Source organism: Budorcas taxicolor, chromosome 13, assembly GCF_023091745.1.
Source record: "Budorcas taxicolor isolate Tak-1 chromosome 13, Takin1.1, whole genome shotgun sequence".
NCBI lineage: Eukaryota > Metazoa > Chordata > Mammalia > Artiodactyla > Bovidae > Budorcas > Budorcas taxicolor.
In genome coordinates, this window is record NC_068922.1 from 54,602,835 (window position 1) to 54,671,830 (window position 68,996).

Below are 68,996 nucleotides of genomic sequence, written 5' to 3' on the forward strand. Positions count from 1 at the left end.
TGCTCATGTGGAAGGATCCATATAGACTGTTCAGGAAAAAATAAAGCTAATGGCAGGAGATGCAGATTTGTTCAAAATAAATGAGCACCGTTCCATAGTCTGACGTCTGTGTGTTTATATAAGGGGGCAAGTGAGTCAGGACAGAGAGCAGATCCTGAGGTCTCTGGGGAGCCCATGGGTAGGGGGAGGACAAAATAGCATTGGTTTTCTTTCAGAAACTGTTAGTGTGGACATAAATTACTTTTGTGATTCATAAAGGCCAACAGGAAATCCTATTGAGGGCTGTGCTTTGATGTCAAAAATTAAAAAAAAAAAAGATTCCTTTGCCTGATACACCAGGTGTATTTATGCTCCCCAGGTGTCTTCCACCATCAGCTACCCAGTTCCAACCACTTGCTCAGAGCAGTCACTACCCATGTGCCTTAAAACCCTCTCCCCTGAAAGCTCTTTCCTCTCACCTTGTTTGGAAAACTCCTATTCACACTTCAATGCCCTAGCCAAATGCCCTCTCCTCTGCAAGGCCAACAGACACACTTCTGGGTTGGATAAGCCCCTGGCTGGGGATCAGACTGACCTGGGGGCCTCTCAGCCCTTCCTTGCTGAGCCCTGCATTGGCCTCTAGCTGTTAACAGGGCAGTAGAGCCTCCTGGCAGGAGTGTTTCCAGGAGTCACAGAGGGACCTATCCCCAACAGGCTCTCAGCATTTGATGATATGATGATGGTGAGTGTGAGAACCATGAGCCAGGCCAGGCTGAGCTCCCTGGGAGGTTGAGCTCATCACCCCACTTCTCAGATGTGGAGACCAAGACTCACAGGTTGCCCTCACCTGCCCTAGACAAACAAAGTGAAGGCCATACCGGACCTTGCTCCAGGTGACCTCTATTGAAATTGGAAACAGCACACATGTTCATAAACTGGTGGGCTGGGCTTCCCTGATGGGTCAGTGGTAAAGAATCTGCCTGCCAAAACAAGAGACACAGGTTCGATCCATGATCCAGGAAGGTCCCACATGCCACAGAGCAACAGAGCCCATACACCACAACTACTGATCCTGTGCTCTAGAGGAGCTACTGAAGCCCATGTACATAGTGTCCATGCTCCACAACGAGAGAAGCCACTGCAATGAGGAGCCTGCACACTGCAGCTAGAGAGCAGCTCCTGCTCGCCACAGCTAGAGAAAAGCCAATGAAGACACACACGGCCAAAACCCATAAAGAAAATTACTTCTAAACAAACAAACAAACACTGGTTGGTTAGGGCCCCAAACTCACTTCCTAATGGTCCCCGGAGTCTCCTGGTTAACTGGTCAGTGGATACAGGGCCAGGCAGCTCAGCCACAGCTGGGAAATGGATGGTGGAAGGAGCCTCCCCTGCCCCACCCAGGGTCAAGAGGAAAGTGCCTGGTGGAGCAGTGCCAGCTGGACAAAGGTCACATTTCACCTCTTCCAGGGCTGTGGCCTCAACTTAGAGTGTTCAGTCCTCAGGAGGGAGGCCAGGCCCACGCTGACCCTGGGATGCACCTGGCAGGCCTCAGTGGGAGACGGGGCAGAGTGCAGTCCTAGGGGTCAGGAAGCTGGAAAGGGCTACTCCTCCTTGTGCAGATTTGGGCCAGTTCACATCTCTGGACTGTTTCCCTGTCTGTAACACTAGGCTGCACCAGCTCATCTTTCTGTGGATCCAGGCAGGCTGACCCTTCTTAGAAGCAAAATCAATCCAGGTCCAAGTCTAGAGCTTGGGGACCACTAGAATGACACTCTGCAGTTACAGGGGGTCTGTGCAGTGAGGCTGTAGTGAGTGGGGATCTGGGAGCTGGGGGCCAGTGTGGAAAGGACTCTTGTTCCCAGGCAGGATGTCTCTCCCCAGAGGGGCATCCTCACCCCCCAGTGGCCCCAAGTTGAGTTGAGAAAGTTGACAGGGGAATTTATTTCCCTTCCATCTCCTCCACCTCCATCTGAAACTGCCCACAGGGGCCAGGATGGGGGCAGAGGGGAGGTGCTGGTGTTCTCCAGCCAAGGCCAGAGGATTACTCAGCCAGATAAGCCCCCAGAAGGCTCTGGCCAGAGCAGGCTCATTTATCAGACTTGGGCAAAACCAACAGAGGAAAATGCCACAGCAGGGCTGGGCAGACACCCCACCCCACCCCTCCACTCTGCACAGACCTCTGCAGGGCCTTTGCTGCTCCTTGTCCCAGCACTGGAACTGGCCCTGACTTCGCAGGCTTATCTCCATGAAAAACATCCACCTCCTTGAATCAATGGAGCAAATGCCACCAGCTGTCGGCCACACAACTTATCAGCCTCATAAGTGGGGAAAGTGTGAACAGCCTTTGAGGAGAAACCAGGAGATCAAAGAAAATTGCTCTGTGGACAAACTTGGGAGGCCCAGCATATCCTTCTACCTGCATCCCAGAAACGGTACCAGCAGTGGGGGACCTCACTCCTCCCACCTTCCTGCTGAGACCTGACCTCCTTGCCCAGGAAAGGCCTCTGTGAGGCTGCTTCTTACTCTGTAAGCTGTAAGTGAGCACCCTTTACCTGACAAACCACAGAGAAAACCGACAAAAGCAAGATACACCCCTTCCTCACAGCGGGGAGCAGAGCAGAGGGTGTGACAGGCATCCAAGTAATAAACGCATAACAAACGTGTTGTACATGTCATATTGCTTAGTCCAGCATTGCTGAAGGGCATCTGGGGAACATCAGTCCTGTGAAATGTGCTTCAAAATAGGGTTCGCTGGCCAGTGCCTTTGGACACTGCTGGATGTCAGTCTCCCAGCCCCAGCCCCTTGCTCATCACTATATGAAAGGTTAGCCAGTCCTCCCAAATGCAGTCTTTGTGGGCCAGTTTCACTTTGCTTCATCCCGATTCTTAATTCTAGACAAGGACTGCCTACAAAGCCCCATGATCTTGCTTTTAGAAACCTGCTCCACATCTTCCACTCATTCAAAGAATTTAAGACCCAGAGAAAGTGACCCTGTCCCCATGAAGATGGAGCTACATGTAGCTCCATCAAGTCACCTGGGTGATCTCCAAGTCACCCCCAAACCTTCCAACTTCAGGTCTGCCTCTTGATGGCAAAGCTATAGAGACCCTTCCTCACCAGGAGAAGGGCTATGTGTTTAGCATAAGCTGACTGAGAAAAATACATAAAAACCAAAACTTACAACTAGTCAAGCCATTCAAAGACGTGTGAATTTTCTGTGTGGCTTCAGTGGCAAAGACATAGGAGTGCACAGACTTGCCCATCTGCCATGGGAGTCGTGGGTGCTGGGGTCTGGCTCTGAACCCACCCCCAAGCCACAAGCTCCTATGATTTCGCTGTCTTTTGAGCACACAGGCATGAGGGGCTTCTGGGGATAAAGACACTGAGGCTCAGGGAGGGACAGGGTCTTACTCAAACAAATCAATAAGTTAGTGATGGATGTCTAGTCTCCTGAGACCAAGCCAAATGACCCTCCTGCCAACCATCTTTCAGGGCGATGGTGTCCAAGTCAGGAGTCGGCTACAAAGGGGCCGTGCAGGGAACCAGTGACCAGTAGGAAGAGGTGCTGTCTGTGGTTGCCGGGCATGCCCTCACCTTTTCTAAAGGTGGAGCTCTGGCCTGGTGGAAACACTGTGATTTTTTTCAAGAGAAAAAAAATCTGTATTTTTATTTAAATTCTTCTGTTTTTAAAACACAGAGGGGCAGCCACATGTGGTGGCCTGTTTGCAGCCTCTGGACTCAGTGTTCTCAGACAGGATGGAGTCATGGGCAGCTGGAGGTACCAGGGACAGGGTGGCTGCTCTTGAGCCCCTATCAGAACTCCCTGGACCCCTCGGCATCGTCCCATCCTGACATGGCCTCTTGCATGACCTGTGTGTTTGCTGTGTCTGCTCCACATTGCACGGCTCACCAAGGTGGGGCCCAGGCCTTGCCTGTCCAAACTTGGCTAAGGTGTCAGGAGAGGAACACACTTGCTCCTCATTGGCCAAGCCCAGCTCCAGCAGGCTCTGACTGGAGATGGCAGCCCCTCAGCAACAAGGATGACCCCCCAGGAATGAGTGCAGCCATGTGCCAGGCACCCCTCCCAGCCCTTTGCCCCAGAGCGGTAGGGTGGGCCACCAGGCTCTGACACTGCCAGGCCTAGGCCAGAGGTGGGCCTTGGGCCCCAGGGCTCCTTTCTATAGCCCAGAGGAGAAAGGGGTACGAGAAGCTGCCAGGGGTCTGGCTGTCTCTGGCACACCCCCACCACCAGCAAGCTATGGGTCTCTAGCCCACGAGATGCTGACAGCTCCTTATCTTCTCTCCAAGGGAAGCCAAGCTAGGGCAGGGGTTCCAGGACCAGGGACGCCAGCCCATGTCTGCGTCGGGAGACAGACACACTGATTTTCCTCGGGACGTCCAGCTGCAGAAATGTCCCAGCTGCCGCTGCGGCTGCACGGGAAATTCTTTACACGTGAGGCACGAGGCTGGTGATCTCTGGGTGGGGGCTCGGAGGCAGGCGCAGCCTGGGACGGGGTGGAGTCGGGCTGGAGCCAGGCAACCGCCCTGGGGTCAGCCTGGAGGGGCGTCCACCAACCTGCGGCCCCGCCTCCTGACTGTAGCACCTCCTGGCTGAGCTCTGCATGGCATCCAGCCCAGAACTGGGTCTCACTCAGACGCCAGTGGGGCACCACTGACCGGGGAGGCCTCCCTCCAGCTCTGGTGGCCACCTGGCCATCCAGGGCTGGGGACTTCCCAACAGTGGTGTAACTTCCTGGCTCCCCTTGTGCCAGCCAGTGTGCCTGGCAGGCCTATCCCCTCTCCTGACAACACCTCCTCCGCACAGATCAGGAGAGCAGGGCTCCAAAACCACACGAACTGATCCCACATCACAGGATGGAGCAGCCTGCCTCCTAGGCCACAGACCCAGGCTGCGCCCTGACCAGTCTTCAGGGGGGCAGGCCCAGGACCCTCACCATGAGACACAACCACTCCCCATCCAGGGAGGGAACCCAAAGGACAGGGCTGAGCCTAACTGCCTCCAAGGTGACACCCGCTCCCAGCTCAAAACTCTGCCCAGCAGTGGCCCCAACCACAGCCTCACATCCTCACAGCCTCACAACCTGGGATGCTCATGGGTAGCAGTTCTAGGCTGGGGCCCCAGCTGGCCTCCCCAAAGGACCTGGGCCCTGGAGGAGGAACACCCAGGGAACGTGTTTAATCCCCCCACACTCCTGCCCACCAAGCCCCTAGACCAGTAAGATATGTTCAAGGGCACTGGACAAGGCTCCTCGACACTGAGGTGCCAGTGGGCTTGGCCCTTGCTCCTGGCTACTGGAGAACACAAGGCCTCCTCTGCCAGGAAGGAGGTTTCTGCTGAAGTGGGGCCTGCCTACCGTCCATGAAGTCCTTTTCCGGCCTGGAAACTCCTTCCCTGCCGTCAGCTCCCTCTCTGCTCCAGCAGAGCAGACATGTCCAGCTTTCTGCAAACCCCAAAGGGGCTGGGACGGCGCCTGATCCAAGGCATCCTTGCGCCCTCACTCCCCAAACATGTTTTCCTGTCGTCATTGGAGCTCCTTCAGCCAAACTCTATAAAATGTGACTTATTTCCCATTGCATTTCTGTTTATCTATGTGTTCAATGTGGAAAATACAGGAAATGCAAGAAAAGCAAGAGATGAAGATGAAAGGCACAGTGGTCCCAGCCGGCAAGCGTCCTCTGCGATCCAGACTGTCTGACTCTTTCGGAGCCCTTTCAAGGTCCCTGATTCTCCTCCCAGTCCTCAGCCGCCAGCAGGAATGGGGCTGACGGCTCTGACACTCCCTGAAGTCTGTACATTGAGCAGATGTGGCTGGGACGCGATAAAGTCCTGGTCTTGGCTGGGAGACCCCGCCATCCTGCCAATGGAGGCTGGCTCCCGCGCGTCCTCCCCCTACCCCTGGCGGGATGAACCCAGAGGTGGCTTGGGGCTCCCACTCCTCCTCGCAGCACCCAGGAGACCCCCCCAGCCGAGGATGGACACCTTGTGAGGATGTCCTCAGAAAGACAGTGGGGAAAGGGCAGAGGGCCAGGGCCGGAGGCAGGTCAGGAGCAGACAGAAGTAGGGTGAGGAAGGCAGGGGAGGAGGACAGAGAGAGGAAAAGGGGAAAGAGAAAGGAAATTTCTTTGAAGAAGAGAGCAAAAGAATACAAATAAAGGTGATAGAATGGAAACAAGTAGGCACCAATACTGCCGAGCACCTGACAAGGCTCCACCCCCCTGCCTGGGCTGTGCCTGGAGCATCCCCCACCCACTGGCCCCAGGTACCTCCAAAAGTGAACCTGCCCCCAGTCCTGAGATGGCACCCTAGGTGCCTCCCACCTGGAGCAGCCAAGCCGGGTCACACAGACAGTGACGTAGTCTAGCTCTGCCCAGACCCACTGGCCAGCCTGCTGAACCCTTCCAGGCCTCAGTGCCTGGGTATGAAAGAGAGAGAGAAATATGTCCCATTTTCATGATAAATCTCCCGCAGCCGGGGTCATCACCTACAAGCCTAGGTGAGTCTGCCATATGGGAAACTCTGGTGGGGGTTGAGGGCAGACTGCCAGCGGGTGGGGATTAGGCAACTTGCTGAGAGAGGCCCTGGCAGCCCCAAACCTGTTCCTATTGGGCCGAGAAGGGGTATTCTGGAAAATGCCTTCAGAGGAAGAGTTGCCAGCTGCAAACAAGCAAAATAGATCAGTGTACTCCACAAGACAGACCAGTGTACTCCACCGAGGGGTTCTCACAGACCCAACCCCTCATGATCCAAATTCAGGGCTGGAACTGGCCTCCCAAGAGTGTCTAGGGCTGGAAAATCCCCTCAGTGGCACAGACCAGTCACGCAGAGCTGGTCCTGCCCTGGGATGGGTAATTTATGGGAGGGGCTGTAGGCCTGACCCTGACTTGGCACAACCATGGCCGCCCCCACCCACCCATCTCCTAGCCCTGGTCAAAACGGACAGCAGGGCCCCTGGCGACCCCCAGCCCTGCCTCGCACCCACCCAGGCCAGCAAGGAAGCAAGTAATTTACACCCTGCTGACCAAGCGGGGTGGCCCAAGGGCCACCCACTTCCTAGGGTTGCCAGACAAGCCCCAGGCCCCCCAGTTAGAGGTGAGCCTCAGGTAAACTGCCAGCACACCCTAAGTATACGTGTGTCCAGGACACTGCACAAGACCCTGACTCAAAACGTTGCTGATCTGATATCCACGTTTAACTAGGGGGCCAGTGTTTCTATTTGCTAACCCTGGCCACCTTCACTGTGTCTCCTGTCTGGGGCCCCCCAGCCTCCATGATACCTCCTCACTGGGACCCCAAGGGCTTCTGTGCCCTTGGTTCAACATCCAACCTATGATTTTCTCTCCACCCACCCCAGTCTTCCCGTCAAGGGGATGTTCCTGCATCTTTGCTGATGTCACGGGGCAGGGTGAAGGCAGGGCCAGGAGGGGAGAGGGCTGAGCCCCTGCCCATGGGAACCAGGGAGGGAGGGAGCTGGGACAGAGCCCTGGAGGTGGTGCCTCCCCAGCCCCCAAGTGTGGCAGTCAGTTGCTCCCCAGGGAGGGGCAGGAGGAGCAGTAATATTGAACCCCCTCTCTGTGAAGCCTGGGCCTTGGGTGAGAGGTGGTGGCTGACCCTGGAAAGGCTCTGTGCTCTCCCTCACACACACCCCCATGCCACTGTGATACGCACACCTCCTTCTCCCCAGAGGAAAGTTCTGGCATCAGCACCTCACTGTCTTGCAGAGTTTCAGCTAGGATGGAATGGGGAGATTGGGGAGAGCTCAGAGATAGGTGGCATCAGGGATGCAGGTGAGGGTGGGAGGCAGGGGCTCCGGGAAATCACACCCCCACCCTCTTCCCAGGGAGCCCCCTAGATGGGCCGTCCCCCTCTAGGCTGGCAGCAGGACAGGGAGGTGCCCAGGCCCTCAGTCACCATCACTCACAAGCTTCTTCAGTGCTGAGGTCTTCTCCACAAAGCAGCCGAACAGCAGCTCCTTACTGGGGAAATGATGGCTCAGTGGGAAATGAAGACAATCGGCTTCATCACCTGCAAGAGTGGATCCCACTTGTGAATTTTCCCAGCCCCACCAGCAGACATCAATTTGGAAATGAAAAGGGAGAGTTGGGAGCTGGGGGGAGGCAGGTGAGGTGCTTTCTGAGTCACCCTTGGTCTTCTGGGTGTTGGATCTTCTGGGGTTTCCCTGAAAGGTTTTGTGTCTATGAAGAAGGAAATATGCCAGCATGGGTGGGCACATACGTGTGCCTGTGTGTGCAGGTGTCTATGCGTGCATGTGCAAGCACACGCATGTCACTAGTGCACACTCATGTGTGTGTGTGTTCGGGTGGGCACTCCAGCATGTGTGTGTATATGTGTGCACCCGTGTGTGCAGGTGCTGCACACATGTTTTCTTGTATGAGCTCCGTGCACTTCTAGGAAGGCATAACAGGAATGGGTGTCTCTGGGGAGGGCATGGGGGACAGACGACCCCAGTGGGGGACCCGTCCCTTCACCCAGGGTGACCCCTGAGACAGAGTCGCAGGTTAGTTTCCTGAGACCCCCAACCACCTGGGCTGCTTCTAACTTCTGATGTGCGGTTGCAGCTCCCTATGCATCTGCAACGTCCGTGAAGCTGTCCAGCAGGATATGGAGGGGCCTGTTGGCTGTCCTGCTCAGCAGAGGGTGTAAACCCTTTGAGGAGGTGGGAGATAAATAACCATCCTGAATCCTGAGCCCCTGGGGGCAAAATGAGATCCCAGGAAGGACAAGGGAGAAGCCTGCTGCTGGTAGGGCTGTCAAAGGCCAGGGAGTCACGTGCACCAGGTGACAGCCAGGCATCAATCCCATAGCAGCCTCTGCTTTTCATTCTTCAAGTCAGGGACCCGCCGCCATGGAGGGCCTGAGGGTCACAACCTCGTTCAAGTCAGGGACCCGCTGCCATGGAAGGCCAGAGACCTGCATGACCTTGTTCAAGGTCGGGCCAGCAGATCTGATGTGCAGCCATCCATCACCATGTCAGGCTGTTTTATGACCAGGCACAGCCTGGTTACCAGCCCCCAGCATGATGTCACTCAGGTGAAGTAATTTACAGGTAACAGACGGGAGGGGGCTGCCTGCACCAGCCTCCTGTCCACACATCCATCCTCACTGGAGCCCAGGCAGGGTAGGGGGCAGAGACCCCTGCATCACCCCCCTCCCAGGGGTCCACCGGCCGGCTGTCTCTCTGACCATGGGCCTGCACTGTGGCTCCGTGCCCTCCCTCTGCAGGGACTCCGGGGCCTGGAAGCTGAACAGCCCACCGTGTGACACATTTGCCGTCTCTGCAGCCACAGGCTTGCTCCCAACAACAGATGGGGAGATGACCCCCCAGAACAAGCTCCCTGAGTCCCTCTCCGGAGGACCCCTCACTCTCACGAGGGTCGTCTGGTGACCTAGCCAGGAGAACCTGCAAGACCAGACTGGGTTACAAAAATGACACAGTGCCCATGAGCTCTGTTTCCATTTTCTGCTCCCCTTTTCTCGGCAGCCACCTCAAGGCCCAGCTGGGTCATCCACAGGGCAAGTTGTGTGTAAGGCCGGGGTCTCCCTTCGCTAAGCCTGAGGACAGGGTGAGTGATGACACCCCCACCCAACCACATGGACCCTCTAAGGGCTGAGGACCTAGAAATGCAGGATCTGGCAGAGCCAGTCATGGACTAGGGTTGGGGGCAGTGGCCAAAGGAGCAGGCAGACAGCAAGGGCAGAGGAGAGGCAGCAGACAGAGCAGGGCAGGCCCAAGAGTGCCCTGGAGTGGGGTTCCAACCTTTGGCCCCCGCCAGGCCTGGCCCTGGTTCTCATCTATGACATGGCGTGACAGCTCACAGGAATCACCCCCACTCACCAGGCAGCCATGAGCCTTAAAGGAGTCAAAACACAGACGCTCCCGGCCCAGTCAGGTGTGTGGGAGACCCTCAGAAAACCTTAGTGACAGCGGTGCCAAAGCAACCGGAGCTTGGGGGCCCTTCCCCCTGCAGTCGCTGCCCCTGGCTCCAGCTCTGAGCTCCCGCAGGAGGGCAGGCAGCCCAAGGTGGCCCTGGGCTCCGGAGCTCGGCCCTCCCTGCAGGAGAGGTGCACGAACCTATGGGTCCACAGTGACTTGTACACCCACGTGGCCCCCCAGCCCCTCCCCATTGTACCTCTGGAGAGGCCCCGCCCCAACCTCCCTCACCATGCTGAGTTTTGAAGTTCCTGTTGGGGTTCGAGAGGCCCTGGAACCCTCCACCTGGACCCCACCTCATTCTCCCCAAGGGGCAGGAGGAGTCAGCAGACACCCGAGGTCAGGGAAGAGGGGCCTCAGAGTGCAGAAGGCAGGGGTGGGGCTGACTTTGAACTGGCTTTTCCCACCCAGGAGGGAGGGGGCATGGGGCTTATCTGAATACCTGGGGGAGGACACAGAACGCCTCTGACCTCCCAGCCTGTCCCCACCCCAGGCCCCACCCAGCCAGCCCGGGCCTCCTTCCCTGAGCCCCCACCTGTAGGAAGGGCAGACCCTGGGAGGCTGGGTTTGGGGATAGAGCTCTGGCAGGTGACCAGACAGCTAGCTGTGCCCTAAGGAGCTGGCTCCTGGGCACTAGCCAAGGGGTGGCCCTGAGGTACCCAAGGAGAGGCCTAGGTCCCTCTTGGGGGCTGGCCTAGAGGCCCCACTCCCTCCTTTTTTCCCCAGGAGGTCTGTTTTCCTTTCTGATGCATGTGTCTAAGTGAGGGATTCCCAAGCTCTGGGCTGGGAAGAAGCAGCTGCTGTGCAAATGACCCCCAGAACCCAACTGGCTGAGAGGGCCTGTCCCACCCCAGGACCCAACACCCCAGCCACTCAGGCCCTCGTCCTCACTTTGCCTAAGGCCCCTCACGCAGCCCCTGTCAGACCTGGAATTGTGGATTTCGGCTCTGCCTGGTCACCAGGTTGGGTTAACAAGCCAACTCTCTTATCTCCAGGGTTGAGAGATAGCCCCCACTCCCCCAGACCCCAGGCTGACTCTGGCTAGGTTCCCAGGGTGGGAAGCCTAGAGGGGGCTCAGGGAGGGGTAATCAAGACTGACTTCGGGGTAGAAATTCTTCCTGTGTCTCCCTCACCCACCCCGGTAGCTCTGATCTCTGGACCCAGCACCCAGCTCCACAGCCTCCTCTGCTGCCGCTGAGACCATGGGGCTCCAGCCCTCTGCTCCCCTCACCTGACACCCCCTCGGCCTCCATGTGGTGCCAGCTGAGTGCGAGTCCCACGGAGACACCAAAGGACCCAGTCACACTAGCTCCTCCCCAAGCCAGTGTGAGGGGCAGGCACTGAGGGCCACAGAGACAGCGCAGGCTCTACTGGCTTCGCAGTGCTGCGGGCTCAGCGCCCGGCCGCTGGTGAACCTTCCCAGGGAGATGCGCATTCGAGAGCCCTGGGGCCTTGGCACGGTGAGCTTCCAGGATCCCCGCCCCTTCTCCTGCCCCGCCCACTGCGGAAGAGAGAAAGATGAGATCCACTGGCGGGGTCTGCAGGGGGTAGGGTGAGGAGGGTTCTGTTTGGACAGGCGGAAGCACGAGGGTAGTGGGTACTAAGGAAGCCCGCTGGGGTGGTGTGGACCCAGGGGCCCTGAGGGTGGGAGAGGAGGCGGAGACTGCTGTGGGTGAGTGTGGGGGAAGCACTGGGAGCGGAGAGTAAAGGGGATAATGAAGACCCCTAAGCCCCCTCCCAATGGCACATACCTAGGCTTTTGAAGAATCCAGAGGTTCCTGTGGGGAACCTTCCATGGGGTCCCCCGCCCAGGTGAGAGTGGAGCCCTTGCTTGCCATCTTCCAGGGGCGTAGGTGACCCGATGTGCACCCCAATTTCTAGTCTTGTGCAGGAGTAGAGGGCTAGGAGTGCCCACCCCTCCACAGGTGGAGAGCACCCTGACCAATGGTGGAGGTGATTCTGCAAACGAAAAACATTCATTGCCCCAAGTGCAGCAGCTAAGGGCCCTCCAGTGAGCCCTGCTCGCAGGGCTGGTGGTCCAGCGCCTGCTGTAAGGTGGCTGGAAAGTACGGCCTGGTGGGGAGGCTGGGTCATCAGTCAGAGAAGCTGCTCGGAGGCCACTTTCACCAGGGTGCTGGCACCTTCAGCCTCACCCAGGGAGTGCCAGGGGCCACCTCCAGACCCGAGTGGCCTCCCACCCTTCCCACATTTCCAGTGCCTTGAGGAGACTCTAAGAATTCCCCACAAAGTGAAAGTCCTCCCACCCCCACCCCAGGGTGGAGGCAAGGAGTTATGCAGGGACCTTGGGGAATGGAAGTGTCTCCATATGGAGGCTGCCCGCCCGACCTGCGTCCCCAGCAGGGAATGAGAGGGGACAGTGGCCCTGCTTGGTCACTGAGGAAGCTGCTGGACTCCCGCTGGACTTCGTGGGTGCAGTGGCCAGGGAACAGGATCTGAGTTCAGGGGAACGGAGCTGGGCTGGGCTGTCGCTTTGGGAGCCGGATCCCTGCTAAGGGCCCCAGACCAAGGGAGCAATGAGGAGTCCGCACCACCATATCCATGATCGCTGCACAGCCAGGGTCACAGACTCATCCACCGCAGCCCCGTACACTAACCCAGCCTTAGCGGCAGCCCGCCGTTAACACCCATCAAGAGGGAGGGCTTCAAAAGCCCTAACATTTAGAGAAGTCTCGGCGTCGGAGCTCCTCCGGGTCGGCGGCGCAGAGCACCTGGCTGGTTCGTGTGGCCCGCGTTGGCAAGGACTCAGCGCTGGCTGCCCCGTGCCGTGTGCGTCCGGTCGCCTTTCGAGCGGAGCCCCGAGCGCCCTGCCTGCTTCGGTCACGTGGCACCGAGGCCGCAGCCCTGGCTCTGACCCCGCGGGGAGGGAGGGGAGGGCCCCCGGGAGGGAAGGGGCGGCGCGGCGGGGGCGGGCCAGGTCCGGGCGGAGCTGTGCCAAGGGGGCGGCGGAGGAGCCGGGATTCGCGAAACCGCAAGGACCCCGGCTTCCAGTCTGCAACTAACTAGCCGCCCGCCGCGCCCTCGCGCCTTCGGATCCTCACGACCAGAGGCCAAGTACCGCAGCCGGACCCTGCCGCTCGCCCCTACCCAGCCGGGCTCCTTCTCCCAGAGCCCAAAGCCTGCGCCCTGCGGACCCCCCCGCCCCGCCCCGCCCCGCCCCGCCCCGCCCCGCCCGGCCCGGCCCGGCCCGGTTTCTCCTTCTCTGCTCCCACTGAGCCCACCTGTGAACCTCGGAAGTCCCGGCTGTGAAAGAGGTGAGCTCCGCGTTGTGGCTGCGCCTGGATCCCCTACGGGCCGCTAGAGCCGCCCCTGCCCCCTGCCATCCTGTCCCCGCGGGTTCCCTCCCCAGGAACCTCCAAGCTGGGGATCCAGAAGCGCGGCCCGAGCGACAGCACCTGTGGGGCACAGTAGTCGTGACCTGGACGCCTGTCCCTCTCGTCTACAGGTCAAGGCCGCGCCAAGGAAGATGTACCAGAGCCTGGCGCTGGCCCCGAGCCCCGGTCAGACCGCCTACGCGGACTCGGGCGCCTTTTTGCACACGCCGGGCGCCGGCCCCCCGGTGTTTGTGCCGCCCGCGCGGGTCCCCTCCATGTTGCCCTACCTGCCGGCGTGCGAACCCGGCCCGCAGGCTCCCGCAATCACCGCGCACCCCGGCTGGGTGCAGGCGGCCGCGGCAGACTCGTCAGCGTTTGGCTCCGGCAGCCCCCACCCACCCGCCGCTCCGCCGCCGGGGACCACTGCCTTCCCCTTTGCGCACAGTTCCCCGGGGCCCGGAGGTGGCACAGGGACCCGGGACAACGGCGCCTTTCAGGGCGCGATGCTGGCTCGGGAGCAGTACCCACCAACGCTCGGGAGGCCCGTGAGCTCCTCGTACCCCACAGCCTACCCCGCCTACATGAGCACCGAAGTGGCCCCGTCCTGGACTTCTGGACCCCTGGACGGCAGCGTCCTGCACAGCTTACAGGGTCTCCCGGCTGGCCTCCCTGGCCGCAGAGCCACCTTCGGTGAGTGCGGGACTGGGAACTGGCTCCACTGACCAGGGTCCTGGGTGCTGGCCGTACATGTGCAAACCCGCACCCTGCGAAATGTCCCCGTCTCCAGAGTCAGGGCTTTCTCAGCCAGGTGGGACACCAGCTTGGGGGACCCCCGGGGGACGTGTAAGCCTGGGTGGAACCCCGCGGCTGCACCTCACCCACACCAAGATGAAAACCCGGTCTTGAGATCCTTTATACACATATCATCTGTGTTTTCGCTTTTCGTTCATCTAAACCCAGTATTCTGGGATTATACCATTTAGAGCCTATGTCTTAAACGGTTTTTATGAAAAGTTTGGGAAATGACTTTTTTTTTTAAAGCTCAAAATTCTCGTTTAAGTAAACCACCATATTCATCTCTGTTTTAAAATGTTTACATATTCTAATTTGAGACCCAGTCCCAGTCCCTCTCTGGGATCTAAATTTGAGTGATCGGATTCCAGACCTGTAAAGCTGAGAATTGCTCCCCACCCCCCTTCTGAGTAGTGGGTGCCACGGACACTTTCTCACCCCCACTCCCCCCAAACCAAGGGCCATTCCTTTTTTTTTGCTACTCGGGTCTTTTAGCCTACACTCCTCCTCAGCTCCTCGGCAGCAGCGGCGCAGGAAGCGGGATCCACTTGACCCGGCCGCCTAGGCGCCGCACGCCAGGCGCCCACCCCAGGCCAGGCGATGATTGATCCCCGCCCCGCCCCCACCCGATCCAGCCGACCAAGTGTCGCCAGCGCCCGGCCAGGTCTGGAGGGGCCTGGAGGCCTCACCGCTCTGGCCGTGTGTGCTGCTCAAGTGGGAGGACTGTGCCGAGACCACGAAAGCTGACAGTGAAGGCACCACGGTCCCTGTAGGATCCCGCGATCCCTGACTGCCCCTCCGATCGACCCGCGAGGGTCTTCTGCCAGTGTAGACGCTCCTGCCTCCCCAATGGTCAAAATTAGCGATGCTGGACCCTGTTCCGAGTAGGGCAGTTAGTTCCCTGTTGCCCTACCCAGGGTTGCGTTTATTAACTCTCCCCCGACCTTATAAAGCAGCCCTGACGAGAGACTTAAATCTGGCACAAACATCACTGTGTGTGAATTTAAACTTAAAAAAAAAAGTTAGACGAAGTAAATTAGCAAAATAAAGGCACAAAGGGGAAGGAAAAGAAAAGGTGGTGCGAATGCGGCGGCTCGGCGGCTCCCAGGAAGGGCCCGAGCCTCGTCCAGCGGCCGCCCGCCTTGCTCCCGCAGCGGCTGAGCTCCTGGAGGAGTTCCCGGGCGAGGGGCGCGAGTGCGTCAACTGCGGGGCCCTGTCCACGCCGCTTTGGCGCCGCGACGGCACCGGCCACTACCTGTGCAACGCCTGCGGCCTCTACCACAAGATGAACGGTGTCAACCGGCCCCTCGTGCGGCCACAGAAGCGCCTGGTGAGTGCAGGTGGCCGGGCTGGTCTTCCTCGATCACAGCCTGGGAGCCAGTGGAGCTCCGGGAAGAGGAGGGGAGGGTCGGGCAGGATAACAGCACCTGGTCCACTGCCACGGGCCCCCTGCGCTGGGGGCCACTCCCCTAGAGGGTCTGCGGGGTCTCCCCCAAGGGGCTGGGCTGCCCTGAGCTCGACACTGAACCTGCTGGGCCGGGATCACTGTGTGCCAGCTGGGGACTCAGCCGTGTGACTCTGGGGACTTTGGGCTGCCAGGTGGTGGGGTGGTAGAGAGGCAAGATGACCTGGCCCCCAGATGGGACTGGAGGGAAAAGTGGCTGCTGGATGCTGGCTTTGTGGGCTGACAGTGATTCTTACAGGGGACGGACACTGACCACTGCCCCTGATACTGCAGGGATGGGTCCAGACCAGGTGTGTGGTTGTTCGCTGGGCAAAACTCATTTTCACTTTTGCTTCTCTCTGCTGTACGGCTGGTTAGCGAGTATGGGACTGGGCACCCGAGTTTTGCCTGCAGCAGGGCAGAGTCTCCAGAAGCCATGTAAAGGTTTCAAGTTGCTTTGTTCTCTGCCGTTTCACAGGCAAACTTTGATGGTCAAGTGATTCTGTCAGTAATTCCATCTGTCCAAAGTCGGGGGGCTGCAAGGGCTTCTTCCTGGGTCCGGGCTAAGGCTTGTGGGAGCCCTATAGGTGGCTTGTTCTGGTGTCAAGCCCTGGAGTATGGAAGGGCTTTCCATGGCAGATGCTGTGGGATGGTCCTGCCACAGCTGCGGGCGGTCAGTCACAGGCCTTTACTGGAAACGTGAACCCCCAGCTATGGCAGCACGGGGGCTGGACGCTCTGAGGCCCCAAAATGGGCGGGCAGAGAGCAGGACTGAGGCGTTCAGCAGCTTGAGGGTAGCTGCTGTTTCTCTTCCTCTGGTCTGGCCTGGATTTGGAGGCTCCATGGGTCCTCCACCTCTCTGCACCCGTGTGGTGCCGCTTGCAGAGAGGGTCACCCTCAGAGTTCACAGCACCCCCACTGTTGTTTCTGCCCGTATTCATGCCCACAGCCCAAAAATGTCTCTTGTGGCCTCTGGGAAGGGGAAACTAAGGCCAAGGGAGAGGGTCCTAAGGGGCGGTGACCCAGGCTGCCTCCCTCCTCTGATTCCCTATTCTCTTCTGGGGCCAGCCCTGAACTGGGTGCCAAGTACACAGGAGAAGTGGGCCATCCTCTCCACCTCTTCCCTTGCAGGGCTCACCTCCCTGCAGAAAATTCCTAACTTGGGGGCGGGCAGGCAGAGGCCACCATCTGCATGCTGAGGCATCTACCTTCACAACAGCCAGGTGACCACCAGGGGCTTCCCTGGACTTGCAGCCGGCTAGTGGCAACCCCAGGCTCAGACCAGGACTATGGCCTCGAGCTCCCACGATGCCCCACTCACGCTGAGCCTCCTGACCCTGCCCTGAGTCTTCTTGTCTAGCCCCCTGCGAGCCAAATTCAGGAACTGCCCACTACCTGCTAGAAAGGGAAATCGGACAGCCGTGGCCAGCGCCATGGATAGGCTGAGGACAGACAGGCACTTGGCCTGGTGAAGCCTCAGTTTCCAAGTCTGGGGACATGAAATAATTAGCTTTGGGGTGCCATCTAGAGTGGGGGAATCCCTGCATGTCTGCTCATCTCCCTGAGGCCACAGGGCCTGGAAGGTGGGCAGCCTGCTTGCCCTGACTCCAGGCCCGCATGGACCTGAATGTAAAACACGCCCGGAAGTGTTTGCCGAGCGGTGCTGAGGTTCGGGGCATCCTCATGGCCCCACTACTCCCCGTGTCTCCCTGAGCAGGCTCCTTGGGGGGCTCCTCTCACTGGCTGCAGGGTGCCTGCCTGTCCCTCGGGGTGGCTCCACCGCTCACCGGGTGGCTGGTCCTTGCAGGGCCAAGCTCCATGTGAAAACCCCAAGATTCTCAGAGTCCTGAGGCCAGAGCCCAGCCCATGTGCTCCTGGCCATGGAGGTGCTGGGCTGGTCACCCCAGGCTTGCCCCAACTCTGGGGTCTCACTCTCGCTGGAGTGTGAGCAGAAGTGATGGCCCAGGAGGGCCCTCTCCAGGAAGAGCTGGTCTCACCCTCCTTTAAATAATTCCAAACGTCCTAGAAGCTTGTCACCAAGAATACAGGAATGTGACGATGACAAGTGTGCATCGCCCCCTCCCAGCAGGAGCCCCTGGCTGTTCTACCATTTGCCTCCTGTGTGTATCCTGGGTCGCAGGGTGGGGCTTACACCTTTGACCCGAGGCTTCGGTCAGTGAAGGCGAGTAGAGCGGGTTGTCACAGTGGCTCTGCTGATGTGTGCCTGTGGCCAGGGTCTCTGCGAGTGCCGCTTGGCCTGGCCTGACCTCTGAACATTGGAGCCCAGAAGCCAAACTCTGAGGATGGCAGGCCTGTGAGCCTAAGGCTGGTTCTGGCCCAGCTCCAGGACGTGGCTGTGCCACGGACAGCCCAGCTTCCTTGGGACACTCATCAGCTCTGGGTGAGCCTTCCTGCACAGCCTCGTATCCCCGGCACATGCAGCCCCAAGTGTGGGGGGGGGGGTGTCCCACGTCCATCAGGCTAAGTGTCCCCAGGTCTCCCTGCCAAGAGCATGCAGAGGACCTGTTTGAAATGGCCACGTCTTTGCTGCACCACCACCTGCAGCCTTTACTTTCCCAACACCCTCTCCAGAGCCCCCCATCTCTGCCAGCCCCCCACCCGGCTCTAGCTGCCTCCTACCCTCATTCCTCTGGATGCCTAGATCCTTGTGGAACCTGGCACTTAGGCCAGCTCGGCCACTGGCTTTGAAGTTCCACTTCTTTTGAAAAGAACCGACTGAAAGAGAAAAAGAAAACGCAGCCTGGAGAGGCCCAGTGATTAGGGGGCCCTGAGAGTGGCCAGGCCTAGCCGCCTGGCCTGGCCGTGAGTGCAGAAGGACAGAGGGAGGCTCTGGGTGTCCGCAGATGGCCCCAGGGCTGCGGCCACGGGGTGTGTTCAGCTGCGGGAGGAGGTTCTGTCCACCCCGGGACCACCCCCACGCCCTGGCCACTCGTCTGAGCTTCAGTTCCCCACCCCCTGTAAGACGCAGGCACCAAGGGGATGGAAAAAGATAAATCAGCAAGCGCTTCCGAGAATTTTGTTAAGGTCATTCTTTTTACCCATTGTCTTGATTTTAATCTGATTTCCAGTTTATGGATTTTAATCTAAGCTCACTGGAGAAATGTTCAAACATGACTTCTGGGTTTCACTGCACCCTCAGGGTCCGGGTTCACCCCACCTGAGGGTGTGTCCTGCGTACACTCGGTCCACCTGAGGAAGGTTCTACCCCACCGCCACCTGAGCTGGTGCGCGCAGTTCTGCTGCTTCCTAGATGCATGGGCAACTCTGGGGGACACGGGGGGCACGTGTGTCTGCAGCGGCGCCCATATGTGTGCAGCTGTGTGGTGTGATGTTGAAAACAGTGCCTGCATGAAGGCCTCGCGTGGGTCTCTTTACACCCTTGCGATAGTGTTCCTATAGGAAAGATTTTAGCAGGAAGTGGCCAGACAGCCCAGGAGACAGCACTCCTGTGACTCCTGAGTTTCAGTGATGCTAACTTTTTTTTTTTTTTGGAATGTGGGATGGCAGTGTGAACTCTAAGGCGGCAAAAGTTGGTAAGAGCCCCTGAGGGTCCCAGCTGGTTTGGAGGGGAGGGGCCTCAAGCCATGGTCCTCCTGGTCTGAAGGCACAGCAAGAGTAAGGGACCATGATGTAGCCCGGGAATGTAGGTCAGGGTGGCCAGACTAATTACTAAATACATGGTTAGGTGTGAATTTCACACGAGCAACAAAGAGCATTTTAAATGTGTCCCAAATATTGCGTAGAGTGTGCTTACAGAAAATATTTACTGTTTATCTGAAATTCAGTTCTAACTAGGCATCCTGTTTGCATGTTTGTTTGTTCAATCTAGGAACCTTGGGGAAGTCCTAAGACCTCCTCCCACCTTAAGAAGATGAATGGACTGGGGGCTCAGGAGATCCTGGACCAGGGCGGGCAGCAGGGATGGGAAGAGATGCTGCCTCTTGTGGGACAGTGGGCTCTGGAGGGTGCCATGCCTCCATGTGGGCATAGCTCCCTGCAACTGAGAGGCAGATGGAAGGGAGGAAAGGGGGCAGGGAGGAGGGAGACTCGAGTAGTGTCCAGTAAAAGCAGCTGCTCTCTGGACAAGGTCAGGACGTGGTTGCCAGCTCTCCAGGGTGGTGTCAGGCTGGGGCCCACTTGACTGGGGGGCTGGAGCTCCTGTATCAGGGCCGTGTCCCACCATCTGCCCCAGGGCTGTGGCCACCACTGCCCTTCCAGTTCTGCTGGGCCCGGGCCAGCCACCAGCTCTCTGCACTCCAACCAGGGCGCAGGTCTACCCCTAAGCCCCTGGGGAGACCACTGGTGATGCCTGCCAGGCTGGACGTCAGGACCCACACAGCTGTGGCCTGGAGGCCACCGGCCAGAGGGTGGGGTCTCCCCAGCCAGGCCAGGAGCTCCCGCCCTGCTCTCCCTCCGGAGCCTCCTAGGCCTCATCCCTTCCCTGTCTTGTGGCCCTTGTGCCCCAGATCCCAAGGCAGAGTCCTGCCCCGGAGATCGGAGGACGGGCCTCAGACTAAACAGAGTGGATTCCCTGGGGCCTCTGACAGCTGCCCAACCCGGGGAGGGAGGAGAGGAGGCTTTTCCAGGTCTGTGTTTTCTTAGAAATGATTGGTGGGGGGTCTCCAGACAGGCCCCACTCTCCCTTCCAGGCCAGTGAGCAGCAAGGGCAGGTGTGGACGCCCGCTGCCCACTGTCTGGTGCAAGCAGTTGAGCCGAGCATGTGCTCAGAGCCCCAGGTCTTCGGAGGCAGGCCCCCTGAATGTTCGGTCTGGGGCCTGACCCAAGGGGGCCCTGTGGCCCCTAGGGGTGCTGTTCCACCACAGAAATACAGAGTGAAGGCCCAGCGTTGGTTAAAAAGAGGCCACAATGGAAACCCAGCAGCCTGTGTGTCCTGCACTCCTCATAAGATCCTGACCCCACAGTGGACCTAGGCAGGTCCCAATTTTATTGATAGGGAAGCTGAGGCCCTGAAGGGTGAAGTGATCTGTCCCAGGGCTCCTGGGAGCTAGGTCAAAGCTCCTGCCCACAAGGAATCCTGGGCAGCCTCAGGACCTTAGCACCCAAAGGCCTCTCACCCAGCCCCTTGCATACCCAGCCCCATAACTGGTCAGCCCTGAGCCCAGTGTCCATCCTCCCACTCGGCTGCACCTGCCGCACTCACCTAGCCTCCCATCCACAGTCCTCATCCCGCCGGGCTGGCCTCTGCTGCACCAACTGCCACACCACCACCACCACCCTCTGGCGGCGCAACGCAGACGGCGAGCCAGTGTGCAACGCCTGCGGGCTCTACATGAAGCTGCACGGGGTGAGCAGGGCCATGGGGCTGCCGGCACAAGTGGACCCCCTGGCCTGAGATGGGGCTGAGGAACTGGGCAGGGTGTTGATCAGGCGGGGCCTGGGCTGAGTGGATACACGCCTATACGCATGTGGCCCCACTGCCCATACCATGCACACACGTTACTGTTAGACTGGTGGTACAGACAGCCTCTCAGAAACCATAGCTTCACTGCAGCTTCCCTGTAGCCATTCAGCTGGGACAGAGGCTAGACACCTCCAGGGCTCTTCTGGACCCCACAGCCCCCAGCCCTGAGAAGCTGGGGTGGGACAGGCTTCGCCCCGCCCTGCCTGGAGGAAAGCACTGAGCCTGGGGGGCAGGTAGCAACTCCCCAAACAGGGCTGCAGCCGTGACCAGCTCTGCAGGGCTGAGATCCGGGCAGATGGCCATGCAAGAGACCACGGGGGTGACCTCAGACAGTGACTAGCCATCCACCCCTGCCGCCCTGCCAGGTACCGCGGCCCCTGGCGATGAAGAAAGAGAGCATCCAGACACGGAAACGGAAGCCGAAGAACATTGCCAAGACCAAGGGCTCCTCAGGTGCGGGGGCCAGGGCTGGGGGAGGCCTCCCATGGGGCCCACGTTCTGTGGAATCACTCTGGGTGCCTCACATTCCACCATTAGAGATTCACATGTTTGGTGCAAGCATCATCTTCCTGAAGTATGAATCTCTGCCATTGCCCTGGGATGGTTCTGGCTGGGAAAGGGGGCGGGGTGGCCTGAGTTCATGGCGTGGGGCAGGGGCTCCGGTGGGAGAGGCCACCCCCACCCCCACCCCATGTTACCAGATCTACAGTGTCCGTAAATGCCCCATCTTCCCCCACTCCCACCAGGGTCTGCAGAGCACGCCACAGCCTCCCCACCAGCCTCTGTCCCTGACCCAGAGGTTTCAGCAGCCACTTTGAAGTCCGAGCCCAGCCTGGCGTCCCCTTCATGCCCTGGGCCCAGTGTCACCTCCCAGGTAAGGAGGACAGGGTGAGTGGGGAGTGCAGAGCTGCTTCCCAGGCACTTCCAGGAGGAACCCTGGCATCTCGGCCAGGTCAGAGCCCCCACAGGCCCCTCCTGGAAACTTGGGGCTGGACACACAGCTGGCCGATGGAGCCGGGGGGTCCCCTGTGGCCGATGCTGACTGAGAGCCCTTCCGAGGCTATCACATTGTTCCTCACAAGGAGTGCCCACACCATTCCAGGCGCTGAGGAAGCCCTCCTGTCAAAGGGCTCCCACCCCTCAGGTGGGCCAGCCAGCTGTTCCCAAGGCTCACATGGTCTGTCCTCCCTGCAGGGCTCTGCACAGGTGGATGACCCCCTGGCCCCCAGCCACTTGGAGTTCAAGTTCGAGCCTGAGGACTTTGCTTTGCCTTCTGCAGCCCTGGGCCAGCAGGCTGGCCTTGGCGGGGCCCTGCGCCAGGAGGCCTGGTGTGCACTGGCCTTAGCCTAGGTACCTGGGCACCCCATGGACCCACCTCACTGCCTCTTTACTCCAACACAAAAGCAGACTGCCAGGCCTGCTGCCAGAAGAGTCTGGAGCCAGCTGGACCTGGAGGTGCTGGGGGTCCCTCAGCGCGGCGGCCACAGCCTTCTGTGTGGATGGGAGGAGGGCTAAGCCCCCTCCCTGGGCAGCAAGGAACCTTCAAGGGATGTGCGAGGCTCTGGCTGACCCAGGGCTCCCAGCCCCAACTTGAATTCTGTCGTCAACACTTGCCATCATCATGTTTACAGGTGGTAGCAGCAGGACAAAACCCACCTTCCTGCGGTAAAACCAAGATCACAGGTGACATGACTGAGGCCAGCAGCAGCGGGGGATGGGGGGTCTGCCAGACACAGGGCTTCCCCGGACTCCCTCAGGCTGCCCACTCCCCATGTTCGATGGATAGAGACACAGCATGGAAACCTTGCCCTCCTTGGAGCATGGGACAGCCAGGGACAGATAGGCAGGTTGGGCACTGTACCAGGACGCCACCCCGAGGGGCCGATCACGTTGTAGTCATCGTGGACCGGTATTTATTTGTATGGTTTTCCCCAGGTGGGGCAGTAAAGAGCCTTCCTTGTTCTGACTGAATCTGTGGCTATATTATGACCATTTTGTAAGTCAAGGTGCCTGAGACCCCCATTCTGACCCACAGGGTCACTCCCAGGGCCGATAGTGGGGTGACCACAGGTCCTGGCTTGTCAGGGTCTGTCCCAGCAGCATCACCAATAACACCCCCTTTCACTTACAAAGCCATCCCCCACCCCAGGGCTGGATGACAAATTAGCTGCTGTGCTGGGTAGAGGCACCTCTGCCCAAGGAGCTGACAATTGCTCACAGCCTGACGCCAGAGGCAGCAGAGAGTGGGGCCCCCTGCAGAGGGGCCACTCCATTCCTCTCGTCCTGCAGCTGCCCTTCACCAAGACCTTCTGATTTTTCCATTGAAGCCAGAAACCGGGCTTTCTTTTTTTAATGTAAAAATTGAAAGCTTTCGCCTCCAACTCCCAATTTGATTCCGAAATCTTAAGTTTTGTAAACCATCTAGAACAGCCACTGTTGCACCATCCTATGTAAAAACATCTTCATATTTAAGAACACTCATCCTTCCTGAACGTGTCCCTTCATCCTGAGTCTGTACCCCGAGATTCAACCAGCTGTGTCTCCATGTGACCTTGTCTTTTTTTTTTTTTATTTAAACACAAGTGACACCATCAGAAAACATGTAAAATAAAAACTTGATTTTGCTCTCCTCTCCCCATCACCAGTGGCTTCCGGGCCTCACCCCTGCCTGCCGGGATCCATTCAGGTCGTTTCTGCTTCCAGAAACACGTCAGCAGGGACCGGGCTGCTGGACCTCACTGGCCATCCTGGGTCGCGCCAGTGGCTCCTAAGGACTTGATGAGGCTCCTGAACACCGGGCGCCTTTGAGGTTGCCACCAGCACAAGGGCGGGACACTGGGTGGAGCAGCCCAGGGACCGCACTTTGAGAAGTCACCACTTGGAGGTCAGGCAGACTCCAGTCAGTCCCTGTCCCTATCCTGGGGCCTGGGGCTCTTGAGGAGGGGGAGGGGCAGCAACCGTCCCCCTGCGGAGGGAAGGAGTGGTGCAGACAGAGGCGGCATGGGGAGTGCCTCCCCTTCGGTGGTGGTGTGGTGGGAGCGCCCCTCCTCCAGTGGGCACCACACCCGTGTAGACCAGCGAGTCTCCAACTCCTCCCTCCAAAAGGCAGGCGCCGGTGTCCTTCCTCCCCCATAAGAGACAAGCACCTGAGAAGTGGCAGGCGACACAAGGCGAGGGGCCCCTGCAGGGCCCTGAGCAAGCTGAGCAGCCTTCCTGGAGGTGCCTGCAGCTCAGCGAGCAGAGTGCGAGAGGGAGGAGGGGGCTGGACGCCCTACCCAGGAAGAGAGGTCCTGAGAAGGAGTGTTTGGCAAAGAGGAAGGAAGAGGCCATCTCTTCCTCTTTTTCATAATTTTTAAGGACGAGCCTGGGATGGGGGAGGCTTAACCCCCACCTCTGGACGTGAGGAGCTTCAGGGAAGAGCGTCTCAGTTTAAGCCTTTCTCCCCAGCCTCTCTTCAGGACCCGGAAGCTGTCAGAACCAGAGCCTGAATATAGCTGCCTGGCACCCCACTTCCTGCAGCTCTTCCTCCCGCCTGCCAGCCCCGCAGCTCTGCCTGGCCAGCCATAAACAACCGGATGAGCCGGGGAGGCTGGCAGGCGTGGGCAGCCCCAGGCCGCTTATCAGACCACAGGACGGAAAGAAAGGCCACTTCATCTGTGCTGCCTGCTGCCCGCACCTCATTCCCATGTCTTTCAAACTAGAGCAGCGTCCAGGGAGCCTGGGTGGAGGGGGCCACAGCTCCTCCAGCCGGGGAAGCTCCCTCCATCCATGGGAAGTGCCCACTGAGCCCCGCTGCGCTGTCCTGGGTGCCTGGGGAAGGGAGATCAGACTGGCCAGGAAAGCTGGAAAACTGGGGGCATGGGGTAGAAACAGGGAGACCCAGGGGCACTGGGGTTTTTGATCCAGAAAAAGCATTTTCAGAGCACCCTTCTCCCCACTTAAAGCTCTTAACCCGTTGCCTCACTCCAGACCCAGAACACGGAGGCTGACAGCATCCCAGGGCAGTCTGGAAGGAGAGCAGCTCCTCCCCCGAGCCTGGATGGACATATCCCCGAGGAGGATGTCAGGGTGGTGATCCCCAGTAGCTCCCCCTCACCCTGCTGTCCCCAGTCTTGATGCCATCGGTCAGCAGTATATCCCCTGCCCACGGAAGTATATCCCCTGCACACAGCAGGCACATGTTCATCCTGTGGGCCCTTTAGTTGGGGCATCGCTGCCACACAAGCCGCCTGCACCAGCTCAGCCCTCCAGGGCAGCCAGGCCGCCGTGTCCAGCTGCGCCCAGAGCCCCCAAGCTTCCTGGTGGGGCTGGGGCCAAAGTTAGTTTCCCCTTCGTTACTGAAAAACGTGGCTCTTTAAAAATGGGTGCCCATTCTGTAAGTCTCTCATCTGAAAATGTCATGTGCTTCTTAAGAAGTGAAAATCGTCCTTTGGAGGAAGCAATGCAGGTTACCCACTCTTTATTTGACCAGAAAAGGGCCTTTCTTGGACAAGACCTGCTGCCATCGCCATCATCCTAGATGAGCCATTCTGCCACCATGCACGCAGGCCGCAGCCTCGGGGGACAGGGTGTTAGATGTGCAGCCCTCCCCGCCCTCCCTCTGCCACAAGCCTGGGGGCAGTTCACAGGGCTCAGGCAGTTGTCCTCCAGGGTGCCCAGCCCCCATGTAGACCCCTACTCAGCAGAAGGGAAAGGAGGTCAAAGAGATCTAGCACCCCTCGGCTGTGAGGCTGCAAGCCCCAGGGTGCCCCGTTCTGCTCACGTGCACCTCAGTGGGGGCTGAACTGGCCCCAAAGAGGAGGGAGCTGGTGAGTCCCACAGTCCCACTGGAGCCAGGGTGGAGGGGGTCGGCTCTCGAAGACCACGTGGAAGCCATGGGAGGCAGCCCCCCCGCAATGCCCCGCGAGGCCCGCCAAGATGTTGACACGGACGGCTCCAGCCGCCTTATTTATTATCTGATAAAGGGTTCTCGGCACCACGGGTGGACGGCGTCTGGCCGCGCTGGGGCCTGGGAGAGGGAGGAGGCTGGGTGGGGGCCGGGGGCCGGAGCAGGCCTCCACACTGGACTCTGGGGCAGGACACACGGAGGAATCTAGACTTTTCCTTCTCCAGCCAACAGCCTTCCTTCACTGCCAACAAGCCTACAGGCCAAGGAGAAGCCCTGCTCCTGCACAGACAGCCCCAGGGACCTTCTGAATGGGTGTCACACCTCCCGAGAACTGCACCCCACCCCGTGCTCCCTCTGGTTCCCAGAAAACCCCCAGTGGGGGGCCTCCTCTCTGTCCACCCCCTCCCACCCAATTACTGCTGCAGCCCATCCCCCACCCCACTGCTTGGCCCGAAGCTCAGACTTTCCATGATGCAAATCTGGGCCTGTTTCTCCTTTGGTTGCAAACACTCTGGCCCAGGTACTGCCCAACTACTGCATGGATGGCCCAGCTACCACCACCTCGTGGCCTCAGGGACCCCCTCCCAGCACCTGTATCACTTGAGTACGGGGACCCTTGCCGACCTCCAAACATGTCACTCCTCTGGGCCTTTGTATGGGCTGTTTCCTCTGACTGTACACCTAACCGGGGTGTGGTCCTCAAGGGTCAAGACCCCTGATGCCACCTCCTCCACAGAGCCTTCCTTGGGCAAGTCAGAATCCGAAGGCCTCCACCAGGCAGGGTTGTCATGGAAACAACCTAGCCGAACAACAAGAGGAGGTGGGTTAAATGGCCGAGGGAATGTATGTGGTAAGCCTCCTAAGAGCATTTGACAATCACAGCTTAGTCTAGAGTTTTTTCCCCTGAATCTTCTTTTTTTTATGACCAAGAAGGAGACAACTAGGGGCCATCCATGGGGTCTCCATGTTCAGCCCTGCCCACCAACATCACCACCTCCTTGTGCATCTGAGAGAGACCTGCGTGAGGCTGCAGGGGAAGGGAGTTGGGGGGCTCCAGGACAGGCAGGGGTCATTTGGGGCCCCTTGGGGGCCTGGTCATCCTAGGGACCATCTCAGAACCCTCAGCCATCTCTCCCAGGTGATGGGCTATCCGTGGCCCCCGTTGCTGCCCGCTTCAGCAAGGATGCCTCCTCCCAGCTGGTCACTTCCTGTCTGAGCATCCTAAAGTCTAATCCCCACCAATCCAGACAGGGCCCAGCCCGGTGCCTCCCCTACGGTGCTACAGCCAGCCTGATACCTGCCCATTCCGTAACCACAGATTTGAATATTCCTGTGCTCGCTTGGTCTCGCCCACTAGAACACAGCTTCCCTGTGAGCCTTGTCCAATCCATTCCTCCGTGTCTGGCGATGAGCCCAGTGCCTGGTCAACATTCAGTGATGGAGTAATGAATGCATAGAGAGACCATGGGCCCGGCCCCTGCTGACTTGTGGGGTTGGGCTGACCAGTCACCTCCACAAAGTGCATCCATCCGCCTGGGGGTGATGGGCTTCTGACTGCCTTTTTTCACCTGATGCGGCTCTCAGTCCTGCTGGGGATGTCAGCAACAGGGACAAAAGGCATAGGGGACCTGGGTATGGGGTGTCCCCAGAAATACAGATGTGAAATGAGACCCTGTGCCTATCCTGGGTTGGGGGCTGGGTGGGCTGGGAGGCTCTGACATGTCCCTGGATGTTATCAGGCCTGGACAGCCATGAGCAGGGGCCAGGAAAGGGAGGAGCCACTCAAAGTGCCGCCCGATGGGCAGGCCTCACCCCAGAAGACCCATGGATGTTGGCCAGGCTGTGTCGGCCAGATTCTGCTTCCCAGAATCTTGGAAATGACTCTGTGAGGGGAAGGGCAGGAGGCTCTACCATGCTCTGAGGGCTTCACTTCTGGCCTCTGACCTCATCGCTTCCGAATCATATCTCCCCTGTGTAAAACGGGCCAAATGGTTGGAGGTCACAATTTCCAAGTTCAGTTCTGGCATTTCTTTGCTTTTTGATATGCAGAGGCGCTCAGAACACAGTCACAGGCTGGGCCTTTTGTCTTGACTTCGCAGAGACCCTGGTGGCCAGGAATACCCACCGCAGGCCACATGGAGGGAATCAGGCTGCCCACCTGTGCGAGGAGAGCAGTGAGGCCGTGTGGGGGCAGGATGGAGACAGAGGACAAGGCGCGATGTTGACCCCTGACCTCCCCACCCCCAGGGTCTGGCAGTCACAGCCCCCTCTCCCCATGGCCTGTGCCAGGCCATGTGTCCTGGGGTGACACTGGGGGCTGAGAGACCCAAGGAGTTCCCCAGCCCCTCTTGTCTGCGCTGTGCTGCCTCTCGGAAGACAAGGCAGATACGGGGGGAGGGGGGGTGGCAGAGCCCCTGCCACAGGCGAAGCAGGTGAGATCTACCAAAGATTTTGGAGGACACACTCCCCAAAATTTTCGTGTGTGTCAGGCAGGACTGCTGACCATGGGCCAAGACGAGCCATGTCCCTCTCACAGAAGTCCTTCCAGCAAGTCCAAAATGGGCTGGGGGGCTGGTGGTGAGAGGAGTCAGGAGGGGCCCCACACTGCTGGGCCTGTTGGTCAAGAGGAGCCCTTCAACCTCCTCACTGGGGAGCTTCCCTGATGGGGGCTCCTGACTCCCCCAGGCAGAACTCAGAGGTCACCCAAGGGCACTGGCGAGCTTGAGGCCAGCCTTCAGACCCCTGAGGCTGATCACTACCTTAACCCACCCAGGAAACCAGAGGCCTTGGGCTTGAGGCTTGAGGGTGGCATCCCCCTGGAGGACAGGAACGGTCCTCAACTTGAAGGCAGCTCCCACTAGCCTATCTCTCAACCCCTGGGAGCAAGGAGCAAGGGCTGGGGGAAAAGGGACAGAAGAAGGGCTGGGGGCAGGATTGACCCTTGTCTACAGTCACAACGGGTGGTCTGATTTCCTCAACCAAGTCCGGAAGTCCGTCCCAGACACATGGGAACAAAATCAGCTGAGATGAATGGCTTTGGGGGTCCTCCCCCCAGAGAGCCCCTCCTGGGTTCCAGAAGGGTGGACTGGGGACAGTCACCCCCCCATGAGCTCCTCCAAGTCCTCAGTACAGAGCCCGGAGCCCTGAAATCACAGCCCAGTGGTTAGGGAGCGCATAATGGGTTTCTCTGAAGCTTTTAAACTAAACACAGAAAACCCTTAAAGCAGTGGCCTCCTTAAATCAACAGCTCTGAGCCAGCACGTGCCGCCCACTGACGATCGGGGTTCTCCTCAAGCCGCGCCAGGATTTTCTGGAGAAAGATTTAAGGCCCGCCAGCCCGGCCCTGTGAACCTTCCTAACTAAAACACGGGGCCATCCGCTTCCGGCCTGCTGGCCACTGACAAGTGGCCACTCCCCCGCTCTCGTCCCTAGCGGTTTCCTGCACTGTGGCCCCCAGACTCTGCGGGGCACCCCGGCCACGCGCAGATAAATCTCCCTTGTTTATTTTATGAATGAGAGGGGACATTAAATACTCAAAGGAAGTATGTCTCTGCACTCTGGGGCCAAGAGACACTTAGAGCGCCAGCCCTCCCTGGGGCCCTTAGTCATGTCCGACTGTTTGAGACTCCATGGACTGCAGCACGCCAGGCTTCCCTGTCCTTCACTATCTCCAGGAGTTTGCTCAAAGTCATGTCCATTGAATCGGTGACACCATCTAACCGTCTCATCCTGTCACCCCCTTCTCCTCCTACCCTCAATCTTTCCCATCATCAGGGTCTTTTCCAATGAGTCAGCTCTTCGCATCAGGTAGCCAAAGTATTGAAGCTTCAGCTTCAGTCCGCCCAGTGAATATTCAGGATTGATTTCCTTTAGGATTGATGGCTTTGATCTACTTTCAGTCCAAGGGATTCTCAACAGTCTTTTCCAGAGGCTGCTCTGAAACACCCCTGGCCCTCTCCATTGCCCCTTCACCGTCCCTCTATGCACTCCCACCCCTGCCCCAACTGCGGGATCCCATCCTCTGGGCCTCAGTCCAGCTCCAGCTTCCTTGAGACTCAGGTACTCCACCGGTGCTCCCCAAGCCCCCCAACACATGGCTGCTCCCCCAACAAGGTGGGGGCTCCCAGCCTCTCGCCCTCTCCTGCCTCCCCCAGATCCCAGCTCCAAGACGGGTGTGCAGCAGGCATTCCATAAAGGCCAGTCTTGGGTGGGTAAGGATGGAGGGGGCCCAGGGCCCATGCCAGGCCTGCAGAGAGTGGGCTGGGAGCCCCTCCTCTCTCCGTACCCAGAAGTATCTCACGCTCCTGTTCCCTCTACCCCAACACATGGACAAGAACCCTGTCAGAATGACAATAGGCTCTAAAAATACCCAGAGGGCAGGCAGGATTTCCCAGGAACATCGTAAGTTCTGTCCAGCGGAAGTTATAAATACCAAATAATGCTAATTCGGAGTCGTCAGTCATCCGGGGACAGCCTTGTCCTTTGTGACGGCAAGGGATGTTTTTCCAGATTAGTGATTTATTGCTCTTTACAGTTAAATCCAGCTACAGTCAAAAAGAGGAAAAATGGGAAAAACAGAATTTCCCTGGAGCCACTGAGAGCCAGGGCAGTGCCTGGACCACCTCTGTCCTGGCCCCCAGGCCTGTGAGCAGCCCCGCCACTGCCCCCACCTGCCCCTCGTCAGCAGCCCTGACTCGGGTTCCCTCGGGGCCCCAGCGTTGTCCTCCGTTGCTGTGCAGTCGCTCAGCTGTGTCCGACTCTGCGACCCCATGGACTACAGCACACCAGGCTCGCTCAAACTCGTTTCATTGAATGAGTGATGCCAGCCATTTCACCCCCTGTCGCCCCCTTCTCCTGCCCTCAATCTTTCCCAAAGGCATCCTTGGTCTTCCTCAAAGCGTGTCCTGGCCCACCCCCTAAGTAAGGCTCTACTTCTGGCGGATTGCTCTGCCCCTCAGGCCACAGGTGACCTGAAACCTCCCTCACCTAACCCCTGCCCTCCTGATCCTCCCCGGTGTCTGCCTCCCAAGCTCAGCCCTCCAGGTAAGAGCCCTGTGCCTCCCCAGGGCCCAGCAAGCACCACACTTACCCGCCCTCCGGCCTCTGCCCGCCTCCTCCTCGCAGACCCCTGCCGGAGCCCTCATCTCCCACCTCCCCACTCTCACACTTCCGGCCTGGGCTCTGGTCTGCCCCCTCCCTAAACTGTCCCCACTGGGGTCTTGTAGGCTCCTGATGTGGCCATCCACCTGGGGCCCAGCACAAAATTGGGCACTGTCAGTCCCCCAGGGACACACCAGTAAGTGCCGCAGCCTCTTCAGGGAAATTCAGAGGCTGCTGGGCTCCTGGGGCACAGATCTGCCCCGGACAGAAAGGTGGGGAACACAGGGGCTGCAGGGCCCAGATCACACAGGCCCAGGCCTCCTCTGACACCAGGACAGGCATGGGTCAGTTAAGAAAAGCCAGGTGGTCAAGGAAGGGTGGCCCATGTTCTAGCATCCAGGGTGGGGCAGCGGGGGTTAATGGCCCTAGAGACATCTGCCACAAGTGGGGTGCATGGGGATCCCAGTGCAAAGGTCTCAGAGAAGAGAAAAACAGCCATAAACCAAAGGGCAGCATTCCAATGAACAGAGCGTTCAGGCAGCAGCTGGTGCCCAGTGCAGGAGACTGTGGGTGCTGGGACCTTCCCAGGCCACTGGGCTTAGGTAGGGGAGCGTCAGGTGGGGACACTGGACTAGGGGATGCGCACCCCTGTGGTGGCCAGGAGGGACATCAGGGCAGGATGACGACTGTGAGGGGATGAGCCCGGGGGCAGGCAGGGCTGTGCACACATCACTCATGCAGTGTGCATCCCAGACAAGCCCACTCGGGTTCAAGGGAAGCAGTAGAGACCCTTCTCATGGGAAGAGTCCCTGGGCCTGCCCCAAGGAAATGAATCCTGAGTTGCTGGTTCCACTCTGGGCCCCTCCAGGCAGCAGCCCAGGCACCAGCGATGGATGTGGGTTGAAGGGCTGACCCACCACTTCCCACGCGGGACTGGAGCGTGCGTGCAGAAGGTGGAAGGGCAGGCATGATGGTGGGCCGCCCATCTCCCAACGGCTCAGAGCGGTGACCACGTCAGCTCACAGCTGCCCCCACTCCAGAGAATGGCCCTGGGCAGTGGGGGACCAGGAGATCCCTGGGGACAGATGCCCACCATGCAGGGGCAGCCATGACTCGAGATAGACAGGCAGAGGCAGGGGACTGATTCTGTGTATTTCCTGCTCCGGAGGGCCCTCAGTCACCACCATCACCACCACCAGCCTCCCCCCACCACTGGGAGCAGGCTGAAGCTGGTCTCCAGCTGAGACCACCTCCTGGCTGATACCACCTCCTTGCTCGGTGTCCCCAGCCCCACCCTGCATCCCACCACCTCTCCCTGAGAACCCTCCCAGGGAGTCACTGCACAGGGGTCTTGTCTCAGACTCTGCTTCCAAGGAACCTGTTCTGTCGGGTCCCGGGGTTGGGACAAAGTCTGGGAACCAAGGCTGCACTCAAGACAGCTGTCCCAGCACTGTCTCCTCCTGACTAGGCCTCCTAGCTCAGTTCTCTACCAGGTTCAGGCCAGGTGCACAGGGGAGAGCTGGCCCCGCCCCCTCCTGGAGGAGGGGGAGAGCTGGCCTTGCCCCACTCCTGGAGGTGTGGGAGAGCTGGCCCTGCCCTGGAGAAGTGGGGGAGGGGAGGGAAGGGAACCAGGGCCCTTGAGGCAGAATCTTGAGGTGGCCTCGCTTCATCCCAAACCCCAGCCAGTCGCACTCTGCGGTTAGTTTCCTCCCTGAAGTGGAAGATTGAGACAGCGTTTGCCGAGGACAGAACCCCAGGCACAGAACACCCCACCATGTCCCCCCGCCAATGACAGATGGGGTGGGTTTTCCATTCAGCCTCCTGACGGACACCCCAGAAGGGTCCAGCCACCTGGGTGGGGTGGAGGTGGTGCCAGCTCTGCTGCCAAGCAGAAGTGTCTGCTGATGCCCTCGGGAAGGAAGGGACCTAACGGAGAGCCAGCGGCCAGGGGAGGGGAGACTCAGATTTTCCGATGACAGCAGGGTGGCCAGAGGCCCGGTTGATGAGAGGACAGCCCCTTCATCCCCACTGGGTCTGCCTTTGCAAACAGTGGCCAGTCACAGCCACAGGATGTGGCCCGGGGCTTGCCCAGGGAGGTCCAGACTAGGAGCCAGCGTCAGATGTGCCCTCCCCCGAGGGGGTGGCGGCCTCCCCAGGGCCTTAGCCAGCTCCAGGCTCCAGAAATGGGCCATAGGTCCCTCATGCAGTTCTTACACCCACATAGGACGGAACAAACTGGGTTGCAAATAGGATGAGAATGAAGACTGCTCGGTGGGAGGGATGAACAGAGGAAGGTCCTCTGGGCCCCCAGGGAAGCACCTGCTCTCTCCCACGCAGTCACCAGGTCCTGCAGCCCGGGCCCAGCACATGCCTTACCAACGGGCCAGCAAATGGACAGTGGTCAGCACAGGTCATCAGCACTGGCCCCACATATCCTCCAAACATCCAGGGGCAAGACCTGGCTGCACAACCCCACCCCTGCACATGCCACGGCATCAGGGAGGGGCAGGTGCAGGCTGGTCAGGAGTGAGGACCCTGGCCACACCCCATGGGTCCATCCCAGGCCTGCACACACTGACTGCGCAGCCTTGGGCAAGTCACTTAACCTCTCTTGTGCCTCTAAGCAGCCCTGCCGGTTCCTGCAGACAGCAGAAGCCTCCTCCCCTCAGGCTATGTGGGGATGGACAGAGCACAGCAGGGGGCTGGCCCCCTGGGGAGGTCTCCTGGTTGCTCCACTTGGTACAAAACACCAAGCTGCCAAGTGAGGCATTCGTCTGACCCCACATCTTTGTCTGCGTTCCCGGGGCTGACGCATGGGCCACGTCCTGGAAGGATGAGGTGGCAGGGGGAGGGGACATCAGGGCCTGTGAGTCCACGTGGCAGCCACATTCACCCACACTGCACGTTTTCCCTCCTGGCAGCCCCATTCCATATGCAAGGGCACAGAAGCCCAGGGCTCCTGGTGACATGGCCAAGGGTCCCAGTGAGAACATGCCTCTGCCTGTCCCCTGGGCTCCCCCACCTTACCATCCACCAGGCACCAGACAAAGTGCATTCACACAGTGGGCACCTTTGGGAGGCCTCGGCAGGATCAGCCTGCGGCAGACTCTGGGGCACTGTGGATGGGAATGGGGGACCCTGGGAGGCCTAGCCCCTCCCAACAGCCCAGTGCCTCCCCTCCAGTCAGACTCTCAGATCTGTAGGGCCAAAAGTCAGCCAGCAGAACTGTGATGATCGGTGCTGCCAGTAATGACCCACAGGGCCCCTCCCCACATCCAGGAGCAGCGGCTACCAGGAGACCAGAAAAAGGGCTGCTGATAACAGAACCGTCTCTCTGAAACCCCTGAGCCTGGCTGAGTTTTGCCACCATCCTGAGTAATCACGAATCCCAGGTGTGAGGGTCCACTCGTCAGCCTCTGGACCCTGTGCTGGCCCCTCCTCTCCCCCTCCCCCGCCCCTTAGTTCACGAGGATTAGCGGGAACCTGGGGCAGAGGAGGTCCCAGGTATTCAGCCACGTGCTAAGGAAGGCCTGGCTGCACTGTGTTGGGGTGGCCTGAGGATTCTGGGGTCAGAGGGAGGCAGTAGGGGTGAGACCTGGCCAGGCTGGAGAGGACACATGGTCTGTGCCTGAGGGGACAGGACCTGAGAAGCCCCCAGGCAAAGAGGTCAGCCTGGATCATCACCGGTGGAGGAGATGTTTCCTCAGTTACTCATCCAGCCAGACGTGTTTACAAGTGGCTGTCATGTGGGTGTTAGTGTCCCGGGCGCCTGAAGCAAAGGACTATAAACTGGGGGGTCTGACGGCAACAGGAACCCACTTTCTCATAGCCTGCAGGCGACAAGTCTGAAATAGGGGGGTCAGTAGGCTGCGCCCCCTCCGGAGGCTCCAGGGGAGGATCCTTCCAGCCCGTCCCTGCTCCCTGCGCTGCAGGCAGCCCCTGTGTCCCTGGGCTTGTGGCCGCATCACTCCATTCTCCCCCTCTGTCAGCACGAAGCTTCTCCCCGTGTCTTCCGTGGACGTCCCTTTTTAAGGACACCGGTCATTGGATCAGGGCCACCTTGTGACCTCCACTGGATCACTCCTGCAAAGACCCTATTTGCAAAGGAGGCCACACACATAGGTTCCAAGATCAGGACCTCCTGAGGGGTCAGAGTTCACCCTCAAGAGCTGCCAGGCTCTGGGGAGGCAGCCTTGGGGAGGCTGGGCCCCTCATCTCCTGGAGCGGATACTCCAGTGGGAGCAAGATCGACAGCGTGGGGGTGAAGCAGGCACAAAGGCCCTGAGGCAGGCACCCAGCTGGGGGAGAAAGAGGGAAGGAGGGCAGAGGCTGGCCAATCACGGGCTCCAGCTTCTCCTGTGAATGAGGTGGGGGCTGCAGGAGCAGGGAGAGACAAGGGCCTCAAACTTCCATTGTGGGGGCCTTTGCAGCCATGCTGGGCAGAAGTGTGAGCTGTGCTCAGAGCAGGAGATCAGGCGGCCTTCAAACTGCACTCCAGGACCACCGAAACCAGGACAAAGAAGGATCTAAATGCCAAGCATGGGAGGGCTGAGCAGCGTACCCGCTAAACAACCCGGGGGAGCAAATGAGATGCCCCACCTGTGACCCCAGATCCACAAGTCGCTAGGCCTTGAGAAGAGGGGTCCCCAAAGCTGAGAAGCAATCAGGGCAGTGTCCTCCTTCCCTCACTCGTGTGCTCAGCCAGCCTGGGCTCTGAGGGCCTGGTGGGGGTGAGAGGCGTCCGTCACATCTCCCCAGGGCTCACATGAAAGCAGGTGGAACACCTGGCTCTGTCATGCTGCCCTGTAAGGATGGGGCCTCAGTGATTCCAGGGGACCCCAGGCACCTGCTCCCACATACCCCACATGGTCCTCTCAGACTCCTGGGTGCTGAGCCCCAGGATGGGGCTGCCTCTGAGGGGACCTCGCTCTGGCCAAGCACCCTCTCCAGCCCCTAGCCGCATCGCGGTACCAGTGATGAAGGAGGTCCAGGTGCCCCCTAGGAAGACCTGGAGCAGGGTGTCCTGATGCCTGGGGCCCCTCACGAACTCAGCACATCTCCGGAGCAGCGCTGGGCCTCTGCCGGCCAGCTCCCTGGCGCCAGCTGTGGGCCCCGAGGCTGGGCAGCTGGCAAGGCGCCCGGCAGCTTGCTGTTGCTCACTGACCAGCACACTCCACCCTGATGGCCCTCCCTGGACAGGCGCAGATGGCAGCAGTGAGTCCTAATGAGCATCTGGAAGCCAGGAACCCGAGGGGCCTGCCTGGTGGGAAGGGGCCCCGGAGCCACGGCTGCCCAGATCCAAGCTCGCTCAGAAGGCCCCGCCTTCGGAAGGACCAGGACGGGTTACTCTGTCCTCTTCTCCTCTGAAGAGGAGGTCGTCCCTCCCGCCTTTGATCTTCCATAAAGCTCTGCGGCTTCTGCTTCGTGTCGGCCGTGACATTGACAATTGTTTATTAGTTCTAAAATAGCTGAAATTCATGTCAAACATTCCACATGTTAGAAAAATGTTTATGAAGTGTTATCACGGTTTATGTAACTGTGCGTGTTTGGGAAAGCAACATAGGATGTGGGGACCACACAGGCCTCAGTCCCAGGCCAGGACTGCCTGTGTGAGGGAGGGTCCCAGGAGCACCCCACCCTGCTCTGGGGGCTCCCACTGCCTCTCAAGGTCAGGGAACTTTCTGTCTGTCCCCCTGGCCACCCACCAGCCTCGGGTTCAAGGGAGGGAGGAGTCTCACCATCCCCACCTCTAGGGGTTTATTAAAGGAAGCCTAATATGACTATATTATTATTACTGAAGCTTCAAGGGGTCTCTCCCACTGGGCTGGTCCCCGGTCTGTCTAGGGGTGAGAACACTCTCCTGCTTGTCTCCCCAGATTTTGAAGTGTCCACTTATCAGTCACTGGATGGACCCTTTCTCTGGAGGCCTTTGCAGTCTGTTCCAGGACAGGGGTGGCGGCACAGGCCACATGGTTTGGGACTAGGAGTCTGGGCTTAGTCGCAGGTGAATTCCGAGTTTCTGACTACTCCGCACGGGACCCTAGTCTCCGACTGCTCCGCACGGGACCCTGGACAGCTCACTTCACCTCTCTGAGCTTCAATTGTCCTAGCTTCAAAGCAGAATCAATACCCCCTGAGAATGGCTAAAATTTAAAGTACTGACAGCTCTGTGTTGGAAAAGACTGGAGAAGTTGGACTCTCATACCTGCTGGCCAGAATGCAGATGGAGCAGCTGCTGCAGAAAGCTTCCTACAGTGTGTGGCTGCTTCCTACCGTCAAGTAGATGCCATGTTAACCACCATCCATCTACTCCTGCGTATTTGCCCGCAGAAAGGAAAACCAACGTTCACACAAAAGGGGCACACAAACAGCAGCTCCACTCAAAAACGTACATCAACAGGAGAGCAGATAAACTAGTGTAGTCCACCGACTCGAGGGAACTCTCTCAGCAAGCAGAGTGACCACCGCAAAGGGACCCGGTGGGTGCCTCTCACACGTGTGACTTTGACTAGCAGAGATTACCCGCTGTGTGACTGTGCTCACCTCTGGTGCCGAATGTGGGCTAGAGACTGGGAAAGACAGACGACAGGAACGTGGATACATACGTATCAGCAGTCACGGCAGCGCTGCTCACCGTAGCCGCAGGAGGGAGCAGCCTGTGTCCCTCACAGGATGAAGGATCAATAAGATGTGTCCCACACAGGATTAAGGATCAATAAGATATGTCCATCCACACGATGGACCTCAGTCGGTCATGAAAGAGAACAAAGAACCGCACCGGCTCCCTCATGGATGAGTCTCAGTAATACGATGCTGAGTGAATACAGCCAGATACGGGCTACCATGTATCGTAGGACCCCGTTTGCACAGAACGTCCATTGAGACAGACAGCGGGTCGGTGGTCACCAGGAGCTGGGGGAAGAGAACAGGGGGTGAAGGCTTGATGGATACAGGGTCTCCTTTCGGGGAAATAGAAGTGTTTTAGAACTAGACAGAGGTGATGGTCACACAGTGTTGTGAAGGTACTGAATGCTCCCAAATTGTTTGCTTTAAAGTGGCTAATTTGAGATCGTGGTAATTTCACTTTAATTAAAAAAATTAGAATAAAGCCTGATCAAAGCTTTAGAAGAATCCAACCCTGGGTGTGCAGTGTTTTGGGTACACACAGGCAGCACAGCTCAAAAACCCCAATGAACGGCAAACCCCGGGGGAGTGCAGCAGGGACAGAAGCACCACCGGACGAAAGAATCTATTCACCTGGCAGCCCATCACCTGTCCTTGAGAGCTCTCAGCGCCCAGGGGGAATGACCGCCCACTCGATGGTATGGGACAGCCACCCCGATTTCCACCATCACGGTCCCTTCAGGCCCCCTAATCTGCTCATTTGTAGAGGGTCATTCAAGCTCTTCAATCCATAAAATAAAGACTTAAATTCTGACCCCCAGAGCATTTGCCCTCTGATGGGGAGCCAGAAAAATCCCCTTTCTGTGAAGAACTGGGGTGAAAAGAAGTCCTCGGTACATTCCAGCTGCTCCCAGAGTCAGGGGACCAGGCTGATGGGAGGCCCAGTTGCTGCTCCCAGGCTTCCCTGGACATGCAGTGGCCCCCCTCCCAGGCCTGGTCTGTGAATGTTTGGACGACCCCAGCATCCCTCATCCTATCACGTACCCCCCAAACCTCCCAAAGAGGAGGTCCCGAGAGAGTCCACAGCCCACAGGGGGCTACTGGAGACTGGCGACATCCATCACAGGCCCCTCACTCCCAGGATGCTGAGACCAGCAGGGACAGAGTTTGTGAGCTCCGTTCCCACGTCTTCATCATTTAACTTTTTTTTTTAAGGCCCTAACGTTCTAACTTTTAATATTTTCAGCTCTCATTTCTCGTAAAACAACAATATCAGTATTTCTGTAAAGACACATGGCCCATTAATGTATCTTTATGATGTGTGTGGGATCTGTGGCACATGCACCATGGCTTTCTGACATCACACTCTGGGCCGCAAGGCACCATTACAACATCCTGGTCCACAGGGCCCCGCCCCCCACACCCCCCTCCTCCCGAGCACTGCAGGAAAATGCAGTTTTATTATCTGTGAGGTGCCAGTGGACAGCCCAGCCCAGGGCCTGGGTCACTCTCATCACAGACACCTCCTCACCCCTGCCTCGTCTCCTAAAACCCCAGATCAAGCCACCCTGACTGGGTGTGACTTCCAGTCTCCACTACGTGTGCCCATAAATTCCCGCAGCTCCAGGAAGCCAGGGCCACTCTGCTCAGACATGCAGTGCCCGAGAGCACAGCCACTGTGGTCGCTGTTTATATCTGGGGACAAGGAAGCAGAAAAACAAGTTTTAAGCTTCCTGGAGTCAGGCGAAGAGGCCAAGAACTGCTGGCTGGGCTCCAGGCGGCCATCACAGCCCTAGTGACCAGGATGCCATGTTCAGGGGCGAAACCACCTTTGCCGACAGCCCTGCTCCCTAAGCCTATGCGTCATCTGGCTGCAAGGCTGAGGTGTCAGTGCCCTTCTCAGCCACTGACCTCCAAAATGGCAACTAACAAAGAACTCTCAAGACTGCACGTTTGAGAGGACTTGCCTGGTGGTCCAGTGGTTAAAAATCTGGCTTGCAACGAAGGGGACACAAGTTTGATCTCTGGTCTGGGGACTAAGATCTCAGATGCCCCCGGGCAACTAAGCCTGAGTGTCGCAGCTACTGAGCCCACGCACCACAACTAGAGGGAAGACCGAGCACTGCAAGAGAAAGATCCCACATGCCGCAACTGAGGCCCGAAACAGCGATACACACACATATAAATTCTGTCTAAAAACAGGGTGCACATTTGCAAGGACTCAGCAGGCCTGGCACCACCGGGGCCTCCCACATGGGCGTTCTCTCATCAAATCCACCAGGAGACAGACACCTCGGACACCCCTGTTGTCCCCAAAATGAAGCTGAGGTAGGTGACAATCCAAGGCACACCACGTTTAGCCCCAAGCCCCTCTGTACTCCTCAAAGCCCCTACCCCAAAGCCAGCAAAGGCTGTTTCAGAAGGGTGTGGAAGATTCAGTGAAATCCCAACCAAGATCCTAGCAAGTGGCACCGTGGATACCAACAAACGGATCCTGAAGTTCATGTGGAGAGGAGGCAAAAGACCCAGAATGATCCACACAATGTTGAAGGAGAAGGGACTTCCCTGGTGGTCCAGTTGTTAACACTCCCAGTGCAGGGGCTGGGGTCGGATGCCTGGTCAGGGACCTAAGACCCCACATGCTACCACTAAGATTTGTACACCGCATTGACAAGGGACGGCCCTGCAAGCTGCAGCTGAGACCTGATACAACCAAATAAATAAATAAATATTTAAAACGTATGAAAGAGAAAAACAAAGCTGGAGGAGTGAATCCCCAGCTTCAGGACTTACTAAAATGCTAAAGTAATGAAGACGGAGTGGTTCGGGGAAAGAACAGACAAACAGATCAATGGAGCAAAACAGAGAGCCCAGAAACAGACCTCCATAAACACAGTCAACTGATCTTGGACAAAGGAGCAAAGCAACACAACAGAATAAAGACAGTCTCTTCAACAAATGGTGCTGGAACCACTGGACACCCCTCCACCAGCAAAAGATAAATCTAGACAGAGACCTTACACCCATCACAGGAATGAACTCAAGCGCATCACAGACCTAAATGTAAAGTGCAAACTAAGAAACTCCTAGAAAATAACACAGGAAAAAAACCTAGATGACTTGGGCAAGGTGATGCTTTTTCAGATATAGCACCAAAGGCACAGTCCATAAAAGAGAAAACTGATAGGCTGAACTGCATCAAAACTAAAAACATTTGTTCTACAAAAGACAATATTGGGGCTTCCCTGGTGGCTCAGTGGTAAAGGGTCTGTCTGACAATGCAAGAGATACAGGTTCAGTCCCTGATATGCAAGATCCCGCGTGCCGTGGGACAGCTAAGCCCGTATACCACAACTACTGAGCCTGTGCTCTAGAACCCGGGAGCTGCAACTGCTGAAGCCCAAGAGCCTGGAGCCCATGCTCCGCAACAAGAGAAGCCACTGCGATGAGGAGTAGCCTCATCTCTCTGCAACTAGAGAGTAGCCCCCGCTCGCCACAACTAGAGCAAAGTCCTCACAGCAACAAAGACCTAGCCCAGCCAAAAATAAATAAAATTGCAAATTTAAAATACATATATATTTTAAAAGACAATATGAAGAGAGGACTTCCTGGGTGGTCTCACGGTTAAGATTCTGCCTTCTAATGCTGGGGGTATGGGTTCAATCCCTGGTCGGTGAATCAGGATCCCACGTGCCTTGAGGCCAAACCACCCCCCCAAAAAAACACCCGATATACAATATTGTAACAATTTCAGTAAAGACTTTAAAAAAAAGATCCACATCAAATCAAAATCTTTAAAAAAACATGCCTGTAGCTATACCCCAATACAAAATAAAAAGTTCAAAAAAAAAAGATGGATACAAACAGCAGTCCCCAAAGGGCACACACAGTATGAGCCCATAGGGTATTTTTGGAATGACAGATTATTCTAGAAATGGAGAACAGGTCAGTGGCTGCCGGGGTTTAGGGACAGGGGCCCCAGGGGCGGTGTTCATAGGACAAGGGGAAGAAAGGTCACAGTAGGTACTGGGAATGCCGTCTCAGCATTGGCGGTAGATCTGGGAAACTACAGAGGAGATGAGACTGTGTAGAACTTCACACACACACCAGGGCAGTTAATGATCTGCAATTCAATGAAGACTTTAAAAATGGTCCACATAAAAAAAATCTTTAAAAAAATTTTTAAAATTAAAGAAAATTTAAAAAAAAATCAAAACCCAGAAATGTACATTATGTCTCTTGATTGCTAAGCTTTTAGTGCCACCTTACATTTTCTTACTCTCTCCTCACCCAGATTCAGCCCTGGTAGGGACTCTGGCCACACGGACAGCCCTCTTCTCCTGGCCCTTGTTCTCCACCAGCCCCCTGTCCAGACTCTACAGGCCAACCTGGGTCCTTCACCTGGTCTCCTGCACGGCTCAGCTCAGGACTGGCACAGCCCTCTGGCCTGGAACAAGCCAGGGTGGATCCTACCCTGAGACTCCACTTCTCATCTTTCTGCAAGAATCAGTTGCCTCCAGCACTCTGTCGCAGGCAAAAAACAAAACGAACCCCAGAAAAGGAAGTGACATGGTGGGACTTCCTTGGGGGTCCAGAGGTTAAGACTCTGCCTTCCAATGCAGGGGGCGCAGGTTAGATCCCTGGTCAGAGAATGAAGGTCTCACTTGCCATGGGGAGGAGGAAAAAAAAATTTTTTTAAGAAATGGAAGCGATAGGAAAGTCTACGGGTAGAAATGGCTAAATTCAGTGAGGTCGCTCATGTGGAGGAATGCCCTGAAACTGTCGGGACGGAATGAAGACTAGCCTGATCCTACAGACCATCTAAGAGCTTGCTAAAACAAGAGTCTCTGGTCTCACCTCCAATCTGCTGACTCCCAATCTCCATACCAGCCTGAACATCATCCATCCATCCATCTATTAATATCATCCATCCATTGATCTATCCATCCATTCATCTATCTATCCACTTATCCATCCATCTATTGATCCATCAATCCATCTGTTAATATCATCCATCCATTCATCCCTCTCTATCCACCAATCCACCTATGTACCTGTCAGTCAGTCTCTCTCTCTCCAGCTATTTGATTACCATCTGTCACTCTTGACCTGCATTTCATGACTACAATAGACACATACACAATTGTTTTCAGTAAGAACTTCAGAAGACTCCAACATCAGGATGTGCAAAACATGCTGTGCTAAAGACTGTGTGTGGTTCTCACCAACTGCTCAATTAAATCACCTCATTGTTAAAATTCTGAATCCTTTGGCAGCTCCACAAAAGTTAAACAGAAAGTCATCATACGACCCAGTACTTCCACTCCTAGGTATTTACCCAGGAGATCTGAAAACAGGTGATCGGTAAAACATGTGTCCATGAATGTTCATAGCAGCATTATTCCCTGTAGCTAACAGGTGGGGGGGGGGGGTGGACAAAAGTCCACCAACAGGTAAATGGATAAACAAAACATCTGTTCATACAATGGAATATCATTCAGCCCTGAAAAGGAGTACTGCCACATACTACAACATGGGTGAACCTGGGAAATACTCTGCTCAGTGAAAAAGCGAGACAGAAAAGACCACATGGTGTGATTCAATTAAATGAACTGTCCAGAACAGGCAGATCCATAGAGGCAGAAAGCAGCTTAGTTGTTGTCGGGGGCTGTGGGGAGTCATGGCTAACAGGTACGGGGCTTGCTCTGGGGATGATGAAATGTTCTGGAGTCAGTGGTATTGATTGCACAAACCTGGGACTGTCCTAAATGTTCACTTTTAAGATGATTAAATGCACAGGTAGGCGGCTATACACAGAAAGATCTGGGGGAAATGCAGTCAGCCTTAGCAGAGGTTACCCTGGGGAGGGGACGAGAGGTGACAATAGAAAGAGACTTTGGCCTTTTTTGTGGTGTTTTACTGCTTTGCAAGGTGGGTTGTCCTTACAGTTCTTGCGTTATCAAAAGGAATCTTCCAAATAGGGTGCCTGGTCTTGAGGCCACTCAGAGGGAGGGTTGGGGGTGCCACACCCTCTCTCTCCCCTAAGAAATCCCAGGCCCCCTCTCCCCTTCCAACTGCCCAGGCCAAGCCCACTGCCAGTTGCCCCCTCCCCCAGCCAGGTCATCAGGAGTCTGTCTTCAGTGAGGGTGGGAACAGCAGTTCCAGACATCATAGGAGCCCCTCCCCACCCCTATCCCCCGCTTTGCAGGGCCATATTAATAAGTGACCCATTTATCTGGGGGCCAGTGCCCCCCACCCCCTCCCACCCCATCCATCAATCCAGTAACACAAACAGCAGGCAGAACAGGCCCAGCTTTTAAAGGTACATTTGCAAAAGTCTTTGATGCCTTATCTCCAACCCCTCCCAGTGCAGGGATAAAAGCCCAGGAGAGCACCTCACCAGGCCAGGGTTGTGCCTCCAGCTGTCCAGGGAGGCAGGTCTGGGGGCCTGGAGCCCTGCTTCTGCAGCCCCAGTCCCCAGGTCTCAGAGGAAGGCAGCCTGGTACAGAGGACCCCCAGGTTGGGCTCTGGGACCTGCCCCAACTCCCTGCTCTCCTGCCCTGCCAGCTCCAGCCTTGAACTGAAGTGGAAGACTGAGGGCCCTGGAGCAGCCCCTGAGCTCTGACACAAGGCCACAGTCTCCTGGACAACATGCCCTCTGAGAGATGGGTGCCCACCTGGTTAGGTCACCCCATCCCCAGCTCCTGGCTCCCTGGGGCATCAACTCTGAATGAATGCATGCGTGATGCCAAGACACAATCTCACCACCTGCCAAGTGGCCATCCCCGTCTGTGGGGTACAGTCGAGTACAGTGATGCTCAAAGAGTGCTCCCAAGCACCTGATTCTGACAGCCAGAAGTCTCCTAAGCAGGAGAGACCTGTTTGCGTCAGGGTCACAACCATGTGTGCACCCAGATCTTAGGACTGAGCCCTGTAGAGGCTCGAATGAACACATGAGTGAGTGAGTCTGTGGCTGACTGGAAGCAGAGGGTATCTGCCACCCCCTAGACCCTCCTTTGGATGCCCCTTCCTTAGGCCAGGAGGCACCTTCCCCTGCCCTCACCCTCCACCCATGACCCCAGAGGCAGAGAAGCTTTGCATGGTGCTCCTGGAAGTTGCTGGCCTGCCCAGTGGTGCCTGCACCTGAACCCTGGGCAGCTGCGGCTCTCCTGATGGTCCCTCAGTCCCAACACACTGAGAGGGGTGTCCCAGACCTCACAGGGCATTTTCCTGTACTTTCATATCCACTGAGCTGGTCCAGCTTTCCCAGGCAGGTCCTTGGTGACGGCCAGTCAGATGAACAGGGAAACTGAGGCTTGAACCAGTTCCCCCAGGGGATCAGGGGCAGTTGAGCTCAAGATCCAGGGCTTGATCTGCCCAGCAGAGTAAGGGAGACTCCAGGCTGGGGACGGGGACCTGTCCCTGAGCTCCCAGGCCCTGCTTTGACCTCATGGGCTCTGCTCATTCCAGGTGTACTCTCTAGCCACGTGGCTTCTCCCTCTTGCTCTCACCCAACGTCACCCTCTGACCTCTCAGTGGATGCCACCTGCTCTGCACTCCCTCTAAAGGCCCCCTCAGTCAGTTAAGTCGCAAACACGTCTGACTCTTTGCAACCCCATGGACTGCAGCACGCCAGTCTTCCCTGTTTATCACAAACTCCCAGAGCTTGCTCAAACTCATGTCCATACAATTGGTGATGCCATCCAACCATCTCATCCTCTGTCATCCCCTTCTCCTCCTGCCTTCAATCTTTCCCAGCATCAGGGTTTTTTCCAATGAGTCAGTTCTTCGTATCAGGTGGCCAAAGTATTGGAGCTTCAGCTTTAGCATCAGTCCTTCCAATGAATATTCAGGACTGATTTCCTTTAGGATTGACTGGTTGGATCTCCTTGCAGTCCAAGGGACTCTCAAGAGTCTTCTCCAACACCACAGTTCAAAAACATCAGTTCTTCAGCACTCAGCTTTCTTTACAACTCTCACATCCATACATTACTACTGGAAAAACCATAGCTTTGACTAGATGGACCTTTGTCAGCAAAGTAGTGTCTCTGATTTTAATATGCTGTCTAGGTTGGTCATAGCCTTTCTTCCAAGGAGCAAGTGTCTTTTCATTTCATGGCTGCAGTCACCATTTGCAGTGATTTTGGAGCCCCCAAAATAGTTTGTCACTGTTTCCATTGTTCCCCCATCTATTTGCCAGGAAGTGATGGGACCATGATCTTAGTTTTTTGAACATTGAGTTTTAAGGCAGTTTTTCACTCTCCACTTTCACTTTCATCAAGAGGCTCTTTAGTTCCTCTTCGCTTTCTGCCATAAGGGTGGTGTCATCTGCATATCTGAGGTTATTGATATTTCTCCCGGCAATCTTGATTCCAGCTTGTGCTTCATCCAGCCCGGCATTTCGCATGATGTAATCTGCATATAAATTAAATAAGCAGGGTAACAATATATAGCCTTGATGTACTCCTTTCCCAATTGGGAACCAGTCTGTTGTTCCACATCCAGTTCTAACTTGCTTCCTGACCTGCATACAGGTTTCTCAGGAGGCAGGTAAGGTGGTCTGGTATTCCCATCTCTTTAAGAATGTTCCACAGTTTATTGTGATCCACACAATCAAAGGCTTTGGTGTAGTCTATAAAGCAGAAGTAGATGTTTTTCTGGAATTCTCTTGCTTTTTCTATAATCCAATGGATGTTGGGAATTTGACCTCTTGTTCCTCTGCCTTTCCTAAAACCAGCTTGAACATCTGGAAGTTCTTGGTTCACATACTGTTGAAGTCTAGCTTGAAGAATTTTGAGCATTACTCTGCTAGCATATGAGATGGGTACAATTGTGCAGTAATTTGAGCATTCTTTGGCATTGCCCTTGTTTGGGATTGGAATGAAAACTGACTTTTTCCAGTCCTGTGGCCACTGCTGAGTTTTCCAAATTTGCTAGCATATTGAATGCAGCACTTTCATGGCATCATCTTTTAGGATTTGAAATAGCTCAACTGGAATTCCATCACCTCCACTAGCTTTGTTAGTAGTGATGCCCATAAGGCCCACTTGACTTTACATTCCAGGATGTCTGGCTCTAGGTGAGTGATCACACCAGATTGTAGTTATCTGGGTCATTAAGACCTTTTTTGTATAGTTCTTTGGTGTATTCTTGTCACCTCTTCTTAATATCTTCTGCTTCATTAAGTCCATACTGTTTCTGACCTTTATTGTGCCCATCTTTGCATGAAATGTTCCCTTGGTTGCTCTCATTTTCTTGAAGAGATCTTGAAGATATCTCTAGTCTTTCCCTTTCTGTTGTTTTCCTCTATTTCTTTGTGTTGATCACTTAGAAAAGCTTTCTTATCTTTCCTTGCTATTCTTTGGAACTCTGCATTCGGATGGATATATCTTTCCTTTTCTCCTTTGCCCCCTCAGTTCAGTTCAGTTCAGTTCAGTCGCTCAGTCATGTCCAACTCTTTGTGACCCCATGAACCACAGCACGCCAGGCCTCCATGTCCATCTCCAACTCCCGGACTCCATCCAAACCCATGTCCATTGAGTCGGTGATGCCATCCAACCATTTCATCCTCTGTCATCCCCTTCTCCTCCTACCCTCAATCTTTCCCAGCATCAGGGTCTTTTCCAGTGAGTCAGCTCTTCGCATGAGGTGGCCAAATATTGGAGTTTCAGCTTCAACATCAGTCCTACCAATGAACACCCAGGACTGATCTCCTTTAGGATGGACTGGTTGGACCTCCTTGCTGTCCAAGGGACTCTCAAGAATCTTCTCCAACACCACAGTTCAAAAGCATCAGTTCTTCGGTGCTCAGCTTCTTTATAGTCCAATTCTCACGTCCATACAGGACCACTGGAAAAACCATAGCCTTGACTAGATGGACCTTTGCCCTCTCACCCTTCCTTCACTTCCTGTTCCCCACAGCTCCAGCACCTGCTTATGTGACCAGGGTGATGGGATGTCACCAGGGCCTGCACACAGCAGACTCTGCAAGCAGCGGCCTCCCTCGGTACTACCCGTCCTCCAGTGGTGCTCTGTGACCCTCCAGGTGGGGTCCTAGGCTGCGTGTCTCCTGCTCCTCTGCACCTGGCTGGTCCCACTGCTCCCACCGATGTGGCACAATTAACACAGGAACAAATGTCTTATGATCAGTGTCCACATGTGTCTGGGACAAAGAGAGGGAGCCTAAATAAAGCTGTGGCCCCCCCGTCACCCCTGGCCCCAGGATTACTGGTCTCTGCACAGTGTGGCAGCAAGCTCAGCCGTTGTCACCTGGGAGCAGCCGGCTGATGTGGCCCCTAGCCTGGCTGGATAGTGGAGTCTTATTCTCTTCGGGAACAGGGCTGGGAGAACAGTATGCCTGCGTATCCTAGAGAGCATTTCAGCTTTCTCAAAATCAACTTCATTCTTATTAAACTAAACATGCTCTGACTATCCATACCATCTAGCAATCATGCTCCTTCTGTTTACCCAAAGAAGTGTGTCCACACCAAAACCTGCACTTGGATGTTTACAGCAGCCATATTCATAACTGCCTCAGGCTGGATGCAATCAAGATGCCCTTCAGCAGGTGATGGACAGACAAACTGTGATGCACGCAGACGGTGGGGTATTGAATAATATTCAGTTGAATGGCACGAGAAAGAAATGAGCTATCAAGCCATGAAAAGACGTAGAGGAAAGTATAAGTGAGTGTTATGAAGTGAAAGAAGGCAATCTGAGAAGGCTGCAGACTGTGTGATTCCAGCTCTGTGACACTCTGGGAAAGGCAGAACTATGGAGGCAGTGAAAAGATCAGGGGTGGCCGGGGGGTGGAGGGAGGGAGGGATGAATAGGTGGAGCACAGAGGATTTTTAGGGCAGTGAAAATACTCTGTATGATGCAATTTGGTAGATACATGTCATGATACATTTGTCCAAACCCAAAGAATGTGCAACACAATAGTTAGCCCTGATGTGAACTGTGGACCCTGAGTGGTGATGACGTGTCAATGCAGTTTCATCAGTTGTAACAAATGCACCATCTGGTGGGAGGTTTGGATAACGGGGGTGGAGGGGTGGGGGCAGCACAGGGAGCACATGGGGAATCTCTGTGCTTCCTTCTCATTTTGTTGTGAGCCTAAAACTACTCTAGTGTATTAATTTAAAAAAAAACTTTATTGGGGTATAATTTGCATAAAACAAAATTCACACTTTTAAAGTGTTAAGTTGATGGGTTTTGCCAAACAGGTACTCCCCTGTAATACCAATCATCACAATGCTGTATAGAATATGCCGTCACCCTAGGAAGTTTCTGCCACCCTTTGTTCATCCGATCCTGGACCCTGGCAGCCTCCCACTGCCTCTGGCTGTTCCCTCTCCGCACGCTCTCATCTTGGAGTCTGCTGGCGTCCCCTCCTGAGTTGCCCTCCCCCAGCGGAATGCCTGACATTCACTGCATCGCTGGGGTGTCAGAGGTCTTCTCCTCCCAAAGAGGTGTGGATGGCTTGTGGATGGTTCATCCACGCACCCGTTGATGCACGGTGCGTTGCTAGAGACATGGAGACAGTGCTGCAGGGACCTCAGATCCCTGGGTTGTGGGATGGCTCTGAATTTCCCTTTATGGGGAACTAGAGCTTTGTTCAACTACTAACATGGTCCAGTTGGAGCCCATGCCCAATCCACTGACAAGCACAGTGAGCACCTCCTGGGGCAGACCCTGGTCCAGCTGCCATCATGAAGCCAGTTTTCACAAGACCATGGCTCAGAGAGTTGGGGTGATTGGCCCAAGGTGAGCCAGCTCTCAAGGGGCAGAGTTGGGGTTCAAACCTGGCTGAGGTGGAGGGAGGGGCGCAGGGCTCAATTAGGCTGACCCTGGCTGCTTTGAGGGTCAACCCTGCCCCTGCCTCTGCCCTCCCCATGGGGACACCCAGACACAGGCACACAAAGCCAAAGCCACACAGCCCACCCTCACATCTACAACCCCAACCTTGAACATAGCACACCACGTACTCAACAAGAGCACACCAAACACGTGAATAGACAAGCTGAGGGGTGAGTGCACACACACGCACACGGTCCCCACAGGCCAGGCTGCCCCACGCTCACCATGTCCACCCCCTTGTGCAGAGCACATGCCAAGGACCCCTCAGCATGCAGACACCTCCCCCAGGGGCCCAGCCAGGAGGCATCTGCAAAGCTCCCGGCAGGCTAGAGCCTGGGGGTGCCCACCACTGCTCCCCTGAGAGCCTGGGGTGGGGGTGGGGGGCAGCTGGAAGGGGCCTCACCAGGGAGCAGGAAGTGCCTCCTGGGACCTCACCAGGGCAGCTGGCCTGGAGCCCGGGTCCTCCCCCATGGAGCCCTGAGCACTCCCTGGGGTTCCCTCAGGTACCCCAAGGGAGGGCTCCTGTGCAGAGTTGGGAGTAGGAATTTGAGTGTAGCTTATGGGGGATCAGGGTGAGGGAGCACAGGGTGGGGACTTGTGGAGGAAGCAGGGGGGAGCCGAGGGGGAAGAGTAGTGGGTGGCAGCTGCGGCCCTCGGGCCAGCTCTTTTCTGCATGAGTGCAGCCACAGGGTTGCGAGCGGAGGACAAACACGGAAAACCGCAATGCCCGGCTCCTCCTGTGCCCACGGTGGTGGCCCCTGGCCCAGCCCCACAGGGCACCCCAGGCCGCCCTGAGACCCTAGATGCCCACCCGCCTAGGCCACCTGCCTGTTCTCTTCTGGGGGGTGGAGGAGCCAGTGAAAGGCAGGGGCCCCAACCCAGCAGGGCCACTGCCAACCCCACATCTAGACTCCATCTCCAGAGCTCCAGCAGAGGCAGGCCTGCGGTCATCATCCCCAATTTACAGACAAGGAAACTGAGGCAGGACAGCTCAGCTCACGGGAGCCAGGGGAGAGGCTCGCTGCTCTCCTCCACCCCGAGGTGACAATGCTCCTTCCTCCCCCAGCTCCCCCACAATCTGCCCCTGCCCTGCCCCTCACATCCACTTCCAGGCCCTGGATTCTCCTTGCAAACTGCCCGGCTCCAGCCAGAGGCCCAGGCCATGCAGAGATCATGGAGAAACAATCCTCTCTCTGTGAGGGTCAGACCCGACCCGTTCTGCCACTTTCTGTGCGATGGCAGAACCCGTTGGGCGGCTTTGGGCCGGCTCTGCCTCCTCTCTGCTCCTGGCCGGGGGAATCGAAAACCTGTCAAGCGGGTTTGGCCAAAATTATGTCTTGTTCCCAAGCAAGTTCACAGTGCTGGTTTCCATCTCTCAGGCGGGAGCGTCCCAGAGCAGAGCGGAGGTCCCTGGAGGTCGATGCGGACACGGGGCCATGTGAGTACCTGGGGGCCTCCAGAGCCCCAGTGGCTTCAGTAGTTGGGGGCAGGGGAAGGGGCACAAGATCTGGGGTCACTGTGGGGTGCTAGCTACCAGGCGGAGACCCAGCCCCTGCTCGTGGGGGCTGGAGGAAGGGCCAGGGTGGGGTGGTGGCCACAGCCCCTGCTCTGGGGTACACGGTCCAGGGGACTGAGTGGGAGCGCAGGCCGCAGTGAGCTTGCTGGGCAGACAGGCTGGGGGAGTCAAGGCTTGGAAGGCTGGGGTTGGCACTGCTGTGCTGGGAAGTCCCTGGGTCTTCTGGGGACACTGGGAACAGGCTGGGGGCCTGGCACTTCATCCTGGTCCGGCCTCACCGCCCGGATCCTCAGACAGGCTGCAGCTGGGGAATGAGGGGTGGAGCGTGGTGCAGCCAGCCACGGCTCTCTGCCAGGCACTGTAGGACATCAGCTGCCCTCAGTTCGGTGTCCCCTGGGAAACAGTGACAAAAGGCTCCCAGGCCTCGGCCCTGCTCAGCCTCCCCCACCAGGCCTCAGGAAGGCGGCTGAGAAGTATCAGTGGCCCCGGGCCGGCCCATCCTTGAGGAATCAGGTTGCAGGGCCCACTGTTACTTTAGCCACCAGGGACACCTCGGCCTTGCTGAGCGAGTGCACACCTGCCTTGTGCCTCTGTGCATGCGTACACACGCACATGTGGTACTCGAGTATGTGCGCACACGTGCAAGCAGCTTTCCTCTGTCCTGCGCAGTGCCACGTGCACAGTGGGGGGAGTGCACGCATGTGCACACGTTTCTCTGTTGTGCAGTAGTTGTCGGGATGTTGTTAGGATACTGTTGTGTCTGCACGTGTGGGCATCACATATGTATGCTCATGTGTCATGGGTCTACGTGTCTGACGATACTAGAAACCATCCAGGTAGTGGCACCTCTCAGGACCTGCCCTCTGAGCTGGCCCAGGAGGTCGCAGGAGGCTGCCCTGGCCATATCCTTGCGAGCTGGTGACCGTGGAGTAGTGCCATCTCTCAGGGCCATAGATCCTTCATCTGCACAGTGAGGGCTGTCATGGCCACTCCACAGGCAACATGAGCCCAGGGACTGACTACCTGAGACGTTCCTGCCGGACGCCTGGATGTGGGGGCTGGCAGACTGGCCCCTGACCACCTGCAGTCAATGGGCACTGGATGCCTGCCACATGGAGGAGACCCGGCAGCCCAAGGTGGTGCAGACTCCTGTCTCCAGGAGCTGGGCCAGGACACTGCCGTCATTTTGTGGCCCAGGACACTGAGACACACTGGGAGAGAGACTCAGCTAAGGTGACCGGGGAAGGGGCTTCTCCCTCACCACGTGGGGCATAGGGAGCCACCGCCAGTCTGACCTGCTTCACACCTGTCCCTGAATCTGTAGAATGGGACACTGAGTGCCAGAAGGCAGGGCGAGCTCCAATCATACCCGTGGGCTGAGCCAGGGCACACAGCAGGTGCTCCACGAAGACCTGTGTGGGGACAGGGAAAGGCTTGGACGGTGTGAACAGCCTCGTGAGGCCCCTGGTGACGGGCAGGCGGAGCGTGCCTGGGTCACTCTGGGACCTGGTAGGGGACCTGCAGTAGACGCCGCACAGCCATAGAGCCCTGGCCCGGGACTCGGCTGAGCGGATGCCTGGGGAACAAGGGCCACTGCTATGGCTATTGCTGCACCATTGTCATCGCGTTACTCACAAGTGGGTGGAGGGATCAACGGCAGAGAAGTCGCAGAACTGGGGGCCTGGGGCTCCTGGACCCGAGGGCATGCTGGAGAAGAGGCCTCAACAAGAGAAAGTGGCCAGGGCCCTGCCGGCCGGCCCAGGAGCTGGGCAAGAACCTCACCACCAAGGCTTTGCGGCTCAGTGGACAACACCCGGACCAGGGCCACAGCTGAGGCTCTGGTGGCCTTCTCTGTACATGGCGGCAGGGGCATTTCCCTGAGACACGGCCATGAAGACCCAGTGATCCCTGAGTGTCCACGCAGGGCACGAGTGTGTATCATCAATGCTGGCATCTGAGACTCTGCTCTGAACTCAGGGGCGTTCTTGTCCTCCTGTAGAGGGCCTTGGTGGCACTTGAACTCCTGGGCCCCTGGGGCTGCCTGCAGGAGGCGCTGCGTGTGGTGGATGCAGGTCTCCATCTGCAGCTAGCTGAGTGCCTGCCGGGCCCTGCGCTGAGTACACACATCACCCGGAAGGCATCGTCTGGACACACGTACTTGGTGGGACACACCCACAACCACCTGAGGAGGTGGCGCGGTTACCTCAGATGAGGGACTCAGGCTCTGGGGACACACTAGTCCCGTCCACAGAGGCTCCAGGCAGGCCAGGGCACACTGCGCAGGCTGACCTTGCCCAGGTGAGTGGCAGGTGCACAGGGTCACCGGTGTGCCTGATCCCTGCCCTGCCCTGCAACCTGCAGCTTCTGGGGCTCCACCCAGCAGAGACCTTCCAGCCTGGGTGTCCAGAGCAGGAGTAGGAGTGACCCTGGGCCCTTGAGGAACAGCCCTCAGGTCTCTGCCTCCAGCACCACCACCACCCGCCCCCGCAGTGGGCAACTCGGGCCACCCTCTCCAGCGCCCAGGGCCACCAGGCCCAGAGGCAGCAGCCAAGACCCCACGCCATAACCTGCTCCCTCCTCCTGACACCACTGTAGCACCCACCCCAGGCCTGGGGGCAGCCCTCCTGCCTCTCCCCTCAGTGGCTCTCAGCATACCTGGCAAACACCAGGGAGGCCCCCAGGGAGGGCTGGCCCACCGTCCTCAGGCCGAGACCACGTGCACTTTTTAAAAGTAATTTCATTTATATTCATTTACTTGTTTCCGTCTGCACTGGGTCTTTGTTGCTGCACAGGCTTTTCTCTAGTTTTGGCAAATGGGGCTACTCTCCAGTTGTGATGCACAAGCTTTCCATTGCAGTGGCTTCTCTTGTCGAGGAGCACAGGCTGTAGGCAGGCAGGCTTCAGTAGTTGCGGCTTCCAGGCTCTAGAGCACAGACTCAGTACTGTGGCTTAGTTGCTCCACGGCATGTGGGATCTTCCCGGACCAGGGCTCGAACTTGTGTCTCCTACACTGGCAGGTGGATTCTTATGCACTGAGCTACCAGGGAAGCCCCCACATGCACTTTTACAGCTGAGGTTCTTCCTACCCACAACCACCAAATTCCTATCAGCTGGGGACCCACCTCCTCATCCTCCCACTGCTTCCTTGGACCCGCCCCACCCCCCTGCACTCTGAGGGTGGGGGCTGGGTCAAGGGCTGCCCCAGGGGACTGACTGTCCTCTTCTCCTTGGCCAAACACTCTCTGTCACCTGCCGGCCCAGGGGAGCCACACCACCCCCATGGCACTGTCACCAGTGGCTGGACAGTCCTGGTCATCCCTGGGAGATGTGGGGCTTCCAGCAGAATACACCCTCCAGCTGTGCTGCCTCTGCCCAGCCCCGTGTCTTGTCCATGCTGCCCTCTGCCCATGAGAGATCCCAGAGGGGCAGCCAGGTGGGGTCTTTGGGCGGTTTGGAGTAGAGAGGAGCCTGGGGTACCCAGACAGAGGTGGGTGTCTGGCCTTTATCCACCTGACTCCACACCACAGTGCTGTCATTAGGAACAATGTTGACCTCTCACTCGGACCTGCACCCATCCCCAGAGCCTCTCCTGGGCCTGGGGCACTGCAGGTTCCCAGGGGCGGCTCCTTCACGGGCGTTGGCCCAGCCCACGGCCCATGGTAGACGCTGATGGGGAAGAACGGCCTGTCAGGCAGGTCTGGGTGGAATTTCAGGCACAGTGGCTTGGTCCTCCCCAGCTGGCCCACCTGCCCCTGCAGGGAGCCTGAGCCGAGGAGAGCTCCTCCCACAGTCCCGTCTCCCACCATCAGATGAAGATGGGAGAGCCAGCAGAGCAGGGCCACCTGGAGCACATCCCTGGTCCACAGCGGGCAAGGACACATCCTCAGCCCCAGGGAGAAGTCAAGCCCCGACTCCCGCCTCCCACTGGGTAGCCAGGGAGCATGACTTGATGTCTTTGGGCCTCAGCTTCCCTATCTGGAAAGTGGGCTCCTTGCAGTGTGGTCAGGGTTAGATGGGCTCAGGAAGTGAGGCCGGATTACCATGTATACCCTACAGCCCTGGTCTCCCCCACCCTCTGCAATTCAGCATCTTGTCCCCTAACCTGCCAGGACATTCCTCTGGCTCCCAGCCTCAAGGAAGGGGACCCCACCAAGCTCCTCTCATTCCCAGAGCCCTCACCCACCCAACACACAGCCAGTAAGCAGGGACCCACCTTCCTGTCATTCTGTCCGTCTAGCACATCCCTGCCTGTGGGCTCTGGCGGCCACCATGAGACACAGGACCATTCTCTGTCCTCTTGCTGGGCCTGGGGCTTGAGGACCCAGCTGAGAGCCAGCCTCCCTGTCAAGTCCCCTTGGAAAGCTCCAGGACAGTGCTTGCCCTGGCCTGGCTTCTCTTGGGGTCACAGGCCCTGCCCCCTCAGTTGGTGACCCCACTGCCAGGGCGCCCACCACCCAGCTTCGGGGAGCCCAGAGCAGCTGCGCCTCGGCTGCACCTCCTGTGCAGGAATCCTGCAGTGCGCTGGCTTCCCCGGCCTGGCCCCTCCTCTGCAGTCTCGAACCAAACCGGAACAGCCCCGGACTGTCATCTCTCCTGCCACCGCTGGACACTATCAGCAGGCACTGGAGGGTTTCTAGTTTGGGGACTGCTGATGCAAACACTCAGGTCTCTGAAATGCAAATGAGACCACACACCTCTTTCAGTAAGGAGCGGGGTGGGGGGGGGGTGGGGGGGGGAGGGAGCTGCGTGTGGCCTCAGGCAAGGCGGGGGGTCTTTGGGCAGAGGTTTCCAGGGTTTGTGAAGAGGCCCTCCTAGGGGAGGTGGAGCACTGCGCCAGTTGGTGGTGGCCTGGGTCGAGGCAGGCTCTGCGAAGGAGGGAAAGTGAGGTTCTGGGCATGTACAGACGCAAACCCAGAGGACCCCAGGGCTCCTCGGGCTGAGGACAAGGAGGGATCAGAGGGGCTGCCTCCCCCTGGCCTGGAGGTGATGATGGCAAGGGTCTGGGCTGGTGGCATCACTGCTGACCTGGCTATGAGCTGTGGGTCTGACTCCCACTGGGTGACAGGTAGTGCCACAGAGCAACGGTGGCCTGTGGTATCCGCCACCAGAGGTGAGCCACCAGGACTGAGGGTCTCTCACCCAGAGGAGGGTGGTGCCTGGCATCACAGTGAGGAACCTACTGCTGGGCTGAGCCCCGGGCTCACTCCCAGCTCCGAGCTGGACCCTGTGGGACCCCAAGTCATACTCACCAGGCCCACTGGATGGTCCCTGTGGCCACTACCAGAGGGAAGAAAGGGCTGCTCAGAGGGGCCAGAGCTCACGGCAGTCACACAACGGGCAAGGTTACCCAGCTCCCAGCTTGGATTCTTAATCCCACAAACTTTTAAGTTTTAGCAAACGCTTCGTGGAGGTGAAACACAGGCAGGAAAAGGGGCCCAGGCCATGAGGGGTGGCTAGGTGGACTTCTGCCAGTGCACGGCCACCAGTTCCTACAGAGAAAATAGCCAGCCAACCCCCGAAGTCCCCACCTTGGCCCCACGGGGCCATCCATGCCACTGCGGGCACCTGGACCCTCCTGAGAGAGCTTTCCCATTGGCTGAACACACCCTGGCTTACTGACCCGCCAGCTGTTGGCCAGCTTGGGCATCTCCAGTCTGGGGCTTCATCACAGGTCATGTGCACACTCATGGCCCCAGCACCAAGTGGGAGCTGGTCCCCTCAGGCCATCTGCTTTGCTGTGAAGACTGGACTGGGGAGTTGAGATGAAGTGAGAATGTCCCATCCTTACAGGATGGACATACATGCCCCCCTCAGGCGTGGACATGACCCAGTGGGTGGTCACAGGACAGGACTCCCACACCTACCTCCTGCACCCTGCAGCCCACAGACCCCTCCTGAGCCAATGTGACTGTCCCTTGGTTTCCTGCTCCACAGGCTGGAAACAGAGGGGCAGTAGAGGCCAAGGGGCCGTCCCCACACCTGGAGCACAAAGGACCCAGGGCCGGGGCTGCGGGAGCCATGGAGAGTTTCACAGAGTCACTAAACAGACTGAAGGAAGTCCACGAGAATGAGGTCATGGGTGAGTACCTTGGGGAGGACAAACTCTCAATCAGACAGCGGTCTAAGGGCCAAGGTCAGGCCAGGGGACTCCCGCATGTTGCCTCCAATTCTTGCCAAAACCAGGACCATGCCTTGCAGGACCAGAAAAGGAGTCCTGACCCAGAGCCCAGAGCTGCATTGTGGCCAGGCACCCAGCCTTAGACCAACACCCAAGTGCAGCCCTGGAGGGATGGCCCCCAAACGGTCAATTCACATCAAAGCAGGAATAAAAGACCAGCCTGGCCACAGAGAGCTGAGACACTATAGCCAAGACCAGCCCCTTGCCCAAGGTGGGGGCCTCCATGTCCCCCAGAAGGGAGGTCACCTACTTTCTCTGTAGGAATGGAGCCCAAGGCTCCAGAGGCTTGTCTGGAACGTTCCGGGTGCTGAGCTAAAATCCCTCTGCCCCTTCCAGAAACCCCAGGCTAAGCTCTGCCCTGGTATGCATGTCTGTCCAATTTCCCCACCAGCAACAGGACTGACTGCAGCTACCTGCTCCATTCACTCCCCCAGTGCCTGGACCAGACCCTCCCCTGACCTTTCTGAGAGTGCTCACCTCCCCTCCCACATCAAAGGCCCAGAGACCCAGAGGGGCGAGGACTGCTTGGGCTAGACTAGGACCCAAGCCAGACCATGATGAGGAGGGGAGGAGGGGCTCGCTGGGGTCTCCCTTGGGGGACCATTGGCAGCACCCAAAAAGCATCCCTCCTGGGCCTTAGTTGGGTAATTGGTGACTCCCAGCAACCGGGACCCATCCCCAGCTGACACCAGAGCCAGAGACAAGGGAGGGGAGAGGCTGGGCCCAGACCAGGGTCCCAAGGAGCCAGGAGACTGACCAGAAGCTGGCAGCAGGTGCAGACTGGGAGCCCTCCAAGGGGGTGACCTCAGGGAGTCAGTGCAGGGACCCAGGCAGGTGGTGGGTGTCTGGAGAGGGCTCTGCCAGACAACCAGGGACAGGAAACACCCCAGCTCCAGGTAGAGGCGGCAGCCCAGCTGGGCCTGACCTCTGCTCCTTTCCTCACTCCTCAGGCCTGCAGAACAAGCTTCTGGAACTGAACTCAGAGAGGTGCCGGTGAGTGAGGACAGGCCTGGCCCAGGAAACTGGAAGGGCAGTGACTCCCCAGGGTTCATCTCCCTTCTTCCCCTGCAGCCCCAGGGCCCCGGCACTGCCACTAGCAGTGATGCAGGAGAAAGTGAAGATCAGCATAGGGGGTAGGGGGAGTCTGGTCCCAGGTCATGCCTCAAGGAACTGGAGGAAGCGGGGCTGGAAAGTCCAAGCCCACCAGAGTGAACAGGGCCCCTCCAAAGGGATGGGCAAGGAACATCCATGCAGGGCACCTCTGGGACCAATAGCTATCAACAGGGGGACTCAACGTGAGTCCTGGAGACCCACAGGCAGACTCCCCAGGTCCCCACTTCACAGAACGCTGCCAGTGGCACATGGACGAGACAGAGTCCTCAAGGCTGTACACACTCACGCTTGGGCAAGCTGGCATTGCCCTTGTGAGGCCCCAAGTCTCAAGGAAGTCCTAGGCTGGTGGCCAGGGAGAGGCTAGTGGGCAGCAGAGAGCTCTCTGGGTAGAGCAGACCCCCCACTTCAGATTGTCCCCCACAGGGATGCCCAGAGGGTGGAGGAGCTCTGCGCCAAGAACCACCAGCTCAGGGAGCAGCAGAAGGCACTGAAGGAGAACCTGCGGGTGCTGGAGAACAGGTGGGGGCACCTCACAGCCCACTCATGATGGGGGCAAGGGTGGAGGAAGACCAGAGCATTCTGTGGAGAATGAGTCGGGGATGCTCTGGAGTCAACTCAGCCACTGCAGGACTTCTCAGAGCCTTAAGTAAACTGCACTTTTCAAGGTTTCTTCCCAAACTCAACAGCATGTGGCGTGCTTAGCCCACGGGGTGGGCAATGCAGTGGGGAAAGGCAGGGCAGGTCCTGGGAGAGGGGCGGGGGGGCGTGGCATCCCGGCCCCTCCCTCTCAGAGCAGCCTCTCGCTGTCCCTCCTTGTCCCGCAGGCTACGGGCTGGGCTGTGTGACCGCTGCATGGTCACCCAGGAGCTGGCCAGAAAGAAGCAGCAAGAGTTCGAGAGCTCCCTCCTCCAGAACCTGCAGCATGTCTTCCTCCTCAGTGAGCGCCCCCCTGCTCTGCATCCTGCACCCCGTTCTCCTGTGTGGGCCGGCGACCCCCACCTCCTCAGCCCAACAAGGGGTCTTGGGGAAAGGGGAGGAGGTGATCCAGGGCTGCACTGTCAGGAGGGACACCCGCACCCCAACTCACAGACAGATGGTGCAAAGCCCCCCGCTGGACCCCACAGGCCACCTGCTGCTCAGTCACCAGGCCAGGGCGTCCCTGCCTTCTCAGAGCCTCAGCTCCCTCCTTCTCAGGATAAGGAGGGTCCCGAAGACACCTGGGTTCCATGAGTCCTGCTGATGAGCACAAGCCCCTTTCCTTTGGCTGGGGGGTCCCTCGAGGCTACGGAGCGCCATCCCTTTTCACAGCCTCCAGGCTGGTGCTGCTCACTCAACATCCACCCACCCACTCAGGCAGCAAGCATCTATGGGGCACCTGCTGTATGCCAGGCCCCGAGCCAAGTGCTGGAGCCTCAGCTGGGCCAGGACAGCGGGACTCCCAGGGCCTTGAGGACCCCACTCGCCCTCCCCCTCCCCAAGTCTTTCCTAACCGGTGCCTTCTACAGCCACTGAGCTGACTCGGCTGCAGGAGGAAAATGACGCCTTGAAGGAGGAAGTGAAGCGGCTTCAGGGCCCAGGGTGAGTGGGGGGAGCCCCAGGCACTTGTGCAGGGGGAGGGGTTCCACAGGCCAGCATCCTGAGACAGACAGCAGCCTCCCCTGGTCTGCAGGCACAAGGCCCCCCAGAAATGGAGCTGGGCTGCAGCACCCATGGCAGCTCCGGCGCTTGGGCCACCCTCAGACAGGTGTGAGCCCACGATGACGTCTTTCCTGGTCACCTGGGTCTCCCGCACAGGTGGCTTGGCCCCCAGGAGGGCGCCCTGGGCTTTCTGATCGTCTCTGGGATGCTGCCCCCTCACCTGCCTCATATTTGCCTCCCACTGGGGACAGGCCCAAGCCCCAGCTCAGGGAGGGCGTCTCGGACCCCCCATCACCCCTGCTGCTCCCCTCCCTGGGCGCCCAGAAGGCCGTCACTGAGAAACCTCTGGGAGGCCACGAGGAGACAGAGGATGGCCATGCAGGTGCAGGTCCATGGGAGAGGGGGGTGTGGGGCAGGGGGGCTGAGCAGCCTGGGACCAGGGGGCCCTCGGGCCAGGGGCTGAGCTGACCCCTCTCAGCAACCGTCCTGCCCTCTGTTCCTCCTCCCACAGAAAGGCCAGGGGTGTACGGGACGTCTCCAGTGGCCAAAATCTCCCCAAGTCCCAATCTTCCTGAGGCACGGACCCCGGAAATGGTGAGGGTGAGGGACCCCGAACCCCTGAACCCACTCCTCCCTCTTCCCGGGCAGCCCGAGGAGGAGGCCAGAACTGCCTGCTGTATGCCATGCACATGGCAACATGCCCATCCTCGCGCCAAGCAGAGTCCTGAGCTCCACGTGACAAGGGTGGAAGCGAGGCTCAGAGTGGGTGGGAGACCTGCCCAAGGTCACACAGAGAAGAGGGCAGAAGGTAGCAGCCAAGCCCACCCAGGCTGACCCGCCCACCCTGTGCAGAACCCCCAGCGCATCTCCAACCAGCTGCATGGGACCATCGCCGTGGTGCGGCCTGGATCTCGGGCCTGCTCTGCTGACCAGGGCTCCACCAATGGGACGCCCCCACTGCCACCCACCAGGCACAGCCCACCCAGCCCACCTGGCAAGCACAGCCTCCCTCTGGACAGGTGAGCGCCCGCCCTCTGCCACCACCAGGAGCTGCCTCAGCTGGGTACCCAGTCTCCTCCCCTGGTCCCAGCTTTAAGGCAGAGGCCAACAGCAGGGCGTCCCTCCCTTTGTCCCTTCAGGAGACCTGCTCTCCCTGGCTTGGCTTTCCCCTGCCTGCAGCATAGTTCCCACATTGACATCTGAACGGCCAGGGTGGGGTGGGGGTTCGTGGACAGAGGAGACAGGGACTCGGCACCCCCTTTCATCGTGGTCTGAGGAGAGTGGGGGTGGGGTTGTGGGCAGGGTGCTCCAGAGGACTGGGTAGGCAGCTGACGCCCAGAAGGCGGAGAGGCCTTAGTGGCCAGGTCCCTCCTCTGACCCCCAGGCCCCAGGTCAACTCTGAAACGAGGCACCTGATCCCCAGGGGCCCGGGCATTCCCCTCCCCACTGTCCACTGTGTCACGTGGGCACCCATCTCACCCCCAGGGCCCCTAGTCCTCCCTGTGAAGTGGGGCTGACCATGCCCCACAATCACCAGGCTTCTCCTTCCCCACAGCATCCTGCAGGCCTCTCGGCCCTCTGCCAAGACCTGCGAGTCCCTGAAGCATTCCCTCCAGGCCGACCGCCTCTGCCTCCTGAACCGCCACCTAACCCTACACGTTGGCAGCCCCCCGGCCCCTGCCACAGCCCCCAGCGGCCCCCAATCCCAGGGCCTCAAGGCTGGGGAGGCAGAGGCCTGGGAGGAGCCCTCGGGCCTGCTGGGCCTGCCGGGCGCCCTGGTGGGCGTGCGGAACCCACGGCTGGAAGGCGCACTGCACATGCTCCTGGCCCAGCAGCTGCGGGCACAGGGCAGAGTTGGCAGTGCCCGGCTGAGGGGCCCTTGGGGGCCCAGAGGGACGCCGCCCTCCCCACCAGCCGACTCAGACTCCGAGGGTCCTGAGGGCGAGGCGGCCAGGGCAGCCCTGCCCAGAGAGAGGCACTCACAGCCCGGAGGCCTGGGCAGCCCCCAGGGGAAGAAGGGCACGGCCACACAGGACTATGTCCCAGACAAGCCCCTGGACCTCTCAGAGAGGGGTCGGTGCCGGGCCAGCGCTCCCAAGCCTGCCAACCAGTCGGGGTCACTCAGCCCTCCACGAGTCCCCACGCCCAGCCCTGAGCTACCCCAGGGAGTGGGACCATCTGCCCAGTGTGGAGCCCAGAGACTCAGCAATGGCACCCAGGAAGCCAGAGAGCCAGAGACGGAAGAGCATCCATCTTCCCCGGTGAGGGACCAAGCCCCGTTCCTGGGCTCTGTGTGTCCCACCCAGAGCACCTGGGCCCCAGGCTGCCCTCTCTTCTCTGCTCCACCAGCCAGTTGCCGAGGGAAAGCCTGCTGCCCAGGTCACAAGCCAGGGGGAGCCAGCTGACCCTCCAGCCCCGCCCTGTCCATGGCCCCTGCAGGCTGTGCCTGAGGCCGGGTAGGGGTGGAGGAGGAGGAGGGAAGTTGCCTTACATGAGCTCAAGTCTTTTCCTTCTTTCCCATCAGGATACCCCCTACTTTGCCCCAGGGCCCCACCTCAGCCTGCTCTCTGCAAGTGGGCCAGGAGAGGAGGACAGAGGGAGGCCTAAACATCCCCCCCACCCACCAAGGCCTGCTGGAGATGGCCACCCAGGTGAGTATGCGAACATGGGAAGTGTTCCATGGTGGAAGTGGAACCACACTGAGCAGGGAGGGCCTGACCCAACAAACTCTGGTCTCAGATTTGGTTCCCTACCTCTAGACCCAGAGTGGAGCAAGGGGCCCAGGGAGGGCGCGTTTCTGACCACAGGAAGTGAATGGAGAGCATCCTAGCAACTGGGGCTTCAGGGCAGGTGATGAGTTCCCTGTCACCCAGCAACCAAGCCGGGGGACCCCAGTGGGTGGGGTCATTGCAGGAATGCAGGGGACTTTGGGCTTGGACTCTACCCCAGGGCAGGTTACTCGGGCTCTCTGTGCCTCAGTTTTCCCAGCTTCAGAGGTGTTGCCACTGGTCCCAGCCTGGCAGGTTAGGGGCCTAGGCTTCTACTAGATGTCCAGGCCACCATCCTGGCCTGACCCACACCCTGCATCCTGCAGAGTTCAGCAAAGTCCAAGGGCAACAGCCGGAGTCGGATGAGCTGGACGAGCCAGACACCTCGGACAGTGAGGTCAGTGCAGCCACACACTGGGGTGGGGTGGTGGCACCCTGGCTGCCCCAGGCTTGGGGGGGTTTCCTCACCATGACCACACCCCACCCTTCAGATGGGCCTGAGCACCAGGGCGGAGTCCACACAGAGCTCGCCAGGGGAAGGACCTGGGTGTGTCTGCAACAAGGAGTGTGGACGGGGCCCACAGAAAAGGAAGCGGGCCTCCGACCCCTGGAGCAAAGGTAGGTCCCCGGTTGGGGGTGGGGCAGTTGCAGCGCCAATGCCTCCAGCCTTTCTGGCTACTCAGAGCTGTTCCCAGAGCAGTCTTGTAAGAGGACCTGGGTCAGGCCTGGGCAGACCCCGAGTCCACTTCCTCCTCGCTGGGCTGGCCCCTTCACCCCAAGCCTGTCTCCCTCTGGAAAGGAGGCAATATCATGGCTGATATGAGACAGCAGTGGGACACACAGTCGTGTCATCTTCAGGGGAGAAGGGGCATCCTGGGCCACGAACAGCCCCAGGCCTGGGGGTCCTAGACCCCTCCCCTCTCACAGCCCCACCTGGGAGGGGGCAAGCTCGCCTGGACCACCTTGTCCACTTTTAAGGAGGAGACCCAGCAGAGGCTGCTGCCCCCTGGCGGGGATGTGTTTGTTCCCAATGTGGGGCTGGGGGCTGCTCTCCTGTTTGCCAAGGGTGGTGCCTGTGGGCTCCCCCTCCACCCAGGCTGAGGGTATAAGGACAGCTCCCACTTCCTGCTCCAGCCACAGTGGCAGCTCGGGCCGGGTCTCCAGGCGCCCAAGAGAGCCTTTGAACGCCTGAGCTGATACTGCACGCCGCCTGGTGTTGGTCCAGGCAGGTCCATGTCTCAGGCTGGGCCATGGCTGCCACAATGCACCATTGTTGCCGGGAAGGTGACTGCAGCCTGTGTTTGTCAGGCGAGCACTGGAGGAGGCCAGCATGCTGGTGTGACCTCACAGCACAGCCAGCTGGGCATTTTCGGAAGCCGTCCTGGGAGGCACGGTCCACAGGGGTGTACCACATCTGCCCCCACCTTCCACATGGTGTCAAGCCAGCCCCTTGCCCGCCCACCCAGACCAAGGCAGGGGCTCCCCAGATGGCACGCATACCCTCAGCACCTCACGGGCAACAAGTGAGAATAGCGCCCTTGTGTCGTGTGCCCATAGAGAGAGAGGCTCAAGGAGCGTTCAGTCATTACTGCCTTTGGGCCTCGTGGGCCTGCCTGGGGATTAGCCATCACTGTCTCACAGATGCAAAAGTGGGGGCTCAGGGTGGGGTAACTTGCCCAGGGTCACAGAGGTGCTACACGGGGACAGGATGCCAACCTGATCCATCTGACCCAGAACCAGAGCTGGTTCTGCATCAGAGGCATGCCTGAAGCCCAGCATCGTGCGGGTCTCACATGCAAGGGTGCCAGGAACCATATGTCCCTTCTCTGGGACCCCAGAGGCAGTGCCCGGCTGAGGGGCCCTTGGGGGCCCAGAGGGACGCCGCCCTCCTCATCAGCCCACTCAGACTCTGAGGGTCCTGAGGGCGAGGCGGCCAGGGCAGCCCTGCCCAGAGAGAGGCACTCACAGCCCGGAGGCCCGGACAGCCCACAGGGGAAGGAGGGCACGGCCACACAGGACTATGTCCCAGACAAGCCCCTGGACCTCTCAGAGAGGGGTCGGTGCCGGGCCAGCGCTCCCAAGCCTGCCAACCAGTCGGGGGCCCATGGAAGCACCTGCCAACATCCCAGGTGTTCTGAGAACATTTCCCTGTGAGCTCGGCTTATCCAGATACCCCAGACCCTCTGCAAGGTCACAGGGGAGGCCTCAGGGCCGGGCGGATTCCAGGGTCACACACCTTCTACCAAATTCCCAAGGCTTCCCTCCGATCAGGCCACCCTGTCTAGCATCCGCTGCCATCAGGAACAGTGTGGGCATCAACTGCCAGTGTGGGCTCCTGTGTTCCCAGAAACTGCCCACGAGGCCCTGGGCAAAACCCCAGTGTCCCCGTAAGAGAGGACACGCAAGGTTACTACCGTGCCTCCTAGCTTAACTTTGGTCCACTTCCCACAGCCTCCAAGAAGCCGACCTGAGGAAGGAGGAACCAGGGAGCCAGGAGTCCCTCACCCAGCACCAGCACCTGGGAAAAGACCAGGGCATCCCAGCCTGCCCAGTCATGCACCCCACCCGATTGATTGCCCGCAGCCAGGACAACCTCCACCACCAGCCAAGCAGACAGCCCCAGGAGCGGGGTAGTGGACTGGGTCCTGCCACATCCATGGGGGTGTGAAGGCCAAGATGATTGGTCTTTTGAACCCCTCCATCTTGGAAACGATCTTACCCACCACTCTCAACCCCAATATCTGCTCCCTTGTGGGGAGCAGGGTCCTGGGAGACCGGGATGGCTCAAGCTCCAGCCGAGCCCCGCCCCCAGCTCTGCTGTGCACGGGCAGGCCCTCCTGGGCAGTGCCCCTCCTCCCACCAACCCAGACTCCACTAGTACCCTGGACCCAGGGGCTGCATGCCTCGCTACCCATTCCAGACGGGGTGTCGAGCTCCAAGCAGTGGTCTCGGGCGCCCCCTTGCGGGGTCCCACAAATGTGCTGCCCGGTGAGGGCGAAGAAGGCCGGCAGGCGGCAGTGCAGCGCCTCTGCAGAGAGGGGGTCCCAGGACATGGGGAGAATAAAGTGTAAGGAAGGATGGCGTGTGCAGCTGGCAGGATTGGGGTTCAGCCGGGCCTCCACCTTCCCCGGGTGGGTGACTCTTGAGTGTCCAGGGATGGGGAGTCTGAAGGGCAGGATCCAAACCAGCTCTGTGTGCTGAGCCTGTGGGGAGGGCTGTGGGAACAGAATGTGCGCCAGGCGCCATGTAGACCCCCTCCTCATCGACACCTCCGTGTCCCTGGCCCCACACCCGCCACTGAACCGTCAGCCCTCTGCACAACCACAGGGCAGCTCACCCAGGACACTGCCCCGCACAGAACCAGGAAGACCGTGTTCTGCCCGCCGCCCCGCTATCTCTGCAGCAACCTCAAAGCTTAACATGGTGCCAGCTGGCAGAAGAGAGACCACCCCAGAGCCCAGCCCCATTATCCAGCAGCAGACAGCATGGTTTTGGAGCTGAGGGCCAACAACCAGATGACAGCCATCCCCCTTTATCTTCCTCATCTGACATCAGTGTAACTATTGGCCACCAGCTTGTGGGTCCTGCCCCCTCCACCTGCCAGGGCCCTCCTACTAGAACAGCAGGCTAGCAGGGCCCTAATCCAACAATGTTGACCCCGGCTTCTCCTCGCTAACAGAGAGAAATTTGTGTGCCATGTGTGGCACATTGCGTGGGGAGCATTCACAGAGCTGTGTGGCAGATTTCACGGCTAGTGCCCAGTCTCCAGCCTCCAGGTAGACCCAGCATGGCGCCGTTCCCTGGCTGAGCCACTCAGCCCTGACAATACCCTGAGGTCACAGTCGCTGTCCCCAGCTGAAGGATGAGTAAACCTACAGGCGGAAAGCTGGACAGAGCGGGCCAGTGCTGTACAGGTGGCCATACGACCCTGCCCTGCGGGACGCAGGTGGGCTCCTGAGCATACGACCCTGCCCTGCGAGACACAGGTGGGCTCCTGAGCATGAAGCCACTGGCTCTAGAGTCTGGGCCGGGAACAGCAGGCCTGGTAGCCCGCAGATTCAAGGTCACTTTGCTGCTGAGGGACAGAAGTGCAGGACTCTGCCTGGGGCTGAAGCTCCAGCACACCCTGCCTGCCACCCCAGGCAGGTGCCTTCTCCCCTTGGGCCTGCAGTCTTCAGTCGCTGGAGGAGACCAGGTGGCATCGACAGTCATTCTTGGAGCTCCTCGAGGGGCCGCCCTGACCTCTGATGGCGGGTGCCACAGCTCCAGTCCTGCACCTCAGCCCCACCCCCCCGCGCAAAGACACACACCCTGAGGGGGGAAGTGGAGCCTAAAGACAGGCTCCACGGAGGCTGAACGCCGCAGCCCAGCAAAAGGAATAGGGCACTGGAGTCCCGGGGCCGCGACTTCTGAGCCGGGGACTCGAACCCGCGGCGACGCCACCACTCACCCCGAGTCAGGCCTCGCGGGCCTAGCCGCAGGCCGACTCGCGGCTCCTAGATTCCCCAGGGAAGCAAGCGATCCGACTCTAGGACCCAGGGGAGCGCCCCGCCCCCGGCGCCGCGCTGGCCAATGGGCGGGCGCGATGGCGATATATTTGCATGGGGGTGCGCCCCGGCCAATCGGGCGCGGGCCCGGGCGCGTGCGCGAGCTGGCGGGCGGCGGCCGGCGGGCGGCGGGCTCAGTCGGAGGATGGCCGCAGCCGCGGCGGGTGGAGCGCCGGGCACGTCCCCCGGCCCGGCCGCCAGGGCAGCGCCACAGGCGCTGCGGAGGCGCGGGGACTCACGGCGCCGCCAGGCCGCGCTCTTCTTCCTCAACAACATCTCCCTGGACGGGCGGCCCCCGAGCCTGGGTCCCGGGGGAGAGAAGCCCCCGCCGCCGCCGCCACCGCCCACCGAGACCCGCGAGCCTCCGGCGCCGCCGCCGCCTCCGCCTCCGCCGCCGCCCGCGCCCCCCGCCGGCCTGCCCCTGCCCGGGCCCGGAGGCAGGACCTCAGCCCCCCAGGGCCTGCTCAGCCCTGCTCCCGCGCCCACCGGCTTGGGCCTCGGCCTCGGCCTGGGCCTGGATGGGCAGCGCCAAAGGTGAGTGCGGCCCGGGTCACTTGGAGCCTGGGGGCGGCGGAGTGGCCCGAGGCTGGGTCAGCGCGGGGGTCGGGGTCACCTGGCAGTCACCCAGGGTTCAGAGTTGGGGTATCTGGGCTCCGGGTCAGTGGAGTGGCCCTGGCTGGGTGGACATAGGGTTGGAGTGACCTGGGGCCATCAGCACAGTGGGCAGGGTGGCGAGGTGGCCGTGGGCTGGCTCAGTTCATAACATGGGGCGGTGGTGACCTACGGAAAACCAGGATCAGCCCATGACACAGGGCTGAGTGACCTATCAGCATAGGACTTGGAGATCAGGAGGTGACCCTGATCCCCTGGGAGCCCCAGACATGTTGGGGTGTCCCAGGCCCTGTCAGTGAGGGACAGAGACTTAGGGTGTCCTGGGTCTTGCCAGCCCCGGAAGGGAGTCTTGCCTGGGCCCCTCCCCAGCCTAAGGTGTCAGAGTCAAGGGTCTTCTGGGATCTGTCAACCCCCTGGACATGTATGTTAGGGTTTCCTTGGGCCTTGTTGATTCCCAGACTTAAGGGTCATGGTCCCGTTAATCCTGCCACCCCTGAATATGAGGTCAGGGTCTTCTCAATCTTGTCAGACCCTGAACACAGGTCAGGGTTCCCTCAACCCTTGTCAGCCCTCAGACACGGAGCCCTGTCTGCTCCAGACACACACACCCCTCCCCAGCCCATTTTATCAGTTCACTGGACACAGGGACTCATAAACTTGTCCACCATACAGTCCCCTTCATTCTCTGAACTGGGGAAATCCCTGTGGGCCAGGGATCTTCCCTGCACTGTGACCTTTCCCCAGAGTCTCCCATACCGGGCCAGACTCCCAGCCCACAGCTGCTGGTCCCTGGAGCCCCCCATCACTATCTCCTCTTTTATCCTCTCTGAGCTCAGTGACCCTGGGCCCATCACATCCCAGGTCGCAGGCACTTTCCCTGCCCCTCACCCATCTCAGAGCCTCCCTGACCCTGAGCCCTGCCCCTGTAGTCTGTGCCCCCTGCCCACATGCTCTGGGTGCTGGACACCCCACTTCCTTCCCCCAGAGACCCTTTCGCGGGCCCTGGAGGTATGCAGAGTCCCGAAGCTGGTGCTGCACGTGGGTGGGCCGAGACCTTGAACTCACCGCAGTCCCCTGGAGTCCAGAGGCTCTTCTCACCTGGAGGTCATGACGGCTGCACTGGCTGTCGCTGCCTCGCAGCCCTGGTCCTCAGGCAGTTCTTCTGGGGGACTTCGGTTGGGAGGTGGA

At 58.6% G+C, this 68,996-nt stretch overlaps 3 protein-coding genes across 3 annotated transcripts in view; all 3 read left to right on the forward strand.

The window, feature by feature from the left end:
• Window positions 1–13,438: 13,438 nt before the first annotated feature.
• On the forward strand, window positions 13,439–22,315 carry GATA5 (GATA binding protein 5). The gene is made up of 6 exons (XM_052651297.1): window positions 13,439–13,976; window positions 15,233–15,408; window positions 20,723–20,848; window positions 21,331–21,418; window positions 21,712–21,839; window positions 22,160–22,315. The coding sequence occupies exons 1-6, from the start codon at window positions 13,439–13,441 to the stop codon at window positions 22,313–22,315; spliced, it is 1,212 nt and encodes a 403-aa protein (XP_052507257.1).
• Window positions 22,316–50,856: 28,541 nt separating this feature from the next.
• On the forward strand, window positions 50,857–65,120 carry RBBP8NL (RBBP8 N-terminal like). Its single transcript, XM_052651290.1, has 14 exons — window positions 50,857–50,874; window positions 56,887–57,031; window positions 58,081–58,123; window positions 58,667–58,762; window positions 59,068–59,180; window positions 59,749–59,821; window positions 60,133–60,263; window positions 60,393–60,481; window positions 60,734–60,900; window positions 61,437–62,142; window positions 62,406–62,532; window positions 62,976–63,046; window positions 63,141–63,267; window positions 65,101–65,120. The coding sequence occupies exons 1-14, from the start codon at window positions 50,857–50,859 to the stop codon at window positions 65,118–65,120; spliced, it is 1,926 nt and encodes a 641-aa protein (XP_052507250.1).
• Window positions 65,121–67,341: 2,221 nt separating this feature from the next.
• The window catches only part of CABLES2 (Cdk5 and Abl enzyme substrate 2), a 12,486-nt gene continuing 10,831 nt past the window's right edge, over window positions 67,342–68,996 (forward strand). Inside the window, exon 1 of the mRNA XM_052650790.1 lies at window positions 67,342–67,730. Within this exon, the coding sequence (XP_052506750.1) occupies window positions 67,342–67,730 (389 nt within the window). The remainder of the gene's footprint in view (window positions 67,731–68,996) is intronic.

Excerpts from the sequence above, each read along its gene's own strand:
- GATA5 (XM_052651297.1), top strand. The coding sequence starts at position 13,439 with ATGTACCAGAGCCTGGCGCTGGCCCCGAGCCCCGGTCAGACCGCCTAC. Across the intron at positions 13,977-15,232 it reads TGGCCGCAGAGCCACCTTCG|CGGCTGAGCTCCTGGAGGAG; the intron begins GTGAGTGCGGGA and ends TTGCTCCCGCAG. Across the intron at positions 21,840-22,159 it reads GGCCCAGTGTCACCTCCCAG|GGCTCTGCACAGGTGGATGA; the intron begins GTAAGGAGGACA and ends TCCTCCCTGCAG.
- RBBP8NL (XM_052651290.1), top strand. Across the intron at positions 59,181-59,748 it reads GCAGCATGTCTTCCTCCTCA|CCACTGAGCTGACTCGGCTG; the intron begins GTGAGCGCCCCC and ends TGCCTTCTACAG. Across the intron at positions 63,047-63,140 it reads CAGACACCTCGGACAGTGAG|ATGGGCCTGAGCACCAGGGC; the intron begins GTCAGTGCAGCC and ends CCCACCCTTCAG.